Below are 72089 nucleotides of genomic sequence, written 5' to 3' on the forward strand. Positions count from 1 at the left end.
AAGGATGCTTGGTTATAAATAATTGGCCATCACTAAATTGGATCGGAAATTGACAATAAATGAGATTAAGAGAAACAAAAATTTGTTGGAGAATTGTTACACTATATTGAATTGAGTGGTTATAAATTTGCAAATAAGATGATAATTTGCTTGAAAAAATTTATTAACGATGTAAGTGGGAGCGGGAGACGTGAGGAAGTCCAAAGAAGTTATGAAATTTTGTTAAAACAAAGCAATGCTGTTTATTATCTTTGTATTTCTTTTATAAAAAACCCTAATAAATATTTTATATATATATAAAAAAGATAAAATAAATAAGACAGGCAGGTGTTACCGGTACTTTAGTTACTAATGCGTATTCAATAGATTTGTACCTAAGACAAAACTGTTACAGACTGAATAACTCTTAGGCAAATAGCAGCACAACAGAAGAGACCTACTGCTCAGCATTTTGGATGCTTTCATATTTTAAAGGCTTAACAGCCTATATTTTCATGCTTCGCTTTGCTGCATATTTTGTGGTTTTAATTCTCTGCTGGGATTCTATCACCCAAAAGTACTTGCACAAAACCTGGATCTGTCTCTAGGAAATGCTCCTTTCTCGCCACCAATATTTCAAAGCCGATGGGAGGATCTGCCAGTTTTGGTTCTCTTGATTCCTCATTTCCCCATTCTTAAATTCAGTTCTCCACATTTTGCCGCAAACTGCATTTAAAAAAATAAAAATGAAAAACCCCACCATCTGCATTGTAGGGCAAATTTCTCCTAATAGACACATTTTCCTATGTATTTTAGACTAATGTATACTCATATATATATTTTTGCAAGCAATTCCGCCAAATATAATGGATTTTTGTATGCTATTTTCACTACCTTCATTTTTATAATCACTTATAGAAACTTCCTAGTTCACAGCCAGGGATCAGGAGGAAATTCATTTCAGTTTTCATTTTCAGTTTGCATGATTAAGTTGCTGTGTAAACTTAATCATTTCCCACTTTCCAAAACAATATACAAACAGAAACACAATGTGGCCTTTATTCAAATTGCCCAGATTCTTTTCTTCAAAAAGGAAAAGGTGTCAGGTCTTCCTACATCATGTCTATTATATTTGATCCTTCACATTTGCATGGAAATTGTTTGATTTTTAAATATATATATGTTTATTAAAATTGAAATTGTTTTAATATTTGAGAACGGGAATTGTTTGATTTGAAGCAGATACTTCTTAGTTCAGAACCCGATTTTAACAGTGAAACTATACCAACTCCGTTATGATTTCCTTTTGCCCACCAATGATTCAATTTGGCATCAACATTTATTTTTTTTAACACTGTGATATCTGTTATAAAGTGCTGCGCTTGGGACTAATTTGAAATTGCAGTTTGTTTCTATGTTTCTATGTGCAGATTGCCTGCTGCATGGAATCAAAGTCACAAAATTCCTAATTCGTGTCTGTTTCCCTTGGGTACACTTAAGACGCTTAAAGATGTCTCACGTTTCCTTAAGTTTGATTTGACCTCCAGTTTCATCCTCCAAGAGGTGTTATGTCAGGAATGTGTTTGCACTCTACATCAAACACAGAATGAGTTGCATTATTGTACCAGTTCAAATCACTTGTCATGTTCTATTCTTGTCACTGGTCATATATTGTCACAGTGGGTTTTAGGGACAGTCATAGCCTTTCAGTGGTATAAAGTGCAGAAGAACATGTGGGACATACTGCAGTTTACTTTTTTAAAAAAATCAGACTTATGTATCAACTTTCAACCATATTTTACCACGTAATGGTCACATTTTTGGGTGCCAATTTTGTCAATTTGCATTTCTTAGTGCAGAAAGTTTTGATCTGATGTGTGGAGATCTTTCCTATTCTGATTAATACAAGAGGATTCTAGAAGGTACTAGAAGCTTCTCTGTGTGAGAGAAGCAGGCAGAAGGGTCATGATTGTTTGGGTTATACCTTCTGGGAAGCTGGTCTGAACTAGTTTTCTTATCTCTTCCAATTAAGGTCATGCTGACTATAAATATAGGCCAGGAGGAGCCTGGGTTTTACTTTCTTTTACTATCTCTCTTCCTTCAGGTGTGGTGTTCTGTACATAGTATGCTTAGTGTTAAGTTTTAGTCTTGTTATAAGTTTGTAAATTTTTGTAAGTGCTGCAACTGCAGCTTTTAATGTTTAATAGGTTATTGTATTTTAGTGTTTTGTTGGAAGCCACCCAGAGTGGCTGGGGGGACCCAGCCAGATGGGTGGGGTATAAATAAATTATTATTATTATTATTATTATTATTATTATTATTATTATTATTATTATTATTATTTCTTATGGACTGTGCCAAGCCTGAATGTACTTGGATTTGTGACCATTATGCTCATTTGCCTTCAGCACAAGTAAGGTTCTCTTGGATGAAGTACTATTGCTTCTGGTCTATTTTGGGGAACTCTGCTACATGTTTAAGGTTTTCCTCCACACGTATGACAGATATTTCCTTTCCAAAAAGGGGGATACAACTATTATGCAGTGAATTACGGAGTGGAGGGGGAGGAAGGGGTCACAGGTAGGTGGTGGAGGTGGTGGCTTGTCTGCTGCTTCCCCTTTTTGGCTGGGTCCTGGAACACAAGCCCAATTGGCAGCAGCAGCAATGACAGCCTTGCCTTGCCTCTCCTCCTCCAGCTACTTCTGCTCAAGCGGGCAGGTGTGAGCAGGGCTTCTCAGCTGGGTCCAAGCCAATGAGGCCCTGGACTCCTGCCCTCACCACCTCAAGAGCCACCAGGAGCCCACGTGCCGACCCCCAGCTCACCTCAGCATTACCCATGAGACTGTTATGCAGGGAATGCTCTGGGGCCAATTTTAGGGTCTGAAAAAATTGGGATATGACCATTATGCAGTCGTGACCAGTATGCAGTTGTCAGGGACTGTGCTGAGGAGGGCTGCACTGAGGGGGAATGGTGGGAGCCTCTCCCTCCCCCCTGCTCCTGCTCCTGAATCTTCCCAGGAGCAGGAGGACAGTATAGATTTGGAACAGTGGTTTGCAGAGGGGCATAGTTCAGAAGGCAGAAGCTGGGAAATAATGGATGGGCAACAGCTAGCAGAAGAAACACTGGAAGAGAGAGTTAACAGATTCTTCTTCTGGATAGTATCCACACACACCCCTTCTAGGAGACGTGTTCTTTGTTCTCTCACTGTGATTATTAAAGAAATTAACTGGTAAGAATCCCTTTCATTTGATCTGCTTATTTACGGCCATGGGGAAGGAAGTCGATTCCCTGAAGTTGAACAGAGGTGAAATATGGCGAGATACAACCATAAAAACCATAATGTGTGTTTCCAAAGGTTTATTTGTGATCTTGAGCACATGTGGTTTATAAATTTAACGAATCACCATCATCTTAACTCATTTTACCAAAACCAAGGAGTTTGCCCCTTACACTCTCTGAAATGATGACCCGAAAGTAGATGGTTCTCCCTGGTGTTACCCCTTTATAAATGCTCCCTTAAAACAGTGATTGGAAACCTCAGTCCTTCCAGATATTATTGGACAACAAGTCCCATCACTCTTGGGTGGATGGAAGCTGGACTTCAGCAACATTTGTAGGCCCACGTTAGCTGCACCTGCCCTATGAAAACCAAATGAACATAATGCATGCAGTGCCCCTAAATAGCAACTTGAAGTGGCACTAACCACAAACACCTCTTTCTGCTGCCTACTTTCCATTAGTCTGCATCAGCTAAATTTAGGCTCCGCTAATATCTCCTCTCCCTCACAGAACCGTTTATTTGATTTCTCCTGGCAGTAGTGCCTGTGTAAATCACACATATTGCTGACTCTAAACTGAGTGTATGCCGATTGAATCCTCTAGTTCACAGAAGGACTATACATTCCGCACACTACCGGGATTTAGCCTATGGTTCCATCTACTGATTAATGCTACCAAATATAAGTGAGGAAATTGTCAACCGTGGCTTGTGAATTTTATTGTGAAACCTACTGGTATCATTCATTTTTAGAGTTTTAATCATGCCTTTGTCATTGATGGATTGATCATATCAGATTTCAGCTGCAGGTAATCTCCGTGATTGCCTGGCTATGATGTTATGTCGCTGATAAAATTCTCCAAGAGATGGTTTGGCCTTGCTGAAAGCATGCGGCTTGGTGCTTGAATTTGTTCCAGAATGGTGCACAACAAACTGCAAATTTCATGCCTTCATAGCAAGTGACCTCTTATACACATGGAATTAGACTAATGATAGCCACACATGTGCTTCTTTGAACATTGACATTTTGGTCCTTAGAGATTAGAAAGAAGCTTTCCATCTCATTTCTGCAGCCCAAATGTGTCCTTCCTCAGCTCTCCGTGTGGCCTTGGTGACTCTCTGCTTGCCGGCACACTCTCCCAAGTCACTCCCATTCTTGCTTTAGCACAAGCTGTTGTGTTTTTAACCATGCTTCTTCATTTTGTATATGTCCCAAACTTCTGTCATTTTATTTGGTGCCTTAATCGATGATTCATTCCTGTATTCAAATATTTCTGGCTACAATTAAAGTGGAATGCAAAATGTCATTGAATTTATTATCTCCCAATGTGACATTCACATATTATTCTTATTTTTCTCTTTGTCAAAAACATTTAATTGCTCTTCAGTTTTCATGGGATGCATTGTTGAGTTGTGATCGTTCATGCAGTGGAGCTACCAAGCAGATTCTTTTTAGAACTTATTATCATAAGTACAATGAGGTACATCTCACCTATCATACGAACGCACAGAGAATAATTTTTAGGAGAAGAGAAGGTGATATGACACATACAGCATGTGATTGTGAAACATGATCATGTCTTTCATCCGACAGTCTTCTCCAGTCAAATAGCTTTTGGAGCACCTTTAAAAGCCTGCAACACCACCAGGCATGGAACGAGGGATGAGCTAAGATGGTTCTTGCAAATCACGTTCATTGTTTCATTGACCTCCTCTCACCTCCCTTTTTGTATTCCACTTCTATTAATTGTTTCAGCAATTCCTTTCCATCTTTCTATATTTTCTGTCATATAATTATCTTAACTTATTTTAACCTTATTTTACATTAATACTATAATACTTATTTATGCTTAACTCCTTATAACATTTCTACTAAAGCCTTATAATTTCATTCCAACATTTTTCTGACACTCATTAATTTTACAGTATTTCTATAAATAAACTTTAAACTTTTTCCAATCTTCTTCCACTGTCTCTTCTCCCTGGTCTCGGATTCTGCCAGTTATTTCCGTCAATTCCATATAGTCCATCAACCTGGTGATCTTCTGTCCGAGGCTCTTAACTCTTTTCCAAGTCCCTTCTGCAGGTCTTCTTCATATTTATACATGCACTTTACTTTGTCTTCTGCTGATCTTGTTCTTAATTTCCTTCCTTTGATGCTGAAGAGTAGATCTCGGGGAAGCTCCGACCTAGCAATGTTTTTATTCCTTCTCGACAGGTCAGCCAAATCTCCATAATTAAAACTAAAATCCAAAAGATATTTCAGGACGTGTTTCAAAATCCCTCCAAATCTGAAAGTCCCCACAACTCCAATCTCCTCCTGACCCAGGTCCAGGTCCCAAAGGTCAGTAAATCCCTGCATGAGGTGATCTATCCAACTTTCCTTCTCCAGTACAAGCAGGGCTCCAATCCTCAAAATCTGACCTTCTCTGAATTCAATCATAGAAGGCAACAACTTATAGTCATCAAATTGCCTCTGTAAGGCTGGGGCTCTCTCCCTCTCCACCCGTATTACTTTAGGTTCAACAACAACAACTTTCTCCCTCGCCTTCTCCACAGCCTGCCATGCCAAAGTAGATTCCTGCATCGATTCCTGAACGGCTTCTGTATAGATGTTCACTCTTTGTCCCAAATTAGTCACTTTTTGTCCCAAGTCATCAATTTTAATAGTCATCAAGTCCATCTTCTTGTGGAGCTGTTCCAATGAATCACTTATCTTACATAATGCAATCACTAAGGCTTCTTCTGTCGACATTCTTAACCTATCCAAGGTCAATCCCTGGTTCTCATGGTTTTTTATCTTGCAGCTGGAGATTCCACCAGCTCAACTCTTGTAACAGTTTCAAAGGCTCCCTCTAGAGGGAAACAATTTCTATTTGTATCAATCCTTTTAAGCACAGTTCAAGCAATAAAATTAGTTTCAATTTTCAGTTACTTTTACTCCTTTTTAAACGCAGTAGGAGACAATGGAAACAATGTATTTCTCTTATTTAACTAGCTGTCAAGATACATTTTATTCACAGTCAATGAACTTTCCCAAAACGTCAGTCTTACTAGCAGCCCGTTTCCAGGTTCAGAGCGGTGGTAATTTAACTTTCTTCACTCTCTCCTGCAGGCTTACGCAATCCCAAATTTCCCCCCCCTCTTCTCCTGCTTCCAAGGGGGGTTTAATGATTTTAGCCGATGGAAGTTTAATCCTTTACAGAGGACTTTCCAAGACTTTAGCTTGCAAGCTCTTTGCTTCAATCTATTTACAAAAGGGGGAGGCGGACTTCCTGTTTGAAACCTCCCCTTTGGGGGGCCAAATTAAGACGTTTAAAAATCCAGTTTTCCGTTCTACTCACGGGTAGTTGTTTAGGATCAAATTGTCCACAGGAAAAAGTCAGCGCTCTCCGGCAACAGCAGTGCGGCTTCACTCCGTGAAAGAAGCAATCAATTCGAAGCACTGTGCCGCTCACCCCACGTCACTCTGGATCCCCGAAACCGGGTCTCCCCACGAGTAGGGGAGGCGCAAAAGGTGCCAGCCGAATCCCACATTCACAGGCTTCTCCCGCCTGTGATTTTTAGTGGGTCTCCGCCTTCGCCGTGGCGGCCAGACCCTGATTTCCACGGAGCAAATTCCTCCCGATCAGAGGAATTCCGCCATTGTCGGAGGCGCCAACCCGGAAGTCTCGCGAGTACGACAATGCTAACAGAACACTGTGTAAATTTGCCAGAATTGTGTAGAAAGTGGGGTTGGAAGCAGGTCCAGTATCAGTCCCTGGGCCTCATGGGTAGCTACCAGGCTCCAGTCCTTTGTCAGCCACTTTTGATTTTTTCCCGTTTTTTAAATGCATTTTTATTAAAGATTTTCCTGATTTACAAAAGTATGTGCAATGTTGAGTCTTGCCCTGGGTCTTCCTTTAAAAAAGAGAGGCTGGCTCTAGGAGCTGGGTGGGGAAGAGCTGCTCTGCTAACTTTCTGGTAGGAGAGTCACTAATTACCAGGAGGGGCAAAGTGGTGGGTAGGTTGTGGAATAATAAATCTTGTCTTGTTGGTGCATTTGCATCTTGCCAATCTCCCCAACTTTCTGATCCTGCTACCCAGGAAATAACAGCAACCTACCTGCCAGGAAGCTAGCATAGCAGCTTTCCCCACTTTAATATTCCTCAGTGCCTGGAAGAGATGCTAAGCTGGGGACATTATGGAAATTTTAAGCTGCGGTTCCCAGACTCAGCCACCAGCAAATGGTTGGATCACTGCTGCTACCTCTCAACACCAACACCAGGCCCATTGGAACCACTGATGTAGAAAGGGAGCATTTTTGCTGATACATGGAGTCAGCCCTGTTCAGTCTAAGGAACAAGTTGGGTGCACAGGTAGGGAGTGCAGAACCTTCCATTCTGCACTGCTTTTCAGCCCCGTTGCCCAAATATTTTTTCTCCTAGCCAGACACATTATTGCTAATGAGCCAGTCTTAGTAATAAACAACCCTGAGAAATATAATGTGTCCATCTGTGTATGTTTCAGTGTGTGGTTTGCAATTGTGCACTAAATTAACTTTTTGTTTCTCAGCATCAAAAGGCTCTCTGCCTACCACATACTTTTGATGTGAATATAGACTTATGTGAATGTGGCTGCCATTGTGCCTAGTTTAGCTTTTGGTTTCCAGAGCTGCTGGGTGGCGCTTTGGTCTAAACCACTGAGCCTCTTGGGCTTGTTGATAAGAAGGTTGGTGGTTCGAATCCCCGCAATGGAGTGAGCTCCTGTTGCTCTGTCCCAGCTTCTGCCAACCTAGAAGTTTGAAAGCATACGAGTGCAAGTAGATAAATAGGTACCGCTGTGGCAGGAAGATAAACAGCATTTCCATGCTCTCTGACTTCCGTCACGGTGTTCTGTTGCATCAGAAGCGGTTTAGTCATGCTGGCCACAAGACCCGGAAAGCTGTCTGTGGACAAATGCCAGCTCCCCCGGCCTGAAAGTGAGATAAGCGTCGCAACCACATAGTCACCTTTGACTGGATTTATCCGTCCAGGGATCCTTTACCTTTAACTTTTACTATTTTCAGGTTGGATTCAATGAGGGCACATTCAGGTCACACAACTAAAGGTGATTTGGAACTCTTGTGCAGCAAAACTGGCTACCCCCCACTTGCAAATTGGACTGTCTGTGAAAAGGACAGTGATGGGGAAACACTGGAAAGTGTGATACAACCTTTGCTTGATCCAACACTGAATAATCAAGGCAAGTCAGGAGCAATGATCAATAAACTGGTTGTAATTAGGCCGCTTCCAGGTAACTAGATAATCTCCTGTGAGAAATTTAAGAGTTGCACATGTTAAAGGTTATCTGAATTTTCCATAATCAAATCTTTGTCTGGTCAATACATTTCTGCCCCTTTAAATAAAAACCAAGTAGAACTCTGAGAAAGAAAAAACTTCTGAGGCAGTTAAGGAGGAGTTTTTCGTGGCAAAATTCTTTTTAAAGGCTTCTGTTAAACCACAGGAATAGTTCTGTAAGAAAAGAGAAATTAATTTGTTCATATCATCCTTGACTCAAGTGTAACACATATACAGAAGGTAATACCCATTTCTAATTATTCAACAATAAGTTCAGGAATGAAGGATTTGTGTAGTGTAAATTCCTACCTTAAAACAGCTCGGAGACTGACTTAAGAGAGAAACTGAAGAAGCCTGGTTGTCATGCAGGAAATTTAAATTTTTACATGAAAAATGAATGTGTATTTAGATGTCTATTGATATGTTAATGCTCTTGACAGCCCTTCAGTCTCTTAATTGGAGATTATGAAGACTTGCTGCAAATGCATATTTACAACCAAGATAGTGTTTTATTCAAGGATCAGGTTAATTTTAGAGTATGTTTTTCACTTTGAATAATCCTTGCTCCTTTACAGATTTTTCTTTTTAAATAAAAATCTTTTCCTCTTCAGAGACCAAAGCAAAATTCCCAGGCAAGTAGAATCCTGTTTATATTGTGGGATATTTATTCTTCCAAGGGATGTTAGTGATGTTAGAAGAGGGGCAGTGCAACCGGTTTGGGGACAGATCATGCTCCTTCTGGGATAGTTTGTCTACCTTTCGTCCCCATCCTGCACTCAGCTTTCATCTGTGGGCCCCTAGAAGCTGTCATACCCCAGGAAACGGATTTGACTGGCCAGCTAAACCAGGTGAGGGTAGCCAATGGGCCTTAAACCCTCAGTGGGTTAGGGACTTGTCTATCCCCTGCAAAGGCAGACTTTGGTGGATTGAGTTCACAAGATCAATGGTCTTGGAGGTGGTTTCTGCACATGCTGTTGAGGGAAATGAGAAGTAGATGGGGCTTGTTAACCTGGGAGGGTAGCCCTTATGGCTATAGTAATTTGTGATACCATGATGAAATCTAGCTGTCTGCAAACAAATGCCAGCTCCCTTGGCCTGAAAACAGAGATGAGCATCACACCCCATAGTTGAATTTGAGCTCACTCCGTCACAAGGATTCAAACCACTGACCTTCCGATTGGCAAGCGCCACCCGTGTCCTGTTGCTCTGTCCCAGCTCCTGCCAACCTAGCAGTTCGAAAGCATGCCAGTGCAAGTAGATAAATAGGTACCGCTGTGGAGGGAAGGTAAACGGTGTTTCTGTGTGCTCTGGTTTCCATCACAGTGTTCTGTTGTGCCAGAAGCTGTTTAGTCATGATGGCCACATGACCCGGAAAGCTGTCTGTGGACAAACGCTGGCTCCCTTGGCCTGAAAGCGAGATAAGCACTGCAACCCCAAAGTTGCCTTTGACTGGACTTAATCATCCAGGGGTCCTTTACCTTACCTTTTACCTTACTCATTTGTGAGCAAGGCATCAGGCATAAACCCTAAGGAATAATCCATATCTGCTGTCTTGTGGAATGTCTTCAGGAGAAGAAAAGTCCAATGAATAAATCCTACACATATCTGGAGTGGAGTCCCTTAGGTGGTTGAATGGCTCCTTGCAGGCTTCCTTCCGTCAACTCCTGTGGCCAAGCTGGTGTCAGATGTATTGCTATGCTTTCCTTTGGACCACATCAATGAGGCCGAGAGGGGCATCTTGTTGTCTGGGCAGCCCAGGACCTCCATATACACTGCCCAGGCTTGAGAGGTCACTTCAGTGCTGCAAATGCAGCAAAACCAATGTGGAGGCAGCATCTTCTCTCCCTTAGAGACACAGGAGGTTTTTTGTGGGTAGTGGTAGCCTTCACCTAGTGGTGCAGCAATACAACTGCTAGCACATTTGCAAAGCTATGCAAGGTCCAGTATGGTTTCAAATGGAATAGGGGACACATGATGCGATCCCTGCATTGCAGGGGGTTGGACTAGATGCCCCCCAGAGTCAGTTCCCCAGCTCTACAATTCTATGATTCACACATGAAGAAGCAATGAAGAAAGCAAGAGCCACAGGGGAGAGAAAGAGAAGAATTGCAGTAGCTCAAGGGCACCAACTATAATATCGCTTCCTAAGGATATGGCCTTGGTAGGATTCTGCTTGTCCTGGGCCCAGGGGTAACCCATGAAACGCAGTCCAGGACCGGTCCAGAATCTGAAGGTTCCGCTAGGAGTCAGTCCAATAGGGCCAAGGCAGGATACGAGGCAGGAAACCCGGCAAGGACAGGGGCAGGATCTCAGGCAGGATCTGGCATACAGCAAGGTTGCTCCCGCAACCTGGGGCGGCATCCGACAGCCTTTTATCTTTGTTGGGGTAACGGCTGGTCCTGATCCCCCGGCGACTCACCTACCTGTTTCGCCCAAAGGTGAGCACTCCTTCTGTGAGTACTCAGGTCTCTCCTTCTCTCAGACCTTAGTCTCTGCAGCTCGGGAGACGTCTGTGGGTTACTAGACCCAGGGGCTGCCTCAGCCTCCCCTGACCCAACCGGTAGTGGCGCAGCTGTAAGTGATGGCCCAGCTGAAGGCAACGAGGAAATCCCTGCATCTGGAGCCAGGACAGGCTCAGGCCCTTGACTCAGTCCAGCTGGTGTTTGTTGCAGGGGAACCTGTGCAGACTGGAACTCTTCACGGTCAGGCCCCAAACTTGGTTCAGATGATGCCTGAGGCAAAGGATCCAGTACAGACTGAGATTCCTCTGGTTCCGAGTCCGAGCCTGAGTCCCAGGCCATCACGCTGCTCCATTTAGAACAGCCCTGCTACATAAAGGCTGATTTCAGACTTCCATTTGAGGTTTCAGATAAAGGTCACTTCACACTGACAGCTTCCACCTTCTGACTACTGGGATAGTTCAAACAAGGTCATGGTTATATTCAGGGTATAGAGATGCTCATGATTTCTGCCAAGTGGGGAGTGTCTTGGTGTGTCTTACAGTCTTCTGCTGATCTGTTGTTGGGGGTGAAGTTTGAGTGGACAAATAGGGGCAATGGTGGGGGTGATTGCTGATTATCAACTCCTCGCTCCAATAGAAAGGCTGATATTCATGACCACGTTACAGGAGACTGGATAAATTTGTGGAGAATCAATACCTTTTACTAGCTGTTTGTCATGAAAGCGTAATGGGTCGTTCATATCTAGGGACAGTATGCCTCCTCAGGTCAATTTTTGTAGATTCAAACTAGTGGAAAAGGCAGTGGCAGCCATACCCTTTTGGTGGGATCTCAGAAGGCCCCTGTCTTGCCACTTTGGCAAAGAAGATGCTCTGCTAGGTGGACTCTTGGTGAGATCCACTAGGGCTCATTCGGCCTTTTGCAGGTTCATTTGCAGATTGTTTCTTGGTGTGCAACAACTCTTTTATAAAGGGTAAGCAGTTTGTTTACAATTTTCTGGCATGAAAGATGGAAATTGTCTAGGGATTTTTTTTAAATGACTGAAATTGCATTTACAGTGTAGATAAACAATACCTGAAGGAACAGATAAATATCATTTTTTCGGAAGAATATAGGAAAACTCAAACTATTGCTTGTGACCAATTATCTGTGTAGGCCTAGGAGACAAAATAAGTGATATTACTGTAAAGAGCACTTAACATACGAACCCATCTTGACTGTACCAATATCTTTAAAGGTTATGCCTTCAAGTAAAGAAAATCCTCCTATGTTTTAAGACATACTGTGACACAAAGTTGAGTTCTATCACAGAGCTGCAGCCTTGAAGATAGCAGCACACTTAAGCACAAAACATACCTTGGGTATATGAATTACTCAGAAATGGAAAGCTCAAATATTACTTCAGAGTAGTGACTGGATAAACGTACCTTGGGAATTATCCCTGTTGCCAACATAACCTGGAAGAAGATTCAGGAGACAGATAAAAGGTGGAAAGGTCATATTTATTAAACATAACAAACAGAAGATCTGCAAAACAATAGTCAAATGATATAAGTGTGGACCATTCAGATTGAATTAATGTGTATGAGGGATGCATCCCTCCACTCTCCTGGTCATATAAACAGTTGCATCCCATGGCTCCCCAGCCAAGGATTGGGTCAATGTTCTCCCTCCATGCTAAGTTCTCCAGCTACCATGTCTTACAATCAAGGATGGTGGCATTGTAGTCACATGATGACATCACACAGCAAAGATTTATAGAAACCAATGGGTAGAGGGAATATTTTTCTCCAAACTAATTCTTGATGTGAAAAACTCCAATTTTTCTTCAATGAAAATTGGGAGATCCCATTCTATAATGATATTCTTACTATTTATACCTCACAAATCTTACTGGGTTGCTCCAGCCACTCTGGGCAGCTGCCAACATATATAAAAACATAATAAAACATTAAACATTTTAAAACTTCCCTATACAGAATTGCCTTCAGACGGCTTGGGGGGGGGGGTCAGATAATTCCATACCCTCCAACGTTTCTCCAGTGAAAATAGGGACATCCTACCATACCCTCCAATGAAGGGTAGGGACATCCTAAGGAAAATAGGGGACATCCTAAGGAAAAGCGGGACATTCCGGAATCAAATATGAAACTGGGACCACTTCTTTAAATCAGGGACGTCCCTGGAAAATAGGGACACTTGGAGGGTCTGAAAGCAGCTTCACTATAAATTAGAAGCCAGAAGAGAACAACAATTTCATTCATTCATTCTGTTACAAAATAAGTCTTTCTTATTCTGTACAAGTGAGATAGCACTTATTACTGAGTGATGGGGCAAAAGAACACAGCCCCCAATTTTTCCTTACCTTTCCTGACCAAATTTCCCTTTTCCTTGTGAAGAAATGGAACTTTGAAAAGTATGCCTTTCAAATGGATATGAAGAAATCCTGACTCTAATATTATGGGGTGGGCCAGGTGGCTGGGGAGGGCGGGTTGGTGAACTCACACCAACTTGGGTATACCTTACAGATAGGTAGCCGTGTTGGTCTGCCATAGTCAAAACAAAACAAATTCCTTCCAGTAGCACCTTAAAGACCAACTAAGTCAGTTCTTGGTATGAGCTTTCGTGTGCATGCACACTTGAGTGTATCTGAAGAAGTGTGCATGCACACGAAAGCTCATACCAAGAACTGACTTAGTTGGTCTTTAAGGTGCTACTGGAAGGAATTTGTTTTGTTTTGGGTATACCTTATTGGCCCTAACATTGCTTATGGATTCCTGAGGCAAAAAGAGTTCAACTGTGAAGTAAAAGCAACATTGTGAACCAGACTCTTGGCTTATCTATGAAAGCTAACCAGTCTTCTAGTTTCAACCATTTTGTCAGGAACGTGTGTCTCCATAGTGTAGCAGAAAGAGCAGTCTCAGGAAGTGAACTAGAGACTGAATCTGTAGATGAGGGAGAAGGGTTAGTTTCCAGGCGAAGCAGCCCATGGCCCCTCCTTCCCAGTGAAGAAGAAGAACTGTTTAGTTTCTAAGAAGAGGAGGACTTGGATGGCAGCCAAAGTGTGGCTAAGCAACTATCAGATAAGACTGGGACAGATAGCTCTTGGAATGAGACAGGCCAAGTTTTTAGTCCCCGTAGTAGGAGATGGGGGAAAACTCTGAGCCTTGGGAAAGGGAGGGGTTGGAAGAAAGGGTTCTGGCATCATTCCTGTTCGAACCAGAATTCTGATTCAGACTAGGGCAACTGGTGTAAATGAAAGGAAGAGGGAAGCCCCACTCTGGATGTGTTTTCTTGTAAATAAAAACTAACATGGAACTAACAGAGTCTCTCACTGCTCATCAGGCTGGCTGCTTCCCAAGGATCGTTGTACCTTTATCCTCCCAGATAGATCCCAGATATATTTCTCATACTTTGCCATGTGCCGTTCCATTATTTTCTCCCAAATAAATCCAAAATATACAAATTCATATTAAATCTTGCAAGCACTGGGTTAAATGCTAAGCTGAGGTCTTATATAATGAATTGAAGAAAATGTTTAAAATGACATTTGTAAAAAAAAGCTAGAAGCATTTTTGTTAGGGATTGTAGGACAAGACCTGCCAAGGAAAATAAGAAACTTATTTATGTATGCTACAACAGCGGCAAGAGTCTTGATAGTACAAGGATGGAAGAATGAGGAAACCCCAACAAAAGAACAGTGGCAAGAGAAACTGATGAACTATGCAGAACTGGCTAAACTGACATACAAACTGCAAGACAAGGACAACTGTGACTTCAAGGAGGAATGAGAACTTTACACAAATTACTTAAAAACACAACAAAATGAACTAGACTCCTTGGCAGGTTTTAAATAAACATACACAGATTTATTGTTGATAACATGATGGATAGATATGTAAGGATATATACAATTTTATAATATGCAGAGAAAATATGTGCAGCGAAATCAGGGAGAGAAACTGAGGGAAGTCCTTGGTGGGGGTGGGGGCAATTTTAAAAAGGGGGGAATTATGTAGGTGATTATATGGTTTGATAATTTGTTATGTGGAAATTGAGCAATAAAAAATATTTTTTAAAAAAATGCTAGGCTGAGGTCTGTTTGGGCCTTATCCTGAGGCAGCATAGTTTGGATAGCTCAGTTGGTTAGAGCATGGTGCTGATAACGCCATGTTGCAGGTTCAATCCCCATATAAGGCAGCTGCATATTCATGCTTTGCAGGTGTTTGGACAAGTTGATTCTCAGGCTCCCTTCCAACTCTCTGATTCTATGATTCTATGATCAAGGGAAAAGCTGATGACATCACACTGTCTCTTCATGATACAATTCTCTTATATGATGCAGACCCTCCAAGTTTCCCATCTGAAGGCAATCCTGTATATAGAAATGTTTTTATATACATTGGAAGCTGCCCAGAGTGGCTGGGGCAACCCAGTAAGATGGGGGGGCATATAAATAGTAAAATTATCATTATGGAATGGGACGCCCTATTTTCACTGGAGAATTGTTGGAGGGTAAAACTACAGGGCTTTATCGTGCCTTTGGCCCTGTTGTGGCTCACAGCCATCCCCTAGTGGTTTGCATGAAGGTTCAGTTCCATTTAGAACAGGATTCCTCAACCTCGGCCCTCCAGATGTTTTGAGACTACAATTCCCATCATCCCTGACCACTGGTCCTGCTAGCTAGGAATCATGGGAGTTGTAGGCCAAAAACATCTGGAGGGCCGAGGTTGAAGAAGCCTGGTTTAAAAGAATGCATGCATGTACCCCAATTCATTCTCCAGCCTTTCATTGGGAATGAAATGGATTTAGCTATGAATAAATGTATACTGATTCTAAATTCAGTTTGAAAGCAAATGTAGGCAGACTGTGTCTGCTTCCTGTGTATGACTCACATGCCTCCCTTTTATTGTATTTATTTTCCAGTAAACTTTCAGGGAAGGCAATGCTATATATATGTCTCCTTTCTTTCTAATTGCAAACTGGCTAGAGACGACACTCGTATTTTTTTTCTATGTGTGCCTAGAATTTCCAGAGAAAATAAGTCTCAACTCGGATGTTGCTGAAGCTCATCACAAGAGTCACTGGAACTGATTCTAGTCTCAGGTAAATGACTGCAAACCCAAAGTCGTGGGGGGGAGGAGAGAGAGACACACACAGAGCAGCTTAAATGGATTACTTACAGTGCAATCCTGTTCATGTCTACTAAGAACTAAATGCCATAGAAATCAATGGTGCTTATTCTCAAAAACACATTTTATTTATTAAATGTATATGCTACCCTTCATCTGAAGATTGCAGGGTACTTTATGATATAAACACACAAAAATACATGCCATAATAACAAACAAAAAGTACCGCTCCCCAGTTTAAAGGTCCTGGGCAAAGTGGGACCTAAAGATATGTAAGGAAGGCACCAGGTGAGCAATAGGCTCCAGCATTTCACTGATGAAAATAGGGACGTCCTTTAAAAAATAAAAAGATTTGTGCATCTGCTCTAATCTTGCTCCTTTCTAAAATTTATTTATTGCTGTGTATTTCTTTTCTTTTTGTAAATGTACCAAAGAATAAAATAAATGAGGGATTAAGAGGTTTTCTCAGGATGGTGGAGAGTATGTGTGTCCCATTGGTGAAGCGGTGGCGGCACTTGCCCTTCTCCTGATGTTATATGTTCTGGTGGGAGGGACACAAAAAATGGGAGGGGGTGTTGAGGAGGGTCAGTTGGGGCGGGGGAGTGAGACATGTCCCTATTTTCATCTGAGGAATGTTGCAGGGTATGAATTCAGGGAAGATAAGGTTTTCAATTGGGATGTTCTACATCCACTGTTTGAGGCAGTAGTGTCAGGCTTCGGGGGAATCAGATCCCTCTCCTGGTGACGGTAAATAATCAGATCAAACAAATGGAGCATTCTTACCAGTTAGTTTCTTTAATAATCACAACAAGAGACAAAGGAATGCATATCTCTCTAGAAATGTTCACCCGCTCCATCCCCATTAATCTGTTAGAATTCCTGCTCCATGACTGCAGTCATGGGATTGTTGTCTTTCACATGATGATGTATGTTTTGACTCCACAGAGTGGGAAGTCACAGAGACAGGATGTTTGTGTTACTGTGTTCCGTGAAGTGGGACTATTGTCCTTTGTTTTTTATCTTTGCTGCCTGATGCTAGAGAGAGAGGGAGCCATGTTGCAGTGCTCCGTGTGTATATATGTAAAGAAAGTAGATTAGCCAAAATGCTGAGTTGCTGAGGTCTGTTACGCAAGCTGCAAAGACTCTGCAGATCCCTAAGTGTGCCTGTTGGCATTGGTCACTGTCATGTTTGGGCTGAAGAAAGCTTTTGAAGCTCCTGGACGATTGACCAGGAAGGAGGGAACATACCAGTTGGGCATTTGTCTCTGCCAAGGTCCTACCTGAGTGTAGGACAAGCTCCTAACATAATCTACGTCACTGCTACATTGGGTAATCTGAGCTTGTTGCCACTGTGCTTTCTGTTCTATCACTTTCCAAGCCCCTCTAGTCGTAGGTGAGGGGGGGCAGGAATGCTGTCCAATGACACTGAATCTGCCAGTTGTCTCTCTCCTGGTGTTTCCTTTTCTAGCTGTTCCTCACCCAGTATTTCCCAGCTTTTCCCCTCTGGACTATGCCCCTTTGCAAACCACTGTTCTAAATCAATACTGTCCTGCTGCCCTTGGAAAGGTTCGGAAAAAGGGGGGCGGCTCCCATCATTCCTCCTCACTCCAGCTCCTGACAGGTAAACTCACTGGGAATCTTAGGTGAAGAAAGTTCAGGCTTTCAGGTTTTCAGGCTTCCCACGGGCATTGGTGGACCAAACACTGTGCGAGCAGAGTGTTGACTTAGATGGACCTTTGGCCTCCTCCATCAGGGTTTTTCTTATGCTTTTACCTCCATCTTAAAGTATCAAAATACACCTTTAAATATGCATTTTGAGAAAAGATGCACATTTTTAAAAAACAAATCTCGAAAAATATTTTGAGAAGGTTTTTCAAAGGATTATTAGAAAAATGGAACCAGATGGAGTTGTGGGTAATAATATGTGAAAGTTGCAAGGATCAGAAATAGATAAGTCATCCAAGCTTAATTTTAATCATTTGTATCCAAATATAAGACACAGGGTTGTAGTCAGCTCACTTTTACACAGAGTATACCCACTGAAATCAATGGGCCCAAGTTACTCATGACTACTCTGAGCAAATGTGGATTGAAAACAACTCATGTTTTATATTTATACTCTCTCACACAAATATATATAATTCCATGGCATAGCATATCCATTTGGAAAAAAGCATTTATTTGGAATAAATCAGTCATGTTGACCTAGATGGGTCAGTGTTGGGAATCAGAAGCACAAGGGACCCAGCTAGTCAGAATACATTTTAAATAAATTACATTAAGATGAAAACCATTCCCCCCCCCCCCGATTATAGTTATTCCCTCCTTATTCTTATGCAGATTCAAATCCACATTTGCAAGCTCCTAATATGTGAAGTGTCTACTCACAAGACAGGGCCAAATCCCCAAGGCAGCAATAAAGCATTTGTTTGGAATTTTAAACAGCTGCCCAAAATATGAATAGAAGTATTTTTTAGTGAAAGTATGCAGTGAAAGTTCCAAAGATTCTGTTAAATAGAATTCAACATGTTTGAGGTTCCTGTAACACTTCAGCACAAATTGATATAATTGTAACTGCTGAAGGATACCTGCCTTCTAAGATCTTCAAACGTTCTTCAGCAAATGATCTCTTTGGGATTCTGTAATGATCTTATATTAAACCTTGATGGAATCAGTCAAAACATTATGGGATTCCTATTCTAAAATACCTTCCTAATTTGTTTTTCAAGCACTAATAAAATGCTCTTTTATTCTCTTGGCATTTATTCACAGTATTTTGGAATGATAAATTACATGACAACATAAGGCCATTTGCAGTTTTCTCTTTTGCAATTTGTGCAATTTTTCACCTTTGTGAAATAAAATTATATATTAAAAAAATAGATAAGTGGGCCAACACAACATCTAAACTATCATGCTGTTATATTGTACTTCCTAACTGCTCTTTTGTTCATCAAAAGGAATCTATAATCATAACATCAAAAAGGTTCATTCTTGTCCAGGCTTTGATCCTGGTTAATGTGAAATATTTTCTGGCCAGTCCTAATAAAGACTGGGGTTTTTTAAAAAAAATTATTGTGGCTGCAGTTCTGCACTGACAGTGCTTTTATTATTTGTGTGAAAAATTTAACTCCATGTTTTATGTTTCTATATAGTGTGTCTTTGTAAAAAACAAAAACAATGAAGCATAATAAATTAATATCTATACATTGATAAAATAATAAGAATAGAAAATAATTTTTAGACATGATGATGCTGATCTATTTTTCTTCACCTGAAAATATTATTTTCTTCACTAATAACAGCCAAATACTAGCCATGCTTACTTGAAAATCAGTGCCATTGTGGTTTGGCTTGGTAAAAGTGTGCTGGATGGCTGTCTAAGTAAATTGCATGTACATTGAATTACAGTCCAATTCTGTTCAGGTTTAGAAATGACCTCTGACTGATGTCAGTGCAGCTCACTTCCCCAAGTAGGTTGATATAGAATTGTAGCCTTAATCCCATTCACTCCGATCTTGTGATTTCTGAAGAGACTGGGGAATTCTAGTGGAGATTCCACTATGGGTGCCTGCTAATTCAGTTGTGTGTATGGATAAATTCCCTTGAAATGAACGAGGGCTCCAGTATTCACAGAAGCCAAGCATCAGAGGGACACGGGATTGATTATTATGGCCATCAATTAACTTTAATGGTATCAATTATGCATTATCAGAAATTGTCATGAAAGTGACTGCAATGACAATCTTAAACTTTTTTTTTTTTATAAATATTTATTAAAGTTTTTAAATATAAATGCACAAATAATAAACAATCTTACTTCTATCACAGACATAATTTCATCATTTCTTTGGACTCCCTCGCGTCTCCCGCTCCCATTTACATCGTTAAAAGTTTTTTCCAAACAAATTATCACTCTTCCAGTGTGGGTAGATCTTGAGTTTTCCAGTTTTTTGCAATGAGAATCCTTGCTGCCGTTGTTGCATACATAAAGAATGTTCGGTCCTTCTTTAACACCTTCTGGCCGACAATACCCAGAAGGAAGGCCTCTGGTTTCTTAGTAAAGGTAAATACCTTTTTCAGCTCATTATATATCATTTCCCAGAAGACCTTCACCTTAGGGCATGTCCACCAGAGGTGAAAGAATGTTCCTTCATTTTCTTTACATTTCCAACATTTATTATCAGACGAATGGTATATTTTGGCAAGTTTAACTGGGGTCATGTACCATCTATATATCATTTTCATTACATTTTCCTTCAGAGCATTACATGCGGTGAAGTTCAGCCCAGTGGTCCACAACCTTTCCCAGTCCTCAAACATAATGTTATGCCCAATGTCCTGTGCCCATTTTATCATAGCCGATTTAACCATTTCGTCTTGTGTGTTCCATTTTAACAGCAAGTTATACATTCTAGATAGTACCTTGGTCTTTGGTTCTAACAATTCTGTTTCTAGCTTCGATTTCTCCACCTGGAACCCTAACTTTTTGTCATTTTTAAAAACTTCTTTAATCTGAGCATAATGTAACCAGTCTCGCACCTTATCCTTCATTTTCTCCAAACTCTGCAATTTCCAATTGTCTCCATCTTTTTCTAATATTTCCCAATATTTTGGCCATTTGGCCTCCATATTGGGTCTTTTTCGGGCCTTAGCCTCCAGAGGTGAAAGCCACCTTGGAGTTTTATTTTCCAATAAGTCTTTATATTTTGTCCAGACATTAAACACTGCTTTCCTGACAATATGGTTCTTAAAGGCCTTATTGATCTTAACTTTGTCATACCATAAGTATGCATGCCAACCAAAAGCATTGTTAAAACCTTCCAGGTCCAGTACGTCAGTGTCTTCGAGAAGTAGCCAGTCTTTTAGCCAGCAGAAAGCTGCGGCTTCATAGTACAACTTTAAGTCTGGCAGGGCAAAGCCCCCTCTTTCTTTCGCATCTGTTAATATCTTAAACTTAATTCTGGGCTTTTTGCCCTGCCAGACAAATTTAGATATATCTTTCTGCCACTTCCGGAAGCACTCCGTTTTGTCCACAATCTGTAGTGTTTGAAACAAAAATAACATTTTTGGCAATACATTCATCTTAATAGCAGCAATTCGGCCTAACAAAGAAAGCTTCAATTTTGTCCAACTGTCCAAGTCTCTCTTAATTTCAGACCAACATTTTTCATAGCTATCCTTGAATAGACTCAGATTTTTTGCTGTTATGTTTACCCCTAGGTACTTTACCTTTTTAACCATAGTTAGTTCTGTTTCTCTCTGAAACCGTTCTGACTCTATATCTGTCAATTTTTTTCCCAGCACCTTGGTTTTCTGTTTGTTTAATTTAAATCCCGCCACCCGACCAAAATCCTGAATCAGTTGTAATACTCTTTTCGTACTAGATTCTGGCTCCTGCAGGGTCAAAACTAGGTCATCTGCAAAAGCTTTAAGTTTATATTGTTTCGCTCCGACCTGAATCCCTTCCACCAGCCGGTCCCCTCTGATCATATTCAAGAGCACCTCCAGAACCGAGATAAATAACAGGGGGGAGATCGGGCAGCCTTGTCGTGTTCCTTTTTCAATTTTGAACTCTTCTGTAACCAATGACAATCTTAAACTTGTTGATTTAGATCCCTTGCTCAGCTAGCCACTAAACTTATAGATTAACCTAGATTAACCATTCTACCACTCATTGTACTTGTTGTACTCAATCCTTGGCATGTCTGGTTGGGCAGGGATTGCAGATAATGCTGAGTTAAATGGACCAATCATCTGACTTGGTCTAAGACAGCTTCCTGTCTCCTGGTTATAAAACACAACTGCTGTTTTTAAGAGACATGAGAGCAATAGCAAACTCTTGGTGGCAATAGAAAGTCTAGCTGTTTTAAGCAGGGATACATACATATCAGGTTCTCATGTGGAGCAAATTTCATCTGTATACTGCAGGCTTCTTTCATGTCAATCTCTGGCTTAAGGCTATGACTTCAGGGGTGGCAGCAGAGTACAACTACCTTATCTGGTACAAGATCTGAATTTCTCCCATCTGACTGCACCCTCCCCCCCACAAGCAACAATTTCGCTTATAATAAAATGAAAACATGTCGCACTATAAGCTCTGGTATATGAGCATTGTGGTAAATAGTTTCTGAACTGGGGGCCAGAATTCCATGCACATCATTTGCAGCCTTGCAAAATTTGAGACAATAGCTTCCAAAAGTATTGGAGCTACCAGCTAAGAAGGACAAAAGAAAATCTTTCTTTTTCCTAATACAAGGCGGGAGGAGAGAGAGAGAGAGAGAGAGGGAGGGAGGGAGAGGGAGAGAGAGAGAGAGAGAGAGCGCGCACAGATTCAGGAATGATGAGCTAAATGAGTGCCTGGCCTGACAGATGAGGTGGAAGTGAATTACAGCTGAGATCATTATGTTTCCAGTGTTTCTGAATCTAAATCAGATCTGCAAGTTGATCTTCATGCAGAAAGGGCCAACTTTATTTTACAGCTGCAGGTAGCTCCTTCTTCTTCTTCTTCTTCTTCTTCTTCTTCTTCTTCTTCTTCTTCTTCTTCTTCTTTGATCACTCGTAGCCGAGTAAGATTGTCTTCCATAAACATGGTTTTAACAATGACAAGACAGGGTTGAGCATATTCTTAGATTGAAGATAATTCAAGGTTTGTATTTACAACTTTCATCCAAATGCATTCATCCAAATGCAAATATAAAGTCTATTTTTAAATCACCCAAAGTTTGGAGGAGCACTTTAAGAATGAGTTAAGGGGTAGCAGGCCAGTGACTTACCTGTGACACAATCACCTTCCTCTGCACACTCATCTTCAATATTGTACTGGCAACATTTGACTATGAAAGAGCTTTGGGATCCTGAAGGAGAGATATATAGATTTTTGTAAACCACTACTGGTAAAATTTATTACCTGATCTTCAACCCATGGTCTCAGGGCAGGTTACAACAATTAAAGCACAATATTAAAAGCAGTTTAAAAGAACTTATGGGTCCCAATGAAAAACATCTCAAGCGTCAGCATTCATCAAAAGCTGTATAATGAAGGTGCCAGACATACATCTGTGGGAAGGGAGTTCCACAACTTAGGGGCTGCCCCAGAGAATGCTCTCTCCAAGGCCACAGCCTCCTGAGGGTGGTGGAACAACCAAGAGGGTCACTTTTGCCAATCTTAGCAACTGTAGGGAAGGTGGTGCTCTTTCAAGTATTTGAGGGCTGATTTATTAAGGGCCTTAAACACTCATGTAAGCAGAAACAAGCTGGCAGCCACTGTTTTAAAATGGGTTATACGAAATGTAAATGCAACTCCAGCCTGCAATCAATTAGCCTTTGGGACGAATTGAAATGCCCAAGTCATCTTCAAGGGCAGCCCCATGTAGAGCACATTGTAATAATGCAATCTGGAAGCTACCAGAGCATGGAGTACAGTGGCACAATCATGTCTGCCAAAAAGAGGGCATAGCTGGCAAACTATCAGAAACTGAGGATGGCACTCCTAGCTACCAAGGTCACCTGACAGTGTGGAATCCAGCAGTACCTCCAAGCGGTGGACCTCCTCCTTCAAGGGGAATGCAATCCTTCCCAGGGCAGGCCATCTCTCCGCCTCCCAGCCATGAGCACCTAGGCCCCATAACACCTCAGGATTTAGCTTCAGTTGAATGGCCCACATCCAACCCATCACTGCCTCTAAGAACTGGTCTGCCTCTTTTAATTCACTTGGAATTGACAAATAGAGCTGGGTGTCAACACGTCGGCTAGATGAGGACCAGCCCAAGACATTTTGCTGCCTGAGGTATACAAGTTTGTGTTAGAATTCAGGCTCGGTCAGAGGTATGTGCCTATCTCTCCAGGCACCGGCTGAATTCTTTCGACCTCCCTCCGGCGACTCCCGGCAGGAAAAACACACGAGGTCCGTTCCGGCGATTTTCCTCAGGCTGTGAGAAAAACACACCAACTGCTTCTCCTCCTCCCTGCTCTCCAGCATATCCCCAGGGAGGGGAATCAGACTCAGACAGAAATGTAACTACATGCTTTTATTCCTGTCTTTAGCAGCCATACAGTCAAAGATGTCTGCTCTCTTCAACAAACAGAGAGAAACTCCAAACTCCACCCATGTACATCCTGTACAGGTCATATGACACACACTGAGCTCACATCCTGTGCTCAATAAGGAGAATGGACTGCCCCTTTGTTTCCATGGCAACAGTCACATACATCCTGTCTGGCTTTGCAGCCACAAGCAGCTGACTGAGCTGCTAGAGCCTTTGCTTGCTGCAGCATTGCTGCTTTAGAATAACAGTTTGTACACACACGTAGCTCTGCCCATATCCCTGATTAGCCTCCTGCATCTGTTGTTTAATAGTAGGACCGGCCCCAACTAGGATGTAAATCTTAGAGTGAAACTCATTTCAAACACATTTCACAATATTTCCTGCCAGGATAAATACTTACATGGGAGGTGGTGTGCATGGAAGAAGAGAATCATTGTTTGTGTGTGTTCATTCACACAAGTTCAAATGCATCCTGCCCCACCCTGTTCAGAGATGAGTTTCTCAAAACCATAGGGAGCATGCTAAAGTCTCTAAAGCTATAGTGTAGATGTAGAAAACAGTGGTGGCCCTTAGGGCCTCAATACTATGCGGTGTCAAAACTCAGCACCATCCTGCCTCATGTCTTCCAGTGCCACTGAAAAAGTTGCACTCTCCTAGATCTGCCTCTGCGGGGAACCTGTGACCCTCGAGATGTTGTTGGACTTCTCATCAACCCCAACCAGGGATGATGGGAACTGTAGTCTATCAACATCTGGAGGGCCATAGGCTCCCAATCCTTCCGCTTGTGCATGCACTCCTGTTAACAAAACTCTTTAAAGGTTCTTGCAAATTCCTCCCTAAATACAAAACAAAAACAGCAGTTTACTAGGGATAGCTCCCCAAAACAGGGGCAGTTGGAGTGTATAATAATTTGGTTGTGTTCCATTACGACTGGAAGGATTTGATAATTTATATGGGGGTCCAAGGTTCATAAATAAGAGCTACCAGGAAGCTACTTGGGATGTTTGGCTGTATAAATCAGTTTTCTCTATATCATGTTATTTGTTGCACATTGTACGGTGTTATACTGCAAGGCCAATATTGCTAGCTGCTTCTACGTCCCTGTATACATAAATCAAGAGGCAGTGTGTGAACAATACATATTAAATACAATATTGATTCTACTTGCCTTCCCAAGAATGGACGAGGGAAACAGTTGGGTCACAGCTATGCTGGAATTGTTTTGACCTGACTTGGCACTGCTTGAAGAAACTCATAATGCAAGCAAGAGGGAAAGCAAGGGAGGAAATGAGAATATGGGCTGGAGTATTAATGGTCTGAAGAGAGAGAGAGAGAGGAAACAAGAGGGGTTGAAACACAGCCATCCATACAGCAGGGTAGTTCATGGATCCACGTTAATGTTCTCCTGAGATTACTTTGTTTTATTAATGAAGAGACGGGCCGAACAAAAAAGAGAGGAAGATGTGCCATAAAACAAAGTCCAGAACACAATGAGGGCATACAGAAGAGAATACACAGAATTACCAACCTATATGAAAAGAAACCAGCAAACTGTCTTTTTAACCTCTAGGCGTGATGCCAGATTTTTGCAGCTAAAAGACAGCAGTGACTTGATTGCCAGAATGTCTGAGTAAATATGAACAGCATCCTGCTATGTTTGCATACGTGCTTCAAGGGTGTATCCAAGCATGTGTGCCAGGTTGTTAAGTTGGTCCCACACTGCCATGTTTTGCATGTTTCTGCACAGGAGATCACACAGCGCTCAGGGAGTGGTTTTTCCAGAGCTGCCCTTCTACACAGGCTCTTCTGAGTCAAAGGGAGGAGCACAGTGGGTGAGGGCAGAGCAACATAGCAATGTCAGTTGTGAGGACCGGTTTTGTACCTGGTGTGGCGATCACACAGGGACCCCGGACATTTCACTGTCTATTGATCCCTGTGCCACCACTTTATTTCTCGCTGCCACCACCCAGGCCCTACCTAGTACAATACTGAATCCAGTCAGAGTTAAATTGGAACATAAACTTCTGTTTATTTATTGCAGTTTAACAAGCGTGTGTTTTCATAAACGGTATCGGTCCATTACAATCATGGGGTGCCTATCCAGACCTATAACTTCTGCTACCTGCTCTCACTCACTAAACCACCTCTCAGATATTTACTTGTCTTCCTAGCTCCTAACTGTTCCTGATTCAGCTTATTTCACTACACTAACTCAACCTACCCACAGACTCTATCCCAACTCACTCCCCCTCCAACCAACCACCCAATGAACTCCCCCCTTTGCCCCTCCCAGAGCTGGTTTTATAGTCCCTCTGACTCCACCCCCCTGGGCTCTGATTGGGCAACCTGTTTAACTATTTCATCTCCAGCACTCTCATATGTTAACGTCACACCTAGCTCCTTTTGTGGCCCTGCCTCCTTTGTGCTCCGAGCTCCCACTGCCTGCTCCAGGTCCCAGAATTTTTCACATCAAAAAGTTGAGCACAATCGAAATCTGCAATCTGGGTTTACAGGCTTTTGCAAGGAGTATTGAGATAGTGTATGCAAAGGTGTTTGAATACCTGACCTGCCTTTGCTAAACTCATTTAGTGATCCATGCGACGGTCATCTCCAGGCTTGACTACTGTAATTCGCTCTATGCAGGGCTGCCCTTGAAGCTATCCCAGAAACTCCAGCGGGTGCAGAATGCTGCAGCGAGACTCCTCATGGGGTCTCTGCCATGGGAGCATATTCACCCAGTGCTTTTCAAGCTGCACTGGCTCCCGGTGGAGTACAGGATCAGATTTAAGGTGCTGCTTTTGACCTTTAAAGCCGTTCACGGCCTAGGACCCTCGTACCTACGGGACCGCCTCTCCCGGTATGCCCCACGGAGAGACTCAAGGTCCATAAATAGCAACACCCTTGTGGTCCCGGGCCCTAAGGAAGTTAGATTGGCTTCAACCAGAGCCAGGGCCTTTTCAACTCTGGCTCCGGTCTGGTGGAACGCTCTGTCTGATGAGACCAGGGCCCTGCAGGATCTGATTTCTTTCCGCAGGGCCTGTAAGACAGAGTTGTTCCGCCTGGTCTTTGGCTTGGAGCCAATTTGATTCCCTCCCTCTCTTTCTTTTTTCTTTTCCTTCTCCTTCTGCGATGAGGCTACATTTTAATATTTCAATATTTTAATGTTGTATTTTTTAAATCTTGTTTTTAAGTTGTAATCATTTAACTTGTTTTTATTATTGCTTGTAAGCCGCTCTGAGCCCGGCCTTGGCTGGGGAGGGTGGGGTATAAATAATAATAATAATAATAATAATAATAATAATAATAATAATAATAATAATTATTATTATTATTATTATTATTATTATTATTTAAAATCATCCTCATCATTTATAAATATACTCATCTCTCCATCTGTTTCTTATTTTGTTTCTGTAGCTCTCTCTCTTTAAATTCCTGGCCACTTTCCCCATCAGTCTCTCCTCTTTCACGTCTTCACCTCTTTTTCTCTCTCCCAACTTCCCTTCCCCAAATTTTGCTTGTTACCAGTCTTCCTTTTCACACTCTCCAGTATTTCAGCAGCTCTAGAGATGGGCATGCTTTGTAATTGTTTTTCACTCTCCTAATCATTGACAAATGTCATTTTTATTCTATCCTGGTTAACTAAGGCTGCAATCCAGCAAAGATTTACCTGGGAATAAATTTAGCTGATCTCACCGAGATTGACTTCTGAGTAAATGTGTGTAGTAGGATCGATGCTTTATTTATTTAAAGTGCAATCACTAGTACAGATTATATCACCTCTCTTGAATCCCTTCCCCCGTACTCCCTCCTCTTCCCTATGCTCTGTGCAAGCTCAGTCACTATCAAATCTAGCTTGGTCCTGTCAGTCACAATCACACCTTTACACCTTCTGCCATGCCGGGCCCGGTATTTAAAATAGCCTTGTCTCTTTGTTTGCTAAATGGCTTCTCTTTCCCTTGTTCAAATTTTACTTCTGCCATGAACTCAATACTGGTAAACCCTATCTTAATATAGATAAACACTTTGGCACTATGGAGATGATAATATTTATATATCTGTGTTGAGGTTTACTGAGATAATTGCAGTAATTCAGGTCATTTGTCACAGAGCAAGCCGGTTAGTAAATCACACAGTTCAAATCTGGAGTTAACTCTTTTTTAGCAAAGTTGATCTTCACAGACTTGGCTGAGTTTGAGTCCTAATGAGCACAGCAGCTCCTGCCCTGTAGGTCCTACTTCATGAAATCAGTTGCTCAGACTAAAAGTCCCCAACTCTCCACAGCCATCTATGTCTCCTCTTCAGGGCTTATTGCAAGCAATCAGAGACTGCGCCTTCATGAAGCCTGTCTTTGCTCTTCTCATTTCATACCTCTCCTGGTCCTAGAAGTCAATGGGGCAGGGGAGGTTGTCACAGCAGGAGGGGAAGACACTCGACTCTTCACTAGCCTGACTCATCTCTACCTCTTGACCTCCCTCTTCCCATTAAGCTGCTTCAGCTTCAGCTTCTGATTCTGATTCTTGACTTCTCTCTTCCACAAACTTCCCCCACTCACTGAGCCCTGTTACCCCTACAGCTTCTGACACCTCCTCTTCCTAGTCTTTCCCCTCTTCTCTCTGTGACTACACATCATTGACCCATCACCATTCTCCAGGTTCTGAGCCTTCTTTCCTTGGTAGTTCCCCAGCCAGTTCCTCTGTGTTCAACCAGTCCATGACAACATGCGCTTGGATAGCTCAGCTGGTTAGGGTGTGGTGCTGAGAATGCCAGAGTTGCAGGTGAAATCCCCACATGGGACAGCTGCATATTCCTGCATTGCAGGGGTGAGAGGGTCCCTTCCAACTCTACAATTCTATGATTCTATTATCGTTGCTATGTCTAGGTTCTTTTATTTCAGAACTACAGCTCCCATCATCACTGACCATGTTGCCTGGTGCTGATTTCTCTCTCTTTAATACTTTCCCACACTTCATGTGTTTAAATCACTTGACACTTCAGCTGAAAAAAAAACCTGAATGTATTCAGGACCACAGGAAGGTGGTATGGTGTGGGGGACAAGAAAACTGAAATCCCCAGGAATTTTCAGGGGCTGCACGGCAAAATTTGCAGGTATTCAAGAATTCACTGGCTTCAGAGGAAATCCTCTACTTGTGGTCAAAAGCTGGTGGCTACCATTTTGCTCTCAAAGGCCCCTCAAGTGATGCTCTGTGATGATGCAGGATTGCTTTTAAGGGGGTTTCTAGGAAGAAAAATTGTGGCCCATACTATTTTCCACTATATTTTCACCAGAAGTCCATCTTAGCATATAGTGTCGCTCTGATAGTCTAGTGGTTGCCAAGAGAGGAGCTCCCATGGTGGCAATCGGTTGGGTTCAGTGTAGTGTTGTGGTTAACATTCTGTCAGTGCAATCATTTCTTTTTGTGCTATTAAACTCCCCCCCCTATCTGTTTTGTAGTTCCCCCACCCAGCCTTCTGGAGCAAATTGGGGAATGATGCAGGTTATGTTGCTATCAAAGGGTTAAAAGGTAGCAGAAACGCTCTAATCACTGAGCAGCTGGAGGTCATTAGGCTTCCAGGAACATGAGTTTGTATAAATAGTCAGTCTCCCATGTGTTTCTTCCCTTTTTCCCCTTCTCCCCTTTTGGGCGTGTTTGCTGATATGTGTGGTTCGTTGCCGGGGTTTTTTTTTGTTTTTGTAAATAAACCTTTCTTTGAGTTCCAAACCGCTTGCTCCAAGACTCCTCTTTGAAAAGATACTGCCTCTCCTGCCCTTCTAAACCGCTGCGCGAAATGCTCTGCTGTAGTGGGACTTGTGACGATGGAAGCGCACTGGGCATTTACATTAAACTAATTAAAGTTTAATGGGACAGGTTATGGCTGTTTGTACGTCAAGAAGGAGCTAAGGAGTGCAGTTCAGAGTGATTTATGCAAGGACTGGAGCGAAGTCAGAAGCGGTTGCCGACAACGAAAGCCTTCAAAGCAGCTTGAGTCCTGCAACGTGCCTAGAAAAGTTTTAAACAGGCACTGAGCAGTTTGTACTCGCTGGAAGACGTCTTATTCCACAAGGAGCCACCTCAGCAGCTGGGAGACGGTCTACAGGTGTGTGAGTATCGTTCCTAAGCCCCAGGGAGGATGGCAGAGTCCCAGGAAAGTTTTTCTGTCCCGTTTACGCGACTCAATGGGAAAAATTGGCAAGATTGGAAGGCTAGAGTAAGGGTTTGGTTGCAAGCAAGAGTTGTGGAGTTGCACTGAAGCACCGCCTTTACAGGCAGCTGCAGACGCCTCTGCAGAAGACAAAGCAGCAGCAGCAGCTTCACAGAAACGCGATAGGAAAGCCCAAGGTCTACTAGTTTTGGCAGTGGGACCAGAGCAAATGCCTTATGTTTCTGAGTTAAAGAACACGCATGAGGTCTGGACGGTTCTGCAGCGGTTAAATTCCAGAAACACTGCGGGGGCCAAGATCCATGCTACAAGATGTTTGTTTGATTTACGTCTCCAACCGGGAGCGTGTGTGAAAGAACATATTGCCAAAATGGTGTCTGCCTTTAATCAACTAAGACAGCTGGGCATTCCTTTCTCTATGGAGCAGCAGTCATACATATTGTTGTCTTCTCTTGATAAAAGCTATGAGACTCTAGCTCTAACTTTGGAAGCTATGCCTTCAACTGAATTAACCCTTGAATACATTTCATCTCGGCTTGCAGATGAACAGGATAAAAGGCAAAGAGAAAGAGGTTTGTCTTTAAAGGGGAGTTATGCTGTGCCTAAGAGTGTTGATGCTGAGTTTGAGCACACAGTAAATGCTTTTGCAGCTAGACACTGTTTTCGCTGTGGTTCCCCTTCCCATCTAATCAGGAATTGCACACGTGAACCTGGTAAAGACAGCACCAAGGCCGTTACCCCTAGTTACCAGACAAGGAGTTCCAGGGGACGTCGAAGAAGAGGAGGAGGTCGTGGCTACTCCCACAGCACACAGCACATGGCTTCAGCAATGGCGTTGATGCAAGGGCGTGGCCAAGGCAGCAATCTACGCTGGTTGATTGACAGTGGTGCATCTCACCACCTGGTGGCGCCATCTAGTGTCCGTTTGCAGAATTGCAGACATTTGCAAATCCCTAAAGTTGTGACAATGGCAGATTCAACTAAACGTTCCTTAGAGACCGTAGGCACAGTGTTCTTGAATTGTTTGCAAACAGAAATCGATGCCTACGTGCTAAAGGGATTGAAGGGGTGTATTTTGTCTGTGTCAGAACTTGATAGAGTTGGTTTTAAAACTGTTTTTGAAAATGGGGTTTGCACTATTTCAAAGAATAACGTATCTCTTTTGCAGGTGGAATGCAGAAATGGGTTATATTATTTTGAGACAAGTCCAGATGAAGTTGAACAGGTTCATGCTGGTTGTGTGAACTCGCCTACCCATAATTCATGTGTTCATTTATGGCACCGCCGTCTGGGACATATTAATTTTCAGTATGTTAAAAGGCAACCTGAATTATCAGAAGGGTGCAAAATGAACAAATGTACTAAGTATTTGGATTGTACTGCATGCAAAAGGGCGAAGGTTCATAGATGCAGCTATCCCAGTTCAGATAGGAAATCTGACAAAGTATTCCAACTTGTGCATATGGACCTATGTGGCCCAATGCCTGTTGCTAGCATGGGAGGTTCGAGGTATGCACTGTGTCTCTCGGATGACAAAACAAAAGTCACATGGTTTTTTCCTCTCAAAACCAAAGCAGATACTGCAGAAACAGTTAAAAATTGGGTTCATGCAGTAGAACTTGAATTCGGTACTAAAGTACTTGCTTTTCAGACAGACAGAGGGTCAGAATTTACCGGGTCTGTGTTGCAGAATTTCTTTAAGAAAAAGGGAATTAAGCATCGTCTGTCTACACCTTATTCCCCCCAAGAAGGAGGCGTGGCCGAACGTAAAAACAGGGTTCTGCAAGAGTTGGCAAACTCTATGTTGTTTGATGCTAAACTCCCTCAAAGTTACTGGGCGGAAGCCTGGCAGGCAGCTACTCATATTCTGAACCGAGTATATAATTCTGTAATTGGCACTACCCCTTATTTTGCTTTATATGGGAAGAAGCCCAAAATTAATTACTTTCGGGTGTTTGGATGTCAAGCCTATGTACTTATCCCAAAAGCGTTAAGGAAAAAGGGAGGTCCAAGGGCTAGGAAACTCATCTTTTGTGGGTACGAACCACACGCCAAATCTTGGAGATTCGTGAACCCAAATGGGGATACTACAAGAGTGGTCCTCAGTAGGAGCGCTGAATTTTGTGAGCAGTCCGGATGGACTCACTTACATGCTAACCCTGACATTTTGAGAGATGATTTAGGCATTCATGCTGAGAATGAAAGTCCAGAGAGTAGTGAGCCAGAAGGGGATGGTGCACATGGTTCAGATACAGATTCTGACCAGGCACAAGGTTCTTCTCCTAAGGTAGAAAAGCCAGAATCTAGGAGTGTTCCAACATCGCCAGTCAGTAGGCCTAGCAGACAGCAAAAGCGAAGCAGGTCGCCTGCAACACCAAGCCCAAGGGAGGTATCTAAACGGAGGTCTTTATCCCTAGGGGCGCATCCAGATATAAAGTCTGAGACAGATTCTGACAGCCGACGGTCAGAGGGGGCACAAGAGGAACAATTGCGCAGGTCAAACCGTGCCACAAAGGGCAAGCCGCCAGAGCGGTTTAAGGTGACAAGTGTATACGTAAATATGGCACAGTGTGAGCCAGATAGCTATATGGAGGTACAAAAGCTTCCAAGCTCAGAAGCCGTAAAGTGGCAGGAAGCAATGGAAAAAGAGATGGCTTCAATGAAGTCTCTCGGTGTGTTTACAAGTACAGAGCTTCCGAAAGGGCAACAAGCTGTAGGTTGTCGATGGGTATATCGTTTAAAGCCCACAACTACTGAAGAGTTGCAATATAAAGCCCGACTAGTTGCAAAAGGGTTTTCGCAGCGCAAAGGTGTTCACTATTCTCAAATCTATGCCCCTACTTCAAGATCGGAGTCACTAAGAATGCTTTTAGCCTCTTCAGCTAAGAAGGGAAATAAGCTGTTTCATTTTGATGTCAATGTGGCTTATTTAAATGCAGACTTACAGGAGGAAGTCTATATGACACCACCACCGGGTTTTGAAGGAGACAAGCCAAACCAGGTCTGGCGCCTACACAAATCCATTTATGGGTTGAAACAGTCCGCCCGTAATTGGAATTCCTGCTTAAATGATGCTCTAGAGAGCATGGGGTTCAGAAAGAGCGCAGCAGATGCGTGTCTTTATCTAAAAGGCTCGGGATGTGAACAAGAAGCAGTCTTGATATTTGTTGACGATTTATTATACAGTGGAAAGGATGATAAACTTGCACAACAATTTGCCACAAAGCTTGGAGAAAGGTTTCAGATAAAATCACTAGGCAATGTATCTGTTTATCTAGGAGTTAAAATTCAGCAAGATGAAAATGGGAACTATTGGCTCAGCCAAGAAGCTAAGATCCAGCAGTTGCTGGAAAGGTTTAAAATGGACAACTGTGCTGGTGTTAAAACCCCAATGGAGTTAAGTTACATAAAGGATGCTCAAGTCGAGCAACAGGCAGAGTTCTGTAATCCCGGGGTTTACCAGTCAGCGATAGGCAGTCTACTCCACATTGCACAGTGGACTCGGCCCGATATAACATATGCTGTCAACATGCTGTGTAGACAAGCTGAAAAACCATCAATGCATGCTTGGCAAGGAGTAAAAAGAGTTTTAAGGTATCTCCAAACTACCAAAAGGTTTCGCTTAAAACTATCAGCAGAGGGCAACACACAACTTGAATGTTGGGCCGACAGTAGTTGGGCAGATGCTGGAGCAGATAGAAAATCAGTGTCAGGAATGGCGATAAAATTTGGAAATGCACTAATTGGTTGGAGATCAAGAAAGCAGTCACTTATAGCTTTAAGTTCAACTGAATCTGAGTTCAATGCATTATCAGATGTATGTAGAGAACTAGAATTTTATAAGCAACTGGTACAAGAATTGTTTGGAGAATGTTCCCTACCTATCAGAGTGTGGGAAGACAATCAACCTTGTATTAAACTAGCTAAATCAGGTCAATTCAAGGCACACACAAAACACTTGGATATCCGTTATCAAAATGTATGCCAAAGTGTAAAACAAGGTTTAATTGAACTAAAGTATTGTCCAAGCCAAGAAAATCTCGCAGACGGTTTTACGAAAGCTTTGAGTCCGCAATTTCATAAATGTTTCTGTTCAGGTTTAAATTTGAATTAAGGTTGGTACAGCTCAGTGTTACGAGCGAGAGGGGGTGTTGCTATCAAAGGGTTAAAAGGTAGCAGAAACGCTCTAATCACTGAGCAGCTGGAGGTCATTAGGCTTCCAGGAACATGAGTTTGTATAAATAGTCAGTCTCCCATGTGTTTCTTCCCTTTTTCCCCTTCTCCCCTTTTGGGCGTGTTTGCTGATATGTGTGGTTCGTCGCCGGGGTTTTTTTTTGTTTTTGTAAATAAACCTTTCTTTGAGTTCCAAACCGCTTGCTCCAAGACTCCTCTTTGAAAAGATACTGCCTCTCCTGCCCTTCTAAACCGCTGCGCGAAATGCTCTGCTGTAGTGGGACTTGTGACGATGGAAGCGCACTGGGCATTTACATTAAACTAATTAAAGTTTAATGGGACAGGTTACATGTTGTGGAGTGAACAGGAAAAGTCCTCTTGTGCAAGCAGAAATAATTGTGTGAGCACAATTATTTAGTTAAATACTGTCTAGTGAGGTTGCCTCTGAATGTCACCTCCCTCAAAATCAGAAAATGGGGTGGCAAAATGGATTAGCATTTTGCCTTGTTGTCAGACTCCTCCCACTGGTGACCCCTTATCTGCATATTCCCACCCCTTCATTTGCACATCTACAGTCTGGGCACCTTTAAGTGGTACAGTGCTGGAATGTGATCCTAGCGTGACAGAACTCAAAGAAATGACTATATAAATCTGATATTTTAGTTCAAAATGGGTGTGAGGAATCTCTGGCCTTCCAAATGTTGTTGGATTCCAGTTACCATCAACCCTAGCTGGTGGTCAAGGGGGATAGGAAAGCCCTCTAGAAGTCATTAGATTACAAATTGTGTAGGGCATATTTGCCTTTGACTGGAGTTAACCGTCCAGGGGTCCTTTAACTTTTTACCTTATACCACTGCTGACAGAGGAATGAAAGTTTTAAGAGTATATAATGCAATTACTGCAAGGTTTGCCAGAGGCAGTGTAGCATACAATAGTTTGTTACCTGCTCTCCTTCTGACTTCCATGGCAGTCAACAGAATTCAAGTTCACTGCAATCCTTCAATGGATATTGTCTGCCTAATACGTTAATATTAGTGAGGCTGAAAGAGTCATATGGTGCTGAAGAGTTGACATATTCCCCAGCGATACTGAGATAATATACTGTATCTTTCAGTAAGTTGCCATAAATATCATTTGGTTCGGGGGCAGAAGAAGAGATTGATTAAGCCAGCCAGGAGAAAAGAAGAAATCAATCAATTTGGAATTAATTATGTCAAAGCTTTAAGTGCTGTTTTTTCACCAAAAAAACATATGGAGAATGGACAGGTGAGCTAATGATTATGAAGCACTCCAAATAGAGTTGTGAACAATTACTTGAGTAGACATTGAACTTGGGAATCCATTTAGATATGATTGATTCCACCGTTGCAATTGAACTGATGAATTGATTCTATAGTTGTTTTGGTCCTTGAGGTTCACTAAAGATTAAATACTAGATATATAACAGCTGAAGGTAAGTATCTGCTCTTTTCTTCGATAACTCACTTTTAAAATGGCATCAAATTCCCATCAGCCACAGCACTGTGTAAAATGCATTGATTTGTAAAGTGCATGCAATAGGTAAAGCCCATCTGCTCTCTAGTGGTAGGAGCACTGCAAATACTTTGCCTGGTTGTTCTTCTTCTTCATGATCTGTAACATTAATGCATGGTTTGCTTCTGTTATTTCACATCATGGGATTGTATCTGGACTGGGCCAACCTGTGATTCTGGTAGGTTGTTTTTTTTCTTTAATAGCAACATAAATATGAAAACATGAGACAAAATAGAACTTTGACAAAATAGAACTTTGTCCTCTACTTTTTATATCAGTCCTGGAGGTTTTGTTAAATATGATTAGAAAGGACCAGTTGGTTAAAGGAGTTCAGGTCGGAGCCAGACATTATAAACTAAGAGCATTTGCAGATGACCTAGTTTTGACTTTACAACAGCCAGACATTAGTACCAAAAGAGTGCTGGAATTAATTGAAATATTTGGTCAAGTAGCAGGATTTAAATTGAATAAACAGAAAACAAAGGTTTTGGAGAAAAATTTAACAATGGAAGAAAGAGAGAGGTTTCAGAGTGAAACAGGTTTGGAAATAACGAAAAAAGTGAAATACCTGGGGGTAAATTTAACATCTAAGAATCTGAATTTATTTAAAGACAATTATGAAAAATGTTGGTCAGAAGTAAAGAAAGATTTAGAAACATGGTCAAGGTTGAAATTGTCCTTGTTAGGTCGAATTGCTACTATTAAGATGAATGTATTGCCTAGAATGCTTTTTTTGTTTCAGAACTTACAAATTTTGGACAAGATGGATTGTTTCAAGAGGTGGCAGAAAGATATATCAAAATTTGTCTGGCAGGGCAAAAAGCCCAGAATTAAGTTTAAGATTTTAACAGATGCAAAGGATAGAGGGGGATTTGCCCTGCCGGACTTAAGATTATACTACGAAGCAGCAGCTTTCTGCTGGCTGAAAGACTGGCTACTTCTTGAGAACACAGACATCTTAGCTTTGGAAGGATATGATAATTGTTTTGGTTGGCATGCATACTTATGGTATAACAAGGCAATGGTGTACAAAGGTTTTAAAAATCATACTGTTAGAAAAGCATTATATAATGTTTGGAGCAGATACAAAGATCTACTGGAAACTAAAACTCCCAGGTGGTTGTCACCAATGGAAGCCAAGGGGGTGAAAAAACTTAATATGGATTCTAAATGGCCAAAATATTGTGAAATCTTAGAATATGAAGGTGAAAGGGTAAAGCTTCAGAGTTACGAAAAACTAAAGTCCAAAGTTCGAGATTGGCTGCATTATTATCAGATAAATGAGACATTTAAAGAGGACAGGAAAATAGGATTTCAGAAGGAGAGGTCAAAGTTAGAAACGGAACTGTTAGAACCCAATACTAAGAATCTGTCAAGAATGTATAATTTGCTGCTTAAATGGAATACACAGGAGGAAACGGTGAAATCAGCTATGATTAAATGGGCACAGGATATCGGTCATGACATTATGTTTGCTGACTGGGAACAGTTGTGGACCACTGGTGTTAAGTTTACGGCATGTAATGCCTTAAAAGAAAATATAATGAAAATGATCTACAGGTGGTACATGACCCCAGTCAAGCTTGCAAAAATTTACCATTTGCCCAATAATAAATGTTGGAAATGTAATGAGAATGAAGGTTCCTTTTATCACCTATGGTGGACCTGCCCGAGGGTGAAAGCATTCTGGGAAATGATCTATAATGAAATTAAGAAAGTCCTTAAATGGACATTTACTAAGAAACCAGAGGCTTTTCTCCTGGGCATGGTTGGCCAATTGGTGCCAAAGAAGGATAGGACTTTCTTTATGTATGCTACTACTGCAGCAAGAATTCTTCTGGCAAAGTATTGGAAGATGCAAGAACTACCTACTCTTGAAGAATGGCAGACAAAGGTGATTGACTTCATGGGACTGGCAGAGATGACCGGCAGAATTCGTGACCAGGGGAAAGAGGCAGTGGAAGAAGACTGGAAGAAATTTAAAATATATCTTAAAAACTGTTGTAAAATTGAGGAGTGTTAAGATGTCAAGGGGTAAGAAGCAGAGAATTACAGCTGTAATTAACAAATTTATGGGAATTTAATGAAGGGAACTAAATGGATAAATTGACTAAAGGGTTGCTAAAAAATTTTAAAATAAGGATGCAGCGAAAGGGAGGTAAGGGGAAGTCGATTGAAAGAAGTTACAAGAAAACAAGATTATGAATTTATTTATGTTTGATTTGTTTATGTTTGTTTGTATTTTGTGATGTGTTTGTTTTTTAATTATGTGTTTTAAAAACTGAATAAAAATTATTATAAAAAAACAAAAACAAAATAGAACTTTGTCAGTTGAGCACATTTTCTCTGTTAGCCGATACATGGCAGAAGTCTTTCCAATGACATAACAGAGAAAGGGAAGAGTTACTTGGCCAGCTGTGAAAATATAGCTTTTATTTTCTCAGATATAATCTTTGTGAATCTGTATCATGGCAGCATAAGGGGAAAGAAGGGAAGAATTGGTATAAGAGAGGGCATCATGCAAGGTGTGGCTACAGAGGAAGGTAGGTAGCCCTGTTTGGATGGAGTCTGTCCTTATTCACTGTGATTGATTACTTAATCATAAGTTTATCATCAGGACTCCAACTTCCAGCCCTGATCTGGACCAGGACGCAGACAAGTCAGGCTTGAGTTACAGGACTATGGACAGCTCCTGTATGACAGTTTGTTCTAACATGGTCTGGAGCAAAGCTGTTCCTTCCAGGCTCTACCATCTTCTTGAACAGCCTTAAAGGGATAGCCCTACAGCCTGCAGCCTGCATGGGTAAGCATTCAGTCAGAAGCATAATGTTTCTAGTTTGGATGGGGCCAGTCACTTAGTGGAATCCAGCACAGGGTGTGTGTGCTTACTCTGGGGATCATAGAGACTTCTGGCTAAGGGCAGCTAATGCTTGTTGCAGTGGCCAGGATGAGGAAGTAGCCCTTCTGTGGCTTGTGCCACTAGGCCTCCCAATCTGGCTGGCTCCACTGCCTCTGGGTCAGAATTCTCACTGCAACTTGAGGTTGGGGTTGTGGCAAAGTTCCTTATGAAAGAATGTTTCCTGTTGCAAAGTCTAGAGCTATATTATCGCTCCTTTGATATGAAACTCTCTGGATCCCATCCTTTTCTTGCTCTCCATCTTGAATAGCAGTGATCCGTACAGGGATACCCATTTAACTTATGGGTGGTGATCTCATCTAGCATATTTGCATAATTTTGCCATGTGGAAAATTACCCAATTTTGTCATTTTGAAAGTCAGATTGGGTTGTCGGGGCTGCGTCCTTGTACTGGAAACTTGGGTTCGTTTTAGATGACAAAAATTATTGAACTGCAGCTTGGGGACTGAGCTGTGGCACACATGAGGGATCATTAAAATGGGAAACTGGCAGAGCTACTGCATTTCTTATCTCCAAGACCTCACTGGGAGGAAAACAACATACCTCAGATTATTTTAGAGGGAGGAAACACACACCTTAACATTGCTTTCTGGCATTTTACAGCACAAATTCAGCAATAGAAGAATGGAATATCTTGAGATGTTGTGCCATCTCATTGTCTGGAGGTTTACGGTGGGGAAATAACTTTTGATGGGCATGTATGCTTCAAGAATAGAGAATGCTGCCTTTTGGCAGAGGGTTAAAGGAGATGATCAAACATTCTCTTCCAGCTCTAAAGTGGCATTCAGAGAGACATATGTTTGTGCTGAAACCACCTCCCTGCATTCATTTGGGGAGTCTGCTGATTAAGTCTTCTTGCTTCACCATCTTATGGTGAATTAGATACCAGTCAACTGCCAATGATGGGTTTTAGGAGGCTAAAGTAGGAAAAGTCCCCTGAAAAAGCTCTGGCATGCATGAAGAAGGCCACACAACCCTTTGGATTCCATCTAGTCTGGCCAGTGCACAGTGGAGACTGGGTCATTTGGACAAATGGGGCACTGCCACCAACCTCCATCTGTCCTCAATGTTGCCCTTGACCAGGGAACAGCAGGGAGACAAAACTCATGAGTGTCTGCTTGTCAGTGACTGCCTCTTCCTCCTGTTGGTCTCCATGCCAACCCAAAGGGCACCAGCCATCACTGACATTGAGCAAGGGTATTGTGAGGTTGGAAAGAGCCAACGCTCTTGGGCTGCCACAAGCCCCACAGCAATACATTTAATGTCTGAACTGCAACACATCCAATATGTGTTTTTAGGAGTTGGAGAAGGAGGACCAAGAGGTTCCATGACCATGACATCCTAGAAGCAGTGTGAAAGTGGTCAGGTTAGTGCCTCTCCCTACTACTTATTTTTTAGATTAATTTTATTTATTTTTATTTATTTATTGAATTTATATACCGCCCTATACACAGGGGTATCAGGGCAGTTCACAGAATAAAATCAAGATATAAAACCACAAAATACATAATAAAAATAAAAACAACCCAATAGCCCCCCTCCCCCAAAAACCATATTTTAAAAGGGCATAGGATATCAATCAGATCAACCAAAGGCCTGGTTAAAAAGGAACGTTTTTGCTTGGTGCCTAAAGGTGTATTATGAAGGCGCCAAGCCAGCTTTCCTGGGGAGAGTATTCCACAGATGGGGAGCCACTGCAGAGAAGGCTCATTCTGGTATTGTCGCCCTCCAGACCTCTTGAGGAGACGGCAGAGGAAGGAGGGCCTCAGAAGATGATCTCAGGGTCTGGGTAGCTTCATATGGAAAGAGGCAGTCCTTGATGTATTGCAGTCCTGAGCCATTTAAGGCTTTATAGGTCAAAACCAGCACTTTGAATTGGGCCCAGAAACAAAGTGGTAATCAGTGCAGTCGGACCAGGATCAATATAATATGCTCAAAGTGTCTTGCTCCCTGGTCGCCGAATTCTGTGCTAGCTGAAGTTTCTGTTTTTTTTAAAAAATTTTTATTAATTTTACAGAATAGAAAAGAACAAAAAATAAAATACAAAAGTTTCATAAATCATATTTCTTTTACAGAATCTTTTGGACTTCCCCACATCTTCCCGAATCTGCATTATTTATAATACCAATTTCAGCATTTTGTTATCTTGTTTCATCACTTATTGTATCTTTCATTTTGTCATATTACCCTTTTCAATATATTTATAACCCAATGTTCATAATACAAAATCTTCAGCTATTTATTGTCTTATTTCATTACTTATTGTATCTTTCAATTCATTATTGTATCTTTCAATTTCATGTTACCAAAATCAAAGTTATTGTAACCATAATCTTATATATTGTGATTAGAACGTAATGCAATAAAGATTTTTCTTAATTTCACCTCTCTTTTCTTGTGCCTTAATTTTAATTTCACCTAATTACCATTGCTGGGGCTAATATTTCCTAAAAAGTGCATTTTCTTAACATTCGTACAGCTTATAATATTTTTGTAAATAGTCCTTAAATTTTTTCCAGTCCTCTTCCATTTTTTCTTCTCCCAAGTCTCGGATTCTGCCAGTCATTTCCGCCAGTTCCATATAGTCCATCAACTGCGTCTGCCATTCCTCCAGTGTGGGTAAATCTTGTGTCTTCCAACACTTTGCGATGAGAATTCTTGCTGCTGTTGTAGCATACATAAAAAAAGTTCTATCTTTCTTTAACACATTCTGGTCTACAATGCCCAGAAGGAAGGCCTCCGGTTTCTTAGGCAAGGTATATCTAAATACCTTTTTTAACTCATTATAGATCATTTCCCAAAAGGCCTTCACTTTCGGACATGTCCACCTGTGCTAGCTGAAGTTTCTGGACCAGGATCAGTGTAATATGCTCAAAGTGTCTTGCTCCCTGGTCGCCGAATTCTGCGCTAGCTGAGGTTTCTGAACCATCATCAGAGGTAGCCCTACGTGTCGCTATGTAATAAAATATATATCAGAGCCGTTTATAGCAATAAACAGATAAAAGTTAAAAACAGACATCAAATAATAATTGTGGAAGCAGTGCTTTTTCCAGGGGTACACAAGGGCACGCAGTACCGTCACCTTTTTTCTTCTAGAAGAAAAGCACAGTGTGGAAGGTTGTATTTTTAATTGCCTGCATATGCCTGACAGAATAGAAACATTTTCCACAGCCATTGCTAACAACATGCATTCAGCAGGTGGTTTATAATGCTTGCTGCAGTTTTTAAGCAAGAAACAACACAAAACGGCTGATTATGTTTGCATCTCGGCTATAAAACAATGTCATAAAGTCTTGGCACGGCCGTTACTTATGAAACGTTTCTACAAAAATGTAGCAAACCCCAAGTTATAAATGTGTAATTAATATTAGCTGGAGATCAATAACCTGAACCCAAGAGTGCAGAGAGAAAATGGAATATCTTATTGTATTTCTAATAGACACAACACCCCTTATAATTTCTAGGAATGAAATAAAGGTTATATGGACTGCATACACCACAGTGGTCAACAATTGTGTGTTTATTGTACTAAAACAGATTGTGCAGGATGGCAATCATTATCAGACCCCTTTAAAGAGTGGCATCCTTTAGTTAAACATACTTAGGGCTAAATCACCCAATCAGGTTCAGTGTGCTACCAGCTGCAAATGTTTGCCAGCCCAGTAACATGCACCAAGATGCTAATTTTGCTGCTAATTGTAGTTGCAATTGTGGATTAACTTTCATATTCTTTATTTCTTTTGGCTCAGCAGGGGCTGCTGTGTTATGGTCACATGACTTCAGTTGGGAAGCAGATTTTGGCTAAACATTCGAAGAAACTTTCCAACAGTAAGAACTGTTGCAGATAGGCTTGCTAGATGGTAGACTATCTTTTGATGGATGTATTGAAGGGCCATCTGTGAGAAAGTTGCATTGAAGATCCTGCACCGAGCTGGGGGTTGGGCAAGGAGACCTAGAGACACACATCCAGACTATAATTTAAAGCCATATCATACCAGACATGGATTCCTTCAAAGAATCCTGGGAACTTTTGTTTGTTAATGGTGCTGAGCTACTCCTAGACTCACAGTTTCACACCCTACAGCTACAATCCAGAGTTCCTAAGGAAGATAAAATGATTGTTCTCCCACATTAAATTGTAGCTCAGTGAGGGGAATACAACTGTCAGCACCCTTACCAAACTACATTTCCCAGGATTCTCTGAGGGAAGTCATGACTGTTAAAGTGGTATTAAAGTGGTATAATAGTGATTTAAATGTATAGTGCAGGTAGCCAAAGATAAGGCAGTGTGCTGTGTGTACATATGTTTCTCTCTGTAAAAAATCTGAACTTGTGCACACACCCCAGAGGTTTTTAGTGTTCACTTTTTACATCAGATAAATAAATTGTAATGTGCCTAAAATGTGTGAAATATCCCTGAAGGTATGGAAGTTCTCTCTGGTGACTAATTTGTGGGATAAATTGCAGCCTCAAACTAGAGCAGGCTTCCCAAACCTACGGCCCTCCAGATGTTTTGGCCTACATCTCCCATGATTCCTAGCTAACAGGACCAGTGGTCAGGGATGATGAGAATTGTAGTCCAAAACATCAGGAGGGCTGAAGGTTGGGGATGCCTGTACTAGAGCACTATTAACTTTAATTAATGTGTGAAGGGGTTAAGACCATTGAGTAAGTAGAGTAAACAGTTTCCCAGGACTTAGCTAGGTCACAGCCCCTCAGCTCCAGTGACAAACAGTTAGGAAAGTTCTTTGTCTGATGTTTGTCCTCTTCCACCATGTGAAACCTGACCAGATAGGACATGTAAGCTTGATCACTCCAAGCTTAGACCACGTGTTCAGAAACCTCTCCCCATATTTTGTAACCCAAGATTTCTCTCTGTGTTTTCTTGCTGCTGTATGGAAAAACACATGAACACATGAACCTGACCTTTGGAAAGTTTGTAAGTAAAAACCATTTTACCTTACAAAACTCTGTAGTCTAGTTTGTGCTAAGGGGATTGAAAGGGAAGAAGCACTGTAAGCAACTTAACATGGGATCATTAAAAAGGTCCAACAGCCTCTATTCCCACACTTTACTTTGCTGCATGCTTTGCATTGTAAAACCTCTGCTGGGACTCTCTCATACCAGAGAGTATTCTGTCCCATGTTTGGATCTAGGGATCCAGCGGATTCTTCTTTACACCAGTCATAACGAGGATCATTCACATGCTGCTTTGAGAGTGCAGCCATCAAATCATGAACATGAAAAGGTAAACCAGCCCACTGGGACAAAGCAAGAGAAATGTGTTGTGTCGAGTTCATCTTGGAGTAGCCATAAGGACAGTAAAGCTGCGAATGTGGATAAGGGCAGTGCTATTTAAATGGCATTAAGCCACAGGGTTTTCAAACCCATGCACTTCTATAACTTCATCAGAAGTGTTTTTAGGATTTATTTTATGTTCTTCTTGACAGAGGGCAATGAGCCAATTCAACCTTTGGCCAACAGCTACATTTCATTGAGATGTGAGCAGCTCTTGGTGGCAAGCAGATGCAGTTACTTTCGCAACAGTTGAGACTTCGCAATATTATGCATGCTCTTAGTGCTAAACTCTCTTCTCCCCCCTCCCTTTCTCCCCTGCCATCATGGGCCTTTAGACATTTTGATATCTTAAAACGGCTGTGTGATTCCAAAAGACAGCTTTTCTGTTTTAATTAGAGTGCTTCTTATTGAATATGGATTGCCAAGACTGTATCACATGCTGGGCCTGTGGGCCTGTTAATGACTTGGTTGTGAGATGTTTACAAGATTACAAGTGCTATTGCCCACAGTGAGAGGGATGGTAAGCATTACTTAAAACTAGGGGATAATTTTTGGACAGTGGAAGAAAATACAACTTGACACATTCCAATAGACTGGATTGGTGTTGCTGTCTTCTAGTGCTCTACACCCCATGCAAACCAGAATTCTTTGTGGGATCGCTTAACTGCAGACTTGCAACACTTACATTATGGAAAGCTTATATCTGCATCTTAGATCTGCAACTTAAACTTATTTCATTGTAATTCCCTTCCCCCAGGGAAGTGTATTCTTTGGAGGGAAGCCGGGGACCCATAAGAGGGAGTGTTCAGAACCCTCATCAAAATACAGTTGCCATTATTCTTTTGAGGAAGTGATGGTAATTAAAGGATTTTTTTTTTTAAAAAAAAAAAAAGCAACAACACCTGATTGCCATCTCTTGAGTTTAAGTGTCCATTGACTGATAGTATTTGGCCTACTTATTGGTTGAAACAAGCAAATTCACAACAGAAACAGTTGGTAGAGCTCTCTTTTCTGCTGCAAAGAGCTCTAAAGGGATTTTTATCAATTTAATCATTTCTGTTCCTAACATATAAGTACCATATATTTTAACTCCATGCATGTTAGATATTGTGTAATTTTTGTCTTTTAGGTTGTTTTTACTGGAGCTGTGACTGTATAATAATTTTTTCCTATTGCAGGATGATATTTTGATAAGAAATTATCAGTGCATGATCTCAGAAATGTATCAAAGCATTTGCTACAAGGAGAACAAAAGGGAAAGTGTGTAGCTGTTTGTTGGAAGATGGTTACCTGCAAACCCTATTAATTGCTTCAATGGGACACTATTTGCTTCTTCCTGTTTCATTTTGATAACCTTTTTGTATGACCTTTTTTAAAAAAAAGGGATTTTTAATTCATGTCCAACAGAATTAAGGCTCACTTTAAAAATGGAAGGAAGAAAGACCTGTTTGACTCCTCTCCTCTCTGTTATTAACCTGTCTGTCTGAGTAGCCATTCACTCAGCTTCAGGCACCTATCTCCCTTTGTTACTAGTGTTCAGCTAATTTGCTTTATCTCCTCTGTGATGTGAGCACTTAATTAAGTAGCCTAATTAACTTTTAAATTGCTCCGACTCTCAGCAGAATGATGGGCCATCATGAAGCTTTCCCCGCAATGCTCCCCTAATCGACCTGGCAGCTGTTTTGGTTTGCTACTTGTGTCATTGTGTTAGTGTTTTGTCATAGTGGGGAGTAGAACAAGGTAAAGAATGTCCTAGAGACACAAGGCTCACCTATATCAATATTATCTGCTCAGACTCCTAGCTGCTCTCCAAGGTATTCACACTGGGTCTCTCATACCACCTGCTCTTAGGCAAAGGTAAAGGGACCCCTGACCATTAGGTCCAGTCGTGGCCAATTCTGGGGTTGCGGCACTCATCTCGCTTTATTGGCCGAGGGAGCCAGCGTTCAGCTTCTGGGTCATGTGGCCAGCATGACTAAGCTGCTTCTGGTGAACCAGAGCAGCGCACGGAGACGCCGTTTACCTTCCCGCTGGAGCGGTACCTATTTATCTACTTGCACTTTGACATGCTTTTGAAATTCTAGGTTGGCAGGAGCTGGGATGGAGCAACAGGAGCTCACCCCGTCGTGGGGATTCGAACCGCCAACTTTCTGATCGGCAAGTCCTAGGCTCTGTGGTTTAACCCACAGTGCCACCCGCGTCCCACCTGCTCTTAGGAATGTCCATATTTATCAATTTTTGTTTCTCTCAGTTTCTCATCCCCCCCCCCATTCTTAAGTTCAGTTCTTTACATTTCCACCTCAGTTTTTTTAAGTAAGTCCTCATGAAAATTTATCAGCTGTTTAATTTCAATTTACACCCCCAATATGCAGTTCCCCCTGCATCCATTTTTTTAATGAAATATGCTCATTTTTGCAATGTATGCTATTTCACTTTAACCTGATATATGCATTCCTGTACCCAACTATACGCGTTACTTGGCTGAAGAACTGCATTTCAAAATTAAGAGAAATGTGAATTTCAAGACATAGCTGTGTTTCAGTCTGTATATTGTTATAGGAAGTGCTAATTGCTGTATTTTTCACTCTATAAGACGCACCCGACCATAAGACGCACTTAGTTTTTAGGGGAGGAAAACAAGAAATAAGAAGCCTCCTGAGCGAAGAGGGAGCGCTCCTCCCTCGTTGCTCAGGAGGCTTTGTGAGGCTGTCCCTGAAGCCAGGAGAGCAAGCAGGATCGGTGCCGCTTGCTCTCCTGGCTTCAGCAAAAGCAAGCCTCCTGGCTTTCCCCCGACCTCCCACAAGAGCCACGTGCTCTTTAAAGGGAGCGCGGCTCTTGGGGGCTTTTCTGAGAGGTGGGGGATGGGACAGAGCCGCACGCTCTGTCCCTTCCCCCACCTCCCGCAAAAGCCAGGGATAGCTGAGTGAAGCCTCCGCAGGACAGCGGGATGAAGGCTCCCCGCTGCCCTGTGGAGGCTTCGTATGGCTAAGCCAGAAGCTAGAACAGCGAGAGGGAGAGCTGCGCAATGCTTCCTCTCACGGTTCTGGCTTCTGGGATAGCCCACGAAGCCTGCATTCGCTCCATAAGACGCGCACACATTTCCCCTTACTTTTTAGGAGGGGAAAAGTGAGTCTTATAGAGCGAAAAATACGGTACGTAGGTCTGCCATTGAACGCAAGCAATAAATTTTCTCCCTCATCCGTGCATGCTGACTGGTTTCTTTCCTTTCCTTTCCTTTTTAACTAAGGGATGGAGAACTTGTGGCCCTTCAGTAGGATTCAACTTCATCCAGCATGACCAAGGATCAATGATGATGAGAACTAGAGTCCAACAGCAGCTGGAGAACCACAATCATCATTGCCTTTTAACTAGACTTCACAGGGACAAACCCTGAGATCTTCTGCAAACACATACTCTCCAACATTTCTCCAACAAAAATAGGGATGTCCTACTCAACAACAATAATAGTAATAATAGTAATAATTTTATTATTTATACCCCTCTCATCTGACTGGGTTGCACCAGCCACTCTGTGTGACTTCCAACATATATAAAAAACATAACAAAACTATACAGGGCTGCCTTGAGATGTCTTCTAAAGGTTGTATAGTTACTTATCTCCTTGGCTCGGGGGGTCGCATAACTCCATACCCTCCTACATTTCTCCGATGAAAATAGGGACGTCCTAAGGAAAAGTGGGATATTTTGGGATCAAATCAGAAACTGGGTTGGCTTCTGTGAATCCAGGATCACCCCTGGAAAATAAGGACACTTGGAGCATCTGCAAACATGATGTGCTGCATGTAGCCCCTCCCTATCCTTTTCTAGGTTTAGCAAGTTTTTGTTTGTTTGTTTTGGAGCTAAGGACCAGAAAATTTCCTACCCCACATTTTTTTTGGGGGGGTGGAGGGGGGTTAGCTGGTATGATGCTTCCAGAAGTTATTGGACTCCAGCTCTGACCATCCCTGACTGGCCATGTTGTCTTGGGCTGAGTGCCTTCTCATTAAGGCACTGCTTACTGAAATCCAGTTAATTTCAATGTTTTCTCTGAGTTTCTTTTGAATGTATTGCCTGCAATCAGCATGGAAGGTACATGCCATTGTCTGCGTAGGAATTTTCTGTTAATCTTATTCTGGCTGAAGCTGTTTTCAACTGCTTGTGTATTACCTCCTGTAATCAGTGGAGAATTGCCCATGTCACTGGCATTGACCTTTTAGGGTTGCTGCTGAGATTGCTAACAAGCAAAATTAGGTTGAAAGTAGGAGAAGAAAGGCCCCAGAATGGCATTTACGTTAGTCAATCTAGTTGCTAGGAGCAACTGCAACCTACTTATTTGACTGGCAACCACTTGTGTGGAATAGAATGTTCTTTTTGCAAACATGCAAATTGGACAGGAGAAAGAGGAGACCGATTGGTTAAACTGCATCGTTATACTACAAAAATTTGGAGTTCTAATGAAAAATGCAGATGAGTATTATAATTTGGCAGTAGGTACAGAGCTGTTCGTATGATTCCAGCTTATCTAAATAATGGGTGCTGTATTGTAAAAACAAAACAAAAAACAAAAAACCAGGCACTGAAAAATAGAAAACCAAATGACCAGTGAACTCACATGGACAAGCAAGCCCTGGAAATGTTTCTTCTAGCTGTCAAAATGCCCTGGAAATATTTGTTGAAGAATTTAACAAGGAAGGACCTTTGTAAGAGATTTAGGGATGCATTCAAAAGGTCTACTCTGAATAGATGTTAAATTTATGGGCCTAAATTAATCAGGCTATTAATTTCTATGTGTCTACTCTGAGCAAAATTAGCTGAATACAACCCTTATATTTTTATTATTTTATAACGTATTTAAAATATTTTATGTATATATAAATGATAATATTTATATTTGAATGATAAGACAGACCCTGACTATAGGCTTACACTCTAATATACATGATGCAAAGAAATAATAATAACTGGCAGGGAGAGCTATAAACACTGGATTTATGTAATGGATGAGATTAGGTTGATCTTCAGTTTTCAATGATGTTCTTCCTCGGATGCAGCTCTAGGTCACCTGGTTGGTGGCAGAAGCCAAAGTGTGCCTCTTGTGTAATAATCAGCCTATTATAACCATCATGCTTAAGTCAAATTAATGCATGCAGGGGTTAATACCATAGAGTAAGTTACCCTGCCAGAATAAGCTTTGTCCACTTCCCCTCACCTTGGAAGGAACTAGGCTACTGATTTCCAAATAAACATGGATAAGATTGGATGACACATCTTTTTTCATTCTATATCATCTATCTATCTGTCTGTCTGTCTGTCTGTCTGTCTGTCATCTCTGCTCTGCTCTGCTCTGCTCTGCTCTGCTCTGCTCTGCTCTGCTCTGCTCTGCTCTGCTCGCTCTCTCTTTTTGCTACTCTGTTCATATATATATATTTTTTATTTTGACAAAATAATAATAACTAAACAAGATTTTTAAAAAGTGAGTTGCCTTTCTGATGCAAGGAGATCCGTGTTCCACTGTATCAAATATGCTCTTTCCATGTTTCAGAGCTATGCCCTAATCCTGCCAAGAGTTTTCTTCCCTTTTGTGATTTCCCTGTCTCAAATGTGGGGATTGGTTCCCGTTCAAAAGGCTGCATGGCTTTCTCCCAATAAACCACTCAGGTCTACGTCTGTCAAAGTGCAGTGCCTTTGAGAGATCACAGACAGTTTGTCCTGAGGAACAGGGAGAGCTTGTTTGTGCTAATTATGACCCAGTTTGATAAATGAATAAAAGGACAGGAACAGTGCAGCACTACTAGAGCATATTCTTTATAAAATGTGTGGATGAAGAATAGAAAGAGAGCAATGAAGAAATGTGCATATGCAGACTTCCCACACAAACGCTGAAAAGAACAATGCAAATTGGTGAGCTGGGTTTATTCCATGCACCAGAAATCTTCATCTCCAAAATTTCAAACCCTTAGGGGTAGAAAATGGCTGCTCGCCCTACTCCAGGTAGGCAGTGTCTGAAGCCCATCGTAGGCTGCCCTCCATTTCCCTGGTAACAAGGAGTCATGTCCACCAGCTGGCCATTGTAAAATCCCTAGTATAGCCTGCCAAGGCTTAAAGTTTGAATTGCCCAATCATGGGTTGCCAAGGGGGGCAGAGCCTGATTGGTGGACCTGGGCACAGAAGTTCTTACTCTGGTCCTCCAACTGGGGACAAAAGCCAACTGCACCCAGCACTTGCAGCGCAGTTGGCCAAAGAGCAAACCCTCCTTCCCTTCCTCTCTTCATGCTGTTTGCATTAATTTAACCTTGTTTTGCTTCCTGTGTACTCTGCTTTTACTTTGCTATTGCTTCCCAGTGGTTGCCATATTCAGACCAGGGAAGGAATTTACCTGGAAATATATTAGGCCCGCTTGGAGGTTTTGCCTTCTTTGTAGCAAAATGTCACAACTTTAGGCAGGTAAGGCATTGGGTGGCATTTTAGTCATGTAGGTCTTGGGTAAAGGGGTGCGTCACACTGACTGCAGAGCAGGTATGTACGTGGGGTACCCCATTAGAGGGCTCTAGGTGGAAGTCTCTGTCCAGAAGCCAAGTGTGGAGCAGACAGGTCATAGAGCTTCCAGTGGCAGCCTGGGTATGATGTCTCACCAGTCGGGTTTTCTTCTTTTTTCCGTTTCTGAAGATGGGGACAACATTTGCCTGCCTACAGTCTGCAAGGACCTCACCTGTCTATAACGATCTCTGGCAAGCAAGCAGCCTGATAATCAGCAATGACTCTCCATCAGTTTTATGTAACTTTAATTACAAGAAGAAGCACATCCAGAGCCTGGTCCTGCCACCTGCTCTCGTTAACAGTAGTTGCTCAGTCTTACTCTTCATCCCTCCCCCAACAGGAAGAATGCCAAAATCCCGCCTTTCTTCTCCTTCCCTTCTGTTGTTCTCTGAGCTTCTCCTGTCTCCTAATTTGGGGGCTGAACGACTGGCCTGTATCCTCCCCACTCCCCGAAGACACAGCCTCAGCCTCTGGTTTGTCTGCTGGTTGCTTGGCAACGCTCGGGCTGACTTCCAACTCTTCCTCTCCTTGGGAGCTAACTGCTTCTTCCCTGGGAAGGAGAGGGGCTGGGCTGTCCTCTCTAAACTCTAACAAACAGGTCTCAGATGCAGAGTAGGCCCTTTGCTCGCATAGCTCAATTTCTGTGACTGACTCTTCCACTGTGCTCTGGGGGCCAGGTTCCTGACACTGTCACTAAGAAAGAAACAATTTGAACATTAGAGAATGGAGCTATGATACTTTTAGTCAACATCAACGTATATTTAATAGCTACAGATGTATAGTAACAAAGAGAAGAATACTAATCAAACATGTAATAAGATCTTTTTTTAAAAAAAATCGTATTTTGGATTGCTGTGAAAATGCCAAACAGGGTTATGGAGCATAGGTTTCAATGGTCATTATCCTCCAATTTGGAAGATGGGTTTCTCCTTCAGGAGGCCAAATGATACACAGGTGCACAATAGATGAGGAGGAAGCTGTGTGCATAATCTATAAATCATGAACCAGAATGGCTGCCAATGAGAGTTCTAATAATTGCTACTTGTCTCTGACAAGGAACATCCTGCTTTTTGCCAAGTGCATTAGTGTCCTATGGCAGCAAGGGAATGGTTAGGGGGATCACACACCTCTCCCTCCTGCCAGTTATTGTATTGTGTGCACCTGAGTCAGATGAATGGAGGCGCTGTCACAGAATACTGTTGAACATGAACATTTGATTGACTCGGGAAATAAAGGTGTTCTGCTGCTCCAATATCTGTGAAGGAAGGTTGGCTGAAATGTCACACAGGCATTGGGGCAGAAGTAGCTTTCTAGCGTGGGCTGAAGACTAAGAATGACAAATGATTAACTACAGTTGCGTGCAGTCAGTGGACTAGGGGGACTAGGATACTCCCCTAAATGTATCTGGTAAATTAGATTATTACAGTATGAATGCCTGGTGCCTCCTTCCCAAAGCCCAGGAAGCTTCTGACCAGCTTAGGGAGGAGGTGCGATGCTTGTGCATGTGGTATCAGGGCTTTGTGGTGTCAGTCCCCCCCCCCCAATTGCCCTCACAAACTGGCACCTCTGACCCTAACTGTTCCTAACTTTTCCCTACAAAATAGTTAACCACACACCACTGATGAACTAGATGGATTTAGTACATCTGTATACCAATATAACTACTCATTCTACAAAACCCCATAATCTTCTGTCTCTCGTCAGTTCTGTCTAATGACTCGGAAACTACAGTTAATCCAGAATGCGGCAGCTAGACTGGTGACTGGGAGTGGCCACTGAGACCATATAACACCGGACTTGAAAGACCTACATTGGCTCCCAGTGCATTTCCAAGCACAATTCTAAGTGTTGGTGCTGACCTCTAAAGCCCTAAAAGGCCTCGGTCCAGTATACCTGAAGGAGAGTCTCCACCCCCATCATTCAGGCCGGACACTGAGGTCTAGCGCCGAGGGCCTTTTGGTGGTTCCCTCACTGTGAGAAGTGAGGTTACAGGGAACCAGGCAGAGGGCCTTCTTGGTAGTGTCGCCCACCCCGTGAAACGCCCTCCTGCCAGATTTAAGGAAAGAAACAACTATCTGACTTTCAGAAGACATCTGAATGCAACCCTGTTTAGGAAAGTTTTTAATGTTTGATATTTTATCGTGTTTTTAATATTCTGTTGGGAGCCACCCAGAGTGGCTGGGGAGGCCCAGCCAGATGGGCGGAGTATAAGTAATAAATTGTCATCATCATCATCATCATCATCATCATCATCTTGTTGATCTGAAAAGTACTTGGGTACTTCACTAGCAAGGAGGTTTTGGGAGAAGCTGGAACGTTGGAGCAGCATCAATGTCTTTCTTTGAGCAAAAGTTTTCTACTGGCAAAAATTGCAACAGGATGATGGGGAGATGCTGGATGACCAAGTTGCAGTAACCACTAGTAGTCTGACCTGTTCTAGCATATAAGTAGAGATGAATTACCTTTGATCTATAGTCTAAATGGATATGTTTATCTCACTTGCCAACCTATCTAGCAGGGCGCTATGGATGAATTACAGGGTGGAGCCAAAGTAACCTTTTTGCCAGCAGTATGAAGCTATTGATATAAATGGAAAAGCCCCACTCAAATGGTATACTTCATTCGAACACTGCCCTCTGAGACCAGAATAAATTAGGGTGCCAAAACATCAATAAGAGCTACATGCCCATGCTCAGCTTCAGCTTTATTTTCCTCTTTGTGTTGCCATATTTCAAATAATTCAGAAGCTTATTGAGCTCAAATAAAAGTACTGGTGGTGGTGGAAAAGCGTATTTCAAGTTCTGCAGAAAATGTTATGTGAGGTTGTTCCTAAATAAGTTCAAACTGCAAAAGATTGTTCAATTTGGGAACATGGGGGTGTGTGTGGAATTGATTTGGGAGCTAGTCTTGTGAAAATGGCTTCAGAATTTAAATCTTCATATGAAACACTTCTCCCACCACTTGAATGAAGTCTTGAAGAGCCAAGTTCTGAGCACTGGTTAATTCATGTTGTGTCAGAGAAGTTTATTGTCATGGCTATAGTTAAATGGTAGAAATCCATTTAGAAATGCAATGATATAAACACATTTTCCTTCCCCCCTGTTCCCACCTTTGAAAACAGAGAAGGAACCCAAAACGCAATGTATAAACTAACTGAAATACTATGACAAAACTAAAATCAATATTTCTCCATCCAGTCCACCTTTTCTCTCTCTTTTTCCTTTGGTCCAAAGTAATCACAGCCTGTTGGATTTCCCCAAAGTCTACATCATCAAAATGTGTAACATTGTTTTAAAATATGACAGGTTTGTATTGTAGTTTGTTGGGTGATAATGAAAAGATTTTTCCCCCCTACTGGACATAAATGAGGTTTTACATCAAGTGAAGAATGCACAACTAATATTGGTTGCACTTATTAGCTTCTGAATTCCTCAGTTAGAGTTGAGCACTTTGTGCATTGCCGTTCCAGATTTCATAGGAGATCTGAGCTAGGAAAAAAAACTTTAGAAGATACTATGGCTCAGAAGCACTTTTCTTTTCTGATATTTTTTTAAAATATAATTTTTATTAACAAACCAATCAAATCACATTAATTCCAAATTACAAAGCCAAATTTTTAAATTTTTGTTGGGGGTACCCATGCTTCGAGCTCCGAAAGGGATCCAAACATCTGTCTTGCTGCTGCTTTAATTTCACAGTTCTGTCCAAATAATATTCACAGTTCTGTCCAATCTTCACTTTATTATTTGCCTCATCTTCTTGTTGTTATCATATATTCCTTTCTTTGTGACCTCTGATAGTGTCCACAAGCGGGTTGAAAACAAACGTTGTTATATCCTGTGTGAATTTTCCATCCCTCCAAGAGCCATATTCAGACAGACGGACGCCAGTTCAACACTTCCGTACAAAGCATTCTTAAAGTCTGCCCGTTAGTCTTCGCAGGCCTGTCAGTCTCTCCTCAATTTTCTTAGGGGGTTCTGTCAGGTCAAACTCACAGTCCAATATAATAACAAATCCATCCTCCCCCTCGATCGTAAAACCTTCAGCCAGGCCTGCTTCTTAACGAGACTCTTTTTATTAGTACGTTATTCCAAAGGCCTTTCATTCCTTTCCAGATATTACACAAGCCATGTCTTTGATTAATAATTCATTTCCACACAGTTCGTAATCATCCTGCTTATAATCAGTAATTGCAACGATTCTTCTTGGGGGGGGGATTGTTAGTTAATCACATAAAGTAAAAAAAGAAAAGTCCCCCCCCCCATTCCGTCCTGTTCCGACATACCAACCCTTTGATATATCTTCTTCTTGATTTATTCCTGTTGAATCCAACCCGTCGTTCCACTTCACAGAGGTCACTTTAAATAGCAGTCTTAACTCCCGTTCTTCACTCGAAATATATGCATTTGCTTCTCTCTAATTGTTTATTTTGAGCTCCTGCAACCAGGCCGCTTGATCAGAGACAGCGTCAGGGAGAGCTGCCCCACACGAGTGCTATGCGCCTTGTGCCCTCACCCCCTTCTTTCGAACTCAGGGGTGATTTATGGCAACTGCAGGTGAGGCAGTGTTCCAAAATTCCCTTGGGGTAACAAGGGAGGCTGCATACTCCCATATCAGCCTTTTAATTACCTTGTGTGAGCCGGAGAGATGGTATTGTTGGCCATCTTCCAATGCGCCCCTAGCGGCCCCCCTTTTCTTTTCTGATATAGTTACAAGCTTGGTGGATCAGGGGAATGCTGTGGATGTAATGTATCTTGATTTCAGCAATTCTTTTGACAAAGTACCCCATGATACTTTTGTGGAGAAGCTGGTAAAATGTGGACTAGACAAGTTAACTGTTAGGTGGTTGACTGACCAAACCCAAAGAGTAATCTCTAATAGCTTCTCATAGTCCTGGGAAAAGTGGGGTGCTGCAGGGTTCTGTCCTGGGTGGGTTGTTGTTCAGTGTCTTTATAAGTGACTTAGATGAAGGAATTGAGGGAATGCTCATCAACTTTTCAGATGACACTAAACTGGGAGAGATAGCTAATGCCACAGAAGACAGAATTATGACACAAAGTGACCTTAACAGATTGGAGAACTGAGCCGAAAATAACAAAATTAATTTCAATAGGGACAAATGTAAGGTTCTACACAGGCAGGAAAAAAACAGCTGCACCAGTTTAAGATGGGGGACACCTGGATTACCAGTAGTACAAGTGAAAAGAATCTAGGGGTCCTAATAGATCACAAGTCAACAGTGTGGTGCAGCGGGGTGGGGGGGAGAAACTAATGCTATTCTAGGTTGCATCAACAGAAGTATTGTGTGCAAATCAAGGTGGAGGCAGCAGAGGGAGTATGTGGTGAAGGCCTGGCAGTTGTCCTGTAGTTATGTAAGTGGGACTCTGCAGAACCATTTTTAAAAAGGTGTGGTGTCACATATGATTCTAGCTTAAATTAGACTGGGAATCAATCCTAACTATTTCTTAGCGGCCACCATATCTCATATGAATGAAGAATAAACTCGAGAAAGAGGGAAGGGGGGAGAGAGAGAGAGAGAGAGAGAAAGAAAGAAAGAAAAAAAAAAAAAAGAAAGAAGCTGGCCCAGGTAGGTTTGGTTTGCTGAATGGTGTCTGGTGTCTCTCTGGGGAGTTTATTCTAAAGCTAATGTGGAATATTTTTTAAAGTCCTGAAGCTGCCTTCTATCTGTAGACAATACCAGGAAATGTCACAAGCAAATAACATTGCTCTCTCGAGCACATGGTGAAGAGAGAAATGTTGGACTGTAGCTTGTGCAGTGAATGCCAACAACATCAAAGCTGAGGTAGGTGGCTCCAGGGAAGGTTCTGACTGGAATGGCAGCTCTGCCAGATGCTTGTGCACTCAAGAATACAACATGATAATAGGAGCACAGGAAACTCTCCTATATAGAAGCAGAGCATCAGTTCCTGAAGCCCAGTCAGCTACACTGACTGGTAGGTAGCATTTCCCCAGGGGTTATGGCGGGAGTCTTTCCCAGCCTGGCAATCCCATGTGCTCTGGCTCTGAGCCATAGCCCTTACCAAAGTCACTGCTGTCTGCCAGTGTGGTGTAGTGGTTAAGAGCGGTAGTCTCGTAATCTGGGGAACCGGGTTCGTGTCTCCGCTCCTTCACATGCAGCTGCTGAGTGACCTTGGGCCAGTCACACTTCTTTGAAGTCTCTCAGCCCCACTCACCTCACAGAGTGTTTGTTGTGGGGGAGGAAGGGAAAGGAGAATGCTAGCTGCTTTGAGACTCCTTCGGGTAGTGATAAAGCAGAATATCAAATCCAAACTCTTCTTCTTCTTCTTCCTTTGCACTTACACACAGTATAAACTATTGAGGTTCTCTAGTTGCTCATAGGTCGTTGGAGTACCAAAGCACTCATCTGTCAGAAGAGAGAGCAGCTCATGTTTCTCATGTTTTTCATACTAGATTAGAGTAGCTGTGTGTGTGTGTGTGTGTGTGTGTGTGTGTGTGTGTGTGACTTATATGCATTTTTATGCACATTTTACCATACTTGAGGCAGTTTTGTACACAGCACTTAAATGGAGTATTGCATTGCAAAATTCAGACAAGTGCAAATTTCAAAGGTTGGCTAGGTTTCAGTTTAAGAAAGTGAAAATCTGGTAGGTTCGCCTTTAAATGCAAAAATAACTGAATTTACCCCCCCCCCCAATGGCATGCCAATGTAGTTTCTTGCTGGACCATGGCTTACTGGTATGGTAGAACATGGAAAGACCAGCAATATGGGTTAAGATTCAACCAATGCTTTGTATTGAATCCATCCTATACTGAAGCTATTTCCATTTGAGACAATCCCCTGAAAACTGGGTAAAACCTGATTTGTCTGAATGTATAACTTTTCCCCGAGGAAACACACCTTGTATAAATCTTATCCTTGAAGGCATAACTGACATTATAATGGACACCTTTATGAACTTTATAGTAGTCTAAATGTTTTAAAAACATAAATTGGTGCTTGTTGGCCTGAGTTTCAAATCACTCGTGTCAAATTTTGCTTTCCTTTAAAAATGCTTTCATATAAATCTCTACACTCTGAGCAGAATATATTGATCTGTTTCAAGTTCAGGATTTATGGTGACCTTGGAACCACCACACAGCTAAGCACTGTTTTCAGAAGTTGGGTTACAAGACAATTGAGACAGCCCTGTTAGTGATCTTCTAGTGCAACTTTTCTTTCATTTCCCAGGTTCTGTTGTTGAAAGGTGACAGCTTCTTGAAGCCATGAAAGCAGCGATATCACTGTAGCACTAAAGAGATAGGAGTCTGTTTCCCACCCCCTTTTAACTGCATCGAACTACCGTGCTATTCCTGTCTTTCCTGTATTGTGTGTAGACTATAGCATGACAGTTTATCTTGTTTTCAATCCCTTTTTTTCAAGTGTGGGTCTTATGAAAGAGATGTCCCTCCCCCAGGATATAGCATATAATTTTAACCCTAAGCCTTGAGTTAAGACAAAATATGTGGATTCCTTTAATAGCAAAATGATGCACAGAATAATACCCTTATTCCTTCTTATTATGGGCAATGCCAACTTGGTGCTGTCCGAGGTGACATTGTGTGAGGTTAGCACAGATCAGGCAGACGACGTCAAATCTGGGAGGATGTAGAATGAGCTCCCTGCCACCATTACCAAGGTGCTCGGCAGCTTTTATTGGCAGTAAATTCATTCAGTGGCATGTCGAATTAGGTGATTAGCATAGAGAAAAGTGTCATAAAAAACAAGTGGCTCAGAGTGTGTGGCTACACAAGGCACAGAGGGTGCTGCGGACCTCATTATGCTGAATTAAGAGGACCTCTTGTGCAGTACATTTCCCTGTCAGGGAAGGAATGCACTTTGGTGATTTATAATTTTGATTATTATGATCTGTTCTGCTTGAGGAAGCCTCTAATTCATCAGGCAAAGAATTCTCAGATGGATCATTGTCTCCCTCCTGGATTGCATCAGTTTGTTGCAGGAGAAATTTAAGCTTATCACAACATTTATTTATTTTAAAGACACACATACACCCCAGATAATAAATCTATTGCTGCAACCTACCGTCTCAGCAGATTTAAAGGTTACACTTAATAAGAATTTGCCACACGGACGTGTTTGGCTTTTTGCCGTCCATACCGTTGAACCATTAGATTTCCATATAGAAATGGAAATAGTGCCTCTTCCCCTACCTTTTTTTTTTTTTTGAGATGACATTGTTCTTCCAGATCAAAGCTCAGAGGTTATATTGATCCTGTTGTGTACATCTGACTGGCAGTGCAAAGAGCTATCAGGATTTGTGGCTTCAGAAACAGGGCAGAAAAGCCATCTGGCCCTTTCCTAAAATTCACTTCTCTGTGCTGCAATCCCAATAGTGAGGATCCACAAATGAATGATGAAGCCCATTTATTTTTCTCCTTTCCCTTGTGTAATAAGGTCATGGAAAAGCAGTTCCCATGTGACAGCAGCTATGTGTACAGGATAGGAAAGAGGAATGTCCCTAAGGTTGCTACCTTTGCTTGATCCCGCCCAGCACATTATTTCATACTAATGGAAGCAGAAGTCTGTTCTGAAAATCATATGTTCTGCAACTCATCCTCTCTTGGGAAAAGTCTTGGAATGAAATTTTGCTGCAAAATGACAGCTCAAACTCATTGCAGGAGAGAGTCCATTAAAATATTTATTGCCGAAGAGGTCCTGAGCAAATCTGGACTGCTACATCTCTTCTAAAAAGGGACTTGCCCTAGTTTTACAACCTGGATGCAAAATATTGGACCAAATTTATTATAACATGTATATTGACAACACTTATGCTAAAGAAGAAGAAGAAGAAGAGTTTGGATTTGATATCCCACTTTATCACTACTCAAAGGAGTCCCAAAGCGGCTAACATTCTCCTTTCCCTTCCTCCCCCACAACAAACACACTGTGAGGTGAGTGGGGCTGAGAGACTTCAGAGAAGTGTGACTGGCCCAAGGTCACCCAGCAGCTGCATGTGGAGTAACGGGGAATCGAACCCGGTTCACCAGATTACGAGTCCACCGCTCTTAACCACTACACCACACTGGCTCTCAAGTGTGGTTCTCTTGGGATGGAGCAATTGTATGTACTCTCTTCAGCAGGAACAGCACATCAGGTACCCTTTATGATGTGCTTGGATAGAGGCTCAGTATGCATGCTCTTCTCTCTGTATATGAGTAATCAGACCTTTGCATGTCTGTAGTGGAGGGGTCATAAATGACCACCACCACCAAAAGAAAAGGGACTGGGTGCCAGTTAGGGATGAATAGTCTGCCAATTTCACTTTCTCCCACTTCCACATTTTCCCAATCTTAAATTTAGCTTGAGTCGCCACAAAAAACCCCCACTGTTTGCATCTTATTGGTCATTTCTTATTGCACACACATTTTTTATGCAATTTTACACAATACAAGACTTGTTCTGTGCCCAAAAATGCCCGGCACTGTGGCCCATAGATTGCAACAAAATACTGGGCAAGGTTTTGGCCAGCATCTTGTTTGTGCGGTGGGTTCATGGGAAAAAGCTGTCCCATGAGCCTTTGCAAAGGGGAGGAGAGAGCCCAGTGCTTTTTTCTCTGGGGGGGTATTCCACGGTATGCAGTACCAGCACATTTTTTTTCTAGAAGAGAAGCACTGGGAAAACCTATATAAGACTGCTTCCCCCAGAGCTAGCCATTTTGCCTTGAGAGCTTCCCATCTGTCCACCAAGGGTGCCAACCCCAGGGGGCCCTGGGGGCTCAGGCATCCACATTCCCCCCACCCGTTAGTGCCCGGCCTCCCCCTCCCACCACCGTCACTTTGCCTGAAAGGCAGATGTGCCTGAAAAATGCCATGCTGGTGAAGCCCCAGACACCTAGTATCTTCATTTGCTCAAAGGGCTAAATTTGTATCTATACATATAAATTACCCCTCCCCCCTGAAAATAAGACAGGGTCTTATATTCATTTTTGCTCCCAAAGATGCACTAGGTCTTATTTTCAGGGGGTGTCTTATTTTTCCATGAAGAAGAATACGGTACGCATTTATTGTCTAATTGTGAGTCAGCCAGACTCTGTGTGCAGCAGGCGGCAGCTTGTCTTGGCAGCGGCACGGGCTCTCTGATTTAAAGAGACCTGGCACTGTCTGAACAGCTGCGGCTGCATAGTGGCGCTTGCCGCTACGGTCCAGAGGAGTCAGATGCCTTATGGTAGCTTCGGGGGCCTTATATTCCGGGGAGGCCTTATGTTCGGGGGAGGCCTTATTATCGGGAAGGTCATATTATGGGGGGGGGTGCCTTATATTACAACAAGAGGCAAGACTGTAAGTAGGTCTTATTTTGGGGGGATGTCTTACTTTTGGGGAAAGATGGTAGCATATGCATTTTGTGGGCATTGGCCTGTGCTTTGAGTCTTCTGAATACCCAGCAATGCCCCTGGCTGCATGCATGTGGGATCGCATGACTGGGAATTCATGAGAATTATGCAGCTGGGGGATCAGCGTGTGAGAATTTATTGCAAACAAAAGACTTACCAGCTTTTAAAAAAAGGGAGAGCCTTACAAAGTTCACACAGAAGCATAATATTGCTCACTGTAACTTGACTATGGAAACAACTCAGAGGCTATTAAGAAGCAAAAGAATAACAACAAGAAGATTGAAAGATGGGACTGGTGAACACTAGAAGCAGCAGAAATATGAGATGACTGGACCCTTACTGAACTCAAAGCATGGGAACCCCCAACAAAAATATATAATTTGGCAAAATATTTGGACTTTAAGATATGTATTGGTATAATTTGGAATAATTAATGTGATATGACTGGATTGTTAAATGGAAAACTTAATAAAAATTATTATTATTATTTTTTAAAAAAGGAATTATGCAGCTGGGATTCATCCCTTGAAAAGCAGCTCCCATGGGATTGAAGATGAAGGGGAGAGGGATGAGAAACTGGTTTTTGTTGCTGTAAAAAGTTAGGTGCTGGTACTCATATCCTGATAAATTCTAAAATGCCTCTCTGAACCTGCACCTCTTCCTGTGCCCATTCCCATCTTTACTGATTTTCCAATTAACTTTTAATCAAAAAGTTGATAGTTAATATTTCTATTACATATTTTTGATTTTTATTAATCTCTCTCTCTCTCTCTCTCTGCCCCTCCCTCCCTTTTTCCATGTGTGTGTATACTATGAAGATACTAAGAAAACTTTTATATAGAGAATGGAAGCCAAAATTACTGTGTATTTCTTCTGAAGCATCCACATAACTAGTATGAAATTGGATCTCTTTCTCCTCAAAATAGTTTCAGAGGGGAAGTTCACAAGGTGGATGGTAACACATCGCCTGCTCCATAATCAATATGACTAGGAACATACTTTAAAAAGTGCTGGATTGTATTCCACAGAACATAGAGGTGAAAATATTGGAAGGGTATCAGGCAATGGCTGTGAGCCGCATAATAGAAAATATCAAATTAGCCAAATGCTGGTCTTGCTTGGGGCCCCATACAAGAAAATAAGTGGATTCTGTAAAGGTTATTTTGCAATCATATGGGTAAAACATTACTGCCTCTGTTCCACTCAGGTTGGGCTGTTGCAAAAGGCCTCAGGTTTGATCCCTGGAATCTTCAGGTATGGCTGAAAGAGAATCCTGTGTATAATCTTGGAGTGTCACTGCCAGTCATTGTAGACAAGACTGAGTTAAGCGGATGACTGGTCTAACTCAGTATAAATAGCATCCCATGTTCCTAAATTGCTGCAGTTTGCATGTCCATCTCTGGTCAGCATGAGAAATCAGGCAAGCAAATGTGATTCATTCACATCACTGTGGCTGTTTTTATGTCAGCAAACAATAACATAATTAACTACTTGTCTGTATTGTTTGACATTTCCTTTACATTGAAATGAATGCAAATTACACAAATAAGTCAGTTGCACAACTCATATAACTTTCATTCAGTAACAGCCAGAGAGGTAAATAATGCAGTATTTGGCGGAAACTGAATTGCAGTGGAATGGAAACAGCACTGAATATTGATCATGAAAGGAAATCTATGCCTTCTTACACCCCTACACTTAAGCACTTTCTGGCCATGCATTCAAAAGACCTTTCCCAATTATTCTTTTGAATCAACCTGGCAATTCTCTATTTAGACTCGATGAGCAGTTCTTTTTGATCTGCAAGTACCTTGGGCAAATAGCAATTCTTCTTTTAGATGGTGGGATGTGTGGGAGGTGACTTCTATTGTGAGGTGATTACATTTATCGAGCCTTTGGGGAGTCTGAAGTGAATTTGGAACTCTGCAGTGCTTACTAACACACAGTACCATATATATTTTATAGCACTAATATCCCCCCCCGACATGTAAAGAGAAGGAGCAGAAGAGCTCTAATGAAGAAATATTACAAGCTGACTCAAACAGACTCCGCCATTTTGTAAGTTGAGTTCAGTTGATGCCAGCACTTTTATTTTTGTCTGCAGGGTGTGAAAACACTCAGGCCATTCAGTTCAGAGTATTAGTGAAGTCTGTGTGAGAAAGAGAGTTTTGAAAGTGTGTGGTAGGGAAGGAAGGTAGAGCTGTGTGTCAGTGGATGAGGGATTCCAATTGAAGCCATGCCTTGCATTGCAGCTTTGAAACATTCAGCCCGCCATCTTGATGTCATGGAATTCTACTCAGTAGTGATCCAGAGTAGATTCCATTGTATAGTTAGCAGAGCAAAAACTTAAACATGTTGCAGGATTCCCCCAAAAAATGATCAGAGGGGGAAACTATTCCATTGTGTTGAGGAAGAATCCTTGCTCTGACAGAATGATCCACTTAAGGGTACATTAAATACAACACAGCGTTAAAAAGTGTACCTACAACCTACTCCAACCCCAAACTTCCTCAGCCACCTTTAAAAATCATCAAGGCATAAACCATGAGGCAACCTAAGAAGATGTGAGACTTCTCTGCAAAGTTTTGTTTTTCTTAACGGCTCTCTTTTGGCAAGGATTGAGCCCAAACCAGAAACTCTATGTGCAAAATATTCATGCAAATAGAGAAATCCCCGCTCCCTAGCAATATTGGGGAAGAGGAGCACTATGAATAGAGACAAATCTTTCATCTATTCTGAATGACAGAAAGAATGTACTGTCTTCACTATGAAATGGCTTCGTTACTTTGGCCCCAATTAATCATAGCCAAACATCACACACTAATAAAACAGAATTTGAGTGAGTGAGTGAATGTTTCAATGGATGAACAACATTTGTCCCTATTGATAGTGCTTGCCAAAGCTGAATGAGCACCTCTGCCCAATTCAATCCCTAGCTTAGCACAAAGCAGGGTTGGGCTACTCTGCCAGGCTATAATATAATAATAATCTGCAGTTTTAAATGTCCTGACAGAGTTTAATTTTTAAAAAGCAGAAAGAGTCTGGAACACTAAACATCACAAAAAAAAATATTGATTTTGTGACTGGTGTGCCTTCTTCTGCCCCAGCAAAATTAAATGATCTAGAATTAAAGGGGGGGGGGGAGTCCCATGGTTTTTCAAACAAAAACTGATCCAGGGAAGAAGGCCTCTGACACAAGGCACATGGGCTGTTTTGAAACGTCTTATAATCCTGAGAAGCATTGGAATTTACCGTATTTTTCACCCCATAAGACGCACCTGACCATAAGACACACCCAGTTTATGGAGAAGGAAAACAAGAAAACAAATATTCTGAACAAAACAGTAGATGTATGATTTTTGTGGTTCATGCTGTGGCCACAGACGTGATTTGACAGTGAGTTTGGGGTAGCCCAATGCAAAAATCCTGAGAATCCATGTGGATCCATGCTTTGTAACTGTGTTTTTGCGCCATTGTGGCCCCACACAACAGTGGGTGTGTGGTTTTTTTGGTGCAGCCTGTAGCCATGGACATGCTATGTGATCTGATGGTGAATTTGGGGTGACGCAATGCAAAATTCCTGAGGATCTATGGGCTTTTAGCTCCCCCATCCCAGCAGCCTCCTTTATTGCGTCCCTTATCTCCCTCCCGATAGCTTGCCAATCAGCTGCTTCCTTTCAACACCCACTTCCCTCTTTCAAAAAAAAAGAAAAAGAATGATCTGCTTTTTGCCCCTGGGCAATTCGGCTCCAGGGACCACGCATTCGCTCCATAAGATGCACAGACATTTCCCCTTACTTTTTAAGAAGAAAAAAGTGTGTCTTATGGAGCAAAAAATACGGTAGCTTGGAGTGGGAAAATATTACCCCAACCATTTGTGTGTTGTTGTTTTTTTCAAGAGTCTGGGTTTAGCTGTGATTTTGCAAAGATTTCCAGCTTGGCCACTTCAGTCCCCCATTTGTGTCATCCCTAAAACACACTCCACGGCAAGAGCTAAATGTCAGCATTAACTAAAGTCCCATTTTCCCCATAATTGTAAGCAATCAGCTGTGCTTCACACTAATCGTCTTTCTGACATGCAAATCAACAGCAAACTGCCTTTCTTCTCCAGTTTCTGTGTTCAGGTAAGTTCACTACAAATCTACATGACTTTTATTTCTGCAGCAGTGTCTAGAACTCAGAATTCTTTAAAATTTGACCTTTTGGTGCTAAAACACCAGCTTACCTCCACGGGCTTTTCAAAAACCAAGACTCTGTATGCTGTTATTCCCTTAACTGGGGTTTAAAATGCCAAGACCTTGGCTATTAGTTACATACCTTGAAGACTTTTTTTAAAAAAACAACAACCAGTTTTTTACTCAATATTCAAACTAAATGTTAGGAAAGCAGAGAGGTATAGGCATTCCACTAACTGGATCCTCTTTTTTCACACACACTTGCAATCTGGCACAAGGATTCATTCCTCTCTCTTGTCTGAGTCATCAGCAGCATGTTGTATTCTCTGTTATATTCATCTGTGTTCTTTTGCTTTCTCTCTCTCTCTTTATTAAATATTTATTGGGTTTTATAACAAATAAAGATGCAAATCTCATTCATCAAAATATATAAAAATGTTCTCCCTCTCCTCCTTCGGACTTCCCCCAACTCCCCCTCTACTGAGTTATTTGGTTTTGTTTATTGTGTCCTGCTTTGTATCAAAGTAAATTCCCTTATCATTCTCTAAAATGTCTGTTACTATAATAAAGTTGTGAACGTTTATTCAAACCCTGCCAGTGAGTCCAGTCCATTTTGTTGTTTCTTTTTTTTAAAAAAAATATATATCTTATTAAGTTTTGAAAAAGAGAACAAACATGAACAAAAACAAAGACAAATGCACAAAACATCCAACTATACAATACATTAGAAAAAAGAAAAAACAATTTAAGCTTAAAAAAAAAACAAATTTAAAGAGACAAAAAAGAAAAAGGAACACAGAAAAAAAAAAACCCCTCTCATTTTGTTGTTTCTGCAAATAAACTGTAAATGGTTCCCAAACCCTTTTGAAGTCCTTTTTGTCCTTCTCTCTTAAATTATCTGTTAGCTTAGCCAATTCTGCATAGTTCATCAATTTTTCTTGCCATTGTTCTTTTGATGGTATTTCTTCCATCTTCCAGTATTGTGCAATCAAGATTCTTGCCACTGTTGTAGCCTACATAAATAATGTCCATTTTTCTTTTGGCAGTTCTTGGTTTGAGATACCTAGTAGAAATGCTTCAGGATGCTTACCAAAGTTCGTTTTAAACTTTTTTCCCCCAATTCATTATATATCATTTCCCAATATTTTTAATGCATTTGCATTCCCACCACATATGATAAAATGTACCTTCCTTTTCTTTACATCTCCAGCACTTGTTATTTTCTTTTTTAAACATCTTTGCCATTTCCACTGGTGTAATATATGTGTTCTTTTGCTTTCTCATTCTGTGTCCGCAGTTGCCAACTTTTGTGACCTAAGGATGGAGCTATTTGACTCAAGTATGCAGACCTAAGGGTGGGACCACAGAGTTCATCTACATTTGGGTGACCCCAGGGCAGCAGTGTTGCATGAGTTCATGGCACTCAGGGTGGGCACACACACTGGAGGGGTTGTGCGCATGTGCCAGGGGGTGGGCAGGAGTGCTGTGGGTGCGTGGGTGCTGGGGTTGGGGTGAACAGGGTGCCCACCATGGCACCCCAGCCCTAGTCACCAACACTGCTAGAACAACTCCTCCCTGGAACCAAACAGGACCATGCTGCATCGCCTGCCCACCTGAGCAGGGGGAAGCCTGGCCAGCCAACACAGCACTTGGCGGGCACAAACCAGGCATCCCCATGCTGGCACTCCCAGCGCGGTTTGGCCTGGCGCACCTGTCCGTAAGCATTGGTTCATGATGCCAGGAGAGGAGCACCAGGTTGCGCTGCGCTGGGGGTGCCTGCTTCTCACCCCCTCAAAAATCCGTGCCCAGGGTCCCGCCGAGAGAAGAATGTAGACAGAAGTTAATGGACTATGCGGAAATGGCGAAACTTACCAGGAGAATGAGAAACCAAGATACCAATTATTTATTTATTTTAAAGAAAGGAATGGAAATGGTTTATTAAGTGTTTACAAACAAGCCGTAAGCAGATGAAGACAGGATTAATATAAAAACCTGCAGTTTCAAAATATATATGCGATATATGTGGGGACAGATATGCAAAAGAATATGTTGAGATAATTTGGAGTATGCCGGGAGATGAAAAGAAATGTAAAGAAACCACAGAAAGAGGGGGAAGGTAGTCAGAGTTTGAAATGTTAAAATTATGATTGAATAATTGTTGTCATATTATAAATAAAAATTAATAATAATAATAATAATAATAATAATAATAATAATAATAATCTGTGCCTAGGGCCACAGCCCCACTGGCACCCCCATGCTATGCCCCTGCCCCAGGGCACAGCCCAATTCAAAAAATGAAATAAAATAAAATTCTCCTGATGTGTGTTGAGGGCAGCCCTTTCTCTTGCTTTTCTGGCAGCTAGCCCAATTTGTGCCCCCAAAATGGCCATGTAAAACAAGGGCTTGCTTATTTGGCCAGCCTTTCTGTATCCCATATCTGCCTGTTTTTTGAGATAACCTTCAACTTGTTGTCTAGATGATGAACTAATTCTCCTCTCTGTTCTTCAGTTTTATATTTATCCTCTATAAAATCACTCTTTAGCACCCTTCCACTCTCCAGCCTTATTCCTGTCATAATTTTCCTTGACCTTTACTGGTGCTGGATGAATGCCATGGTCAGTACTAAAAAGACTGATGCTGAGCAGAATCTGTCCACATGTATTTCTGGAGAGGGAGCAGAACAAAAGCTTTAGCAGTGCTGGACAGTAAATATACGGATATGAGTGCCTTAAAGCAAAGTTAGCTTTTGTGAATGGCCTCCTACAAGGGAATGGATGGAAGCATTTGGAGCTACCATAACGAGAAGTGCATCATCCCCCCTCCTCCTCCTCCTTATTATTATTATTATTATTATTATTTAGAGCCATTTCTTCGTGACACGTAGACCAACTGCATTATGGTAATGGAAAGGTTTGTTCCTGACTGAGGTCATAAATCACGAGTAAATGCCTGCTTCCTACAATTCTGCCAGCTCTCTCCCTAGAAATAATCTGGCGTTCCAAAGGTTACTAGAGATATCCAAACATTTATGATGCAGAATTAATAACTTCAAGGTCAGAAGAAGAGAGGCCAATTTAGACTCATTCATCATGTCGTCTATATTGATTTCTGGAACTTAAAGGAACTTGAGTCATAATTGCAGAGATAAACAGAAGTTATGGACTTTCCCTTTCACAGATGTAGCTCTTTAAAAAGCCTATATATTGTATATTGTCTCTCTCTCTCTCTCTGGATTTTTGCAATATTAAAAGTTAATTGACAATGGGTGTAAAATGACAGCATGAGAGCTCACCTGGGACACTGGTCATTGGACTGTGTCACCACTAGGTATTGCAAGTCACTTTCTAGATTGGGGTGAGTAAGTCCTTAGGCCCTCAAAGCCCCCCTGCCTGGCCCTCTCCCTGTGTTATACTCCTTTCACAGCCACAGCGCCCTCCCTTGGCCACAGCCCTGCTGTAAATAAAGTGGGCTATCTATGATCAATTGTCATTCAAGCTAAAAGTTGCTGCAGGGTACAATCACGATGTTAGACAAGAGGTTCGCCCACTTCTGCTCGTCTTGTGCCTTGAAAGTACGGATCCACACAGCTTGTAATTCACACTTTCTAGACATGGCTCTAAGAAGTTTTCTCCTTGCCTTGTTCCTTTCCTAGGAAAAATCTGCTCTTTAACTCTATCTGCAGAAAACGCAAAGGCCGTTTTCTCTGATTGAGTGCTAAAGAGCAGTTTTCCCCGGGAGAAAGCAGGAGGACAAGAGGAGTTGTGGGTTAAGCCCTGGGATATGGATCAAAATTAAATCAGAGCAGGACTGATGGAGAGGGATTAGGTTTGGATCATTTTTGGTTTAGCACAGGGGCGAGCAAAAGGTTGTTTGGGATCTACTCATAGATCACTGGATGATTTGAAGTATATCAGCAAGGGGTTTAACCGTTGTTCCCAATCTTTTTAACAATTTTAATTATGTTCGGCATATCTGGAAGGCACGGCATAAATGAACATTACGACCTCTCTAATGCTGCTAGTTCCTATTTGTATGACTCTCCTTGTGTACAGTTCTATGCTCATGAAATTCAATGTCATCAAGACCGTACATCTCATAATTATGTGGATCAGATGCCTTTATGCCATATTCAGTTATCTGAATTACATCAGAAACAGAATATGTGGCCTTCAGATGACTTCTGAGAACTCTTGCAAAGTTCAGATATAGCCACAGGCTAAGATATTTTTTTAAGTCGCATATGCATAAGCTTCCTCAATAGTTTTCAAACTCTACAATTTCAAAGTCTAAGGCATTAAAATTGGATTTACAGAAAAGAATTTGTGTGTGTGTGTGTGTGTGTGTGTGTGTAGGCATAATGAACTGAATAAATGGCAACACATTAGCCAAGTGGTTAGTCAGAATGTCTCTATGGATATGACTTCTGCCCAAATGTTCAGACAACTCATTTCATTATTTTTTCCATGTAGTATTGTACTGCAAAGCCTTGTTTAGAGCAGACAGCAAAAGATAACCCTTATTCCCCTGAAGTTATCATGCAAAAAATCAATTCAACCCACACCCTAATACCGCTGAATTGACAAGATACAATTACAGAACTGAATAAAGTAAATTACTTAACTCTTGTAGGGATTTTGAGAATGGAAGAGCTACTGAGTGCTTGCCATATGATTCACTTGGGCAAAAAGTTTTTTGTTTTTTGTTTAAAGAACACTTTCTATTGTAGTAATAACACAGGGAAAGGTGCAATGTAAAGGCCAAGTCTAATTTAATAAGTCTTTGAAAGATGATCACTCCCAATACAAATTAAAAACCTGTATTTTCTTGGTCCTTGGGCAAGTTTTCTTCCAAGTGATCCCTCCCTAAATGCCTTTGTTTGTTTCACCACTATTTGTTTGTCCTCTTCCTCTGGACCCAAATTACATGGAGAGCCTGATGGAGATGAAGTTGGAAGCAAATCCTGTCACTGGTCCCTCACTGAAAAGATGCAAGCGAAACTTAGGCAGCATACATCTAAAACACATTGCTTCTCCCCGAGGATTCTTGGAACTGCAGTTTACCATTCAAAAAGCTACAGTTCCAGCCCCCTTAACAACAGAAAAGTGCCCAGATCAATGGAAGACAATAACACAATGAAATTCAAAACAGTAACGATTTATTGCACGTTGATTCAAAATCCATTAAAAACAATTTAGTTTAAGGAATGCAAGAAAATTGATCAGCTTGATCCAGTGACACCAGAGAGAGCCATTTTTAAATAACTCAAGGGCTGTCACATGGAAGATGCAGCCAGCTTTTTTTCTCCTGCTCTGGACGGTAGGACTCAAACCAATGGCTTCAGGATACAACAAAGGAGATTCTGACTGAACATTGTTGAACAGAGGAATGGACTCCCCTGGAAGGTGATGGACTCTCCTTCCTTGCACGTTTTAAAGTAGGGATTAGAACGAGTTCAACTTATTTTGCCGCTTTTATCAAAATTTATACCCCTACAACATTATTTGGAATCCTCCCCCGAAATTCTACGAAAATACCTTCTGGAAGATTCCTCAAGCTCAATATCATATGAGGTGGCCAAATTTTGCACTTTAGCAATAAGGAAGCGTAAATCTCTTTTGTTGAATGGCACACTGCGAAGTTCCCTTGTGTAATTTTTTGATGCTGTTGTTGATTTCCTTTTGTTTGATCTTGTGGTGTTCTGTGTCGTTGGCTTTTGCCGCAATAAAACTAACTAAAAAGTAGGGATTAGATGACTATCTGTTCTGGATGCATTCTTTCTTTCTTTCTTTCTTTCTTTCTTTCTTTCTTTCTTTCTTTCTTTCCTTCCTTCCTTCCTTCCTTCCTTCCTTCCTTCCTTCCTTCCTTCCTTCCTGTTCTGCCCCATCTCAGTCCATATTTCATGGCTGGTTAAATCATCTGTCCCCCTCCTGATTCTCAGTGCCTCTTCTTCTGCCAGTCTTTGGCCAGTTGAGATGTCAAAATAGAGCAGCAATTCCTTCAAGGAGGAAAATCACAACTCCTCAACGATTATGTCATCTGGATGGAAAAGAATGAAAAAGAGAGAAAATCAGTTCAGTCCTCTCCGCTTCTTGTAGCTGGAGTCAGTCTGGGTGCTGCCCTTCCAGGCCAGGTGGGAAAAGCCTGCCAGGCAGGGAGCAGGTCCTGCAGGACTCCCAGCAAGAAGACCTGGGAGGTGTGTCTTGGGCAAACAAGGGACAAGGGAGTTCACTGTCCCCAAGGTTTTCAGATTATTCCTGAAACAAGCCAGCTCTGGACGAATTACTGTGTTCTGCAGAGGAAAGACAAATATGAGTCAGTTGACACTATGAACCCCACCCTGGATGGGTGTAAGAGAAGCAGCCCCACCCAGGAAGGATGGAAGCAACCAAAGAACTGGATACAGGAAAGCAAAATACTTACTCTTAGGTACGGGAATCTTCGAGAAAGGGCCAGCAACAGGGATATACTGCTGGCCGCTAATTTCCTTTGGTCTTCACTCCCCAAAAGGGCGTAATATCGGAGGTCCTGCGGGATGAAAGAAATGGGACAGTCAGTTGGGTAGGGACAGGGGGGCAACCCTAAAACCACTCCTGATGCTATTAGGATACTTTTGTTGTTGTTGTTGTTTAGTCGTTTAGTCGTGTCCGACTCTTCGTGACCCCATGGACCAGAGCACGCCAGGCACTCCTGTCTTCCACTGCCTCCCA

The 72089-nt window shown here is 41.9% G+C and overlaps 2 long non-coding RNA genes across 2 annotated transcripts; both read left to right on the forward strand.

Moving 5' to 3' along the window:
* Nucleotides 1-8692: 8692 nt before the first annotated feature.
* LOC309339902 lies at nt 8693-51708 on the forward strand. The gene is made up of 4 exons (XR_014155636.1): nt 8693-8815; nt 16061-16140; nt 27632-27684; nt 50964-51708. It is a non-coding gene; the product is annotated as an uncharacterized lncRNA (long non-coding RNA).
* LOC309339930 lies at nt 36226-44585 on the forward strand. Its single transcript, XR_014155669.1, has 4 exons — nt 36226-36260; nt 38527-38625; nt 40298-40365; nt 42749-44585. It is a non-coding gene; the product is annotated as an uncharacterized lncRNA (long non-coding RNA).
* Nucleotides 51709-72089: the final 20381 nt, after the last annotated feature.

Source organism: Podarcis erhardii, assembly GCF_964252035.2.
Source record: "Podarcis erhardii genome assembly, chromosome: 4".
Classification (NCBI taxonomy): Eukaryota; Metazoa; Chordata; class Lepidosauria; order Squamata; family Lacertidae; genus Podarcis; species Podarcis erhardii.